At 48.4% G+C, this 67540-nt stretch overlaps 5 protein-coding genes across 10 annotated transcripts in view; 2 read left to right on the top strand and 3 right to left on the bottom strand.

Annotated features, from left to right (window-relative positions):
- Positions 1–1971: 1971 nt before the first annotated feature.
- On the bottom strand, positions 1972–9838 carry Rrp36 (ribosomal RNA processing 36). Of its 2 annotated transcripts, none has more exons than XM_008829104.3 (7): positions 9684–9838; positions 6354–6492; positions 6152–6218; positions 5967–6071; positions 3620–3694; positions 3400–3517; positions 1972–2472 (listed from the first exon to the last, which is right to left on the bottom strand). In XM_008829104.3, the coding sequence occupies exons 1-7, from the start codon at positions 9754–9756 to the stop codon at positions 2336–2338; spliced, it is 714 nt and encodes a 237-aa protein (XP_008827326.1). In that variant the 5' UTR covers positions 9757–9838; the 3' UTR covers positions 1972–2335. The 2 variants fall into 2 exon arrangements, with proteins under 2 accessions (XP_008827326.1, XP_029417484.1); XM_029561624.1 differs by having other exon boundaries at positions 9596–9788.
- Positions 9839–10701: 863 nt separating this feature from the next.
- Klhdc3 (kelch domain containing 3) lies at positions 10702–17795 on the bottom strand. 2 transcript variants are annotated; one of them, XM_008829101.2, is made up of 11 exons: positions 17609–17795; positions 15281–15493; positions 14932–15108; positions 14693–14808; positions 14296–14367; positions 13963–14176; positions 13183–13269; positions 12926–13034; positions 12728–12801; positions 12531–12609; positions 10702–11331 (listed from the first exon to the last, which is right to left on the bottom strand). In XM_008829101.2, exons 2-11 carry the CDS (start codon positions 15432–15434, stop codon positions 11265–11267), a joined length of 1149 nt encoding a protein of 382 aa, XP_008827323.1. In that variant the 5' UTR covers positions 15435–15493; positions 17609–17795; the 3' UTR covers positions 10702–11264. The 2 variants fall into 2 exon arrangements, with proteins under 2 accessions (XP_008827323.1, XP_008827325.1); XM_008829103.3 differs by lacking the exon at positions 17609–17795 and adding an exon at positions 17362–17480.
- Positions 17796–17875: 80 nt separating this feature from the next.
- On the top strand, positions 17876–19683 carry Mea1 (male-enhanced antigen 1). Of its 4 annotated transcripts, none has more exons than XM_008829107.2 (4): positions 17876–18050; positions 18516–18796; positions 18880–18982; positions 19291–19683. In XM_008829107.2, the coding sequence occupies exons 2-4, from the start codon at positions 18527–18529 to the stop codon at positions 19440–19442; spliced, it is 525 nt and encodes a 174-aa protein (XP_008827329.1). In that variant the 5' UTR covers positions 17876–18050; positions 18516–18526; the 3' UTR covers positions 19443–19683. The 4 variants fall into 4 exon arrangements, with proteins under 4 accessions (XP_008827329.1, XP_008827328.1, XP_008827330.2 ...); XM_008829106.2 differs by having other exon boundaries at positions 17876–18021; XM_008829108.3 differs by having other exon boundaries at positions 17892–18159; positions 19291–19676.
- On the bottom strand, positions 19571–44892 carry Ppp2r5d (protein phosphatase 2 regulatory subunit B'delta). Its single transcript, XM_008829105.3, has 16 exons — positions 44720–44892; positions 39730–39807; positions 25261–25453; positions 24832–25031; positions 24634–24744; positions 24413–24505; positions 23905–24035; positions 23726–23785; positions 23513–23621; positions 23256–23309; positions 22693–22863; positions 22472–22599; positions 21801–21902; positions 21122–21194; positions 20852–20968; positions 19571–20716 (listed from the first exon to the last, which is right to left on the bottom strand). Exons 1-16 carry the CDS (start codon positions 44744–44746, stop codon positions 20579–20581), a joined length of 1785 nt encoding a protein of 594 aa, XP_008827327.1. The 5' UTR covers positions 44747–44892; the 3' UTR covers positions 19571–20578.
- Positions 44893–51841: 6949 nt separating this feature from the next.
- Pex6 (peroxisomal biogenesis factor 6) overlaps positions 51842–67540 on the top strand; it is a 16434-nt gene continuing 735 nt past the window's right edge. The window contains exons 1-15 of the mRNA XM_008829111.3: positions 51842–52902; positions 54653–54816; positions 55267–55350; positions 63409–63511; positions 63591–63724; positions 64207–64318; positions 64659–64867; positions 65237–65432; positions 65593–65669; positions 65912–66044; positions 66128–66333; positions 66453–66514; positions 66734–66842; positions 67146–67262; positions 67407–67484. Coding sequence (XP_008827333.1) covers positions 52018–52902; positions 54653–54816; positions 55267–55350; positions 63409–63511; positions 63591–63724; positions 64207–64318; positions 64659–64867; positions 65237–65432; positions 65593–65669; positions 65912–66044; positions 66128–66333; positions 66453–66514; positions 66734–66842; positions 67146–67262; positions 67407–67484 — 2669 coding nt within the window. The 5' untranslated portion in view covers positions 51842–52017. The remainder of the gene's footprint in view (positions 52903–54652; positions 54817–55266; positions 55351–63408; positions 63512–63590; positions 63725–64206; positions 64319–64658; positions 64868–65236; positions 65433–65592; positions 65670–65911; positions 66045–66127; positions 66334–66452; positions 66515–66733; positions 66843–67145; positions 67263–67406; positions 67485–67540) is intronic.

The following is a 67540-nucleotide window of genomic DNA, read 5'->3' on the forward strand; positions in this document are numbered from 1 at the left end:
ACACTTTTGTTTGTACATAACTATACAAAAAAATGAAAGTCATGATTTTAAATGATTTTTGTTTAATTGCCAATATGTTTACTGGTACGTGTGCAGTGCCCACAATGACTAGAAGAAAGCAACAGTTGCCATGTAGGTGCTGGGAGTCAAACTCGGGTGAGCTTGCTAAGTACTCTCTCACTAAACTACTCTAGCCCCCAACACTTTTGTTTGTACATAACTATACAAAAAAATGAAAGTCATGATTTTAAATGATTTTTGTTTAATTGCCAATATGTTTACTGGTACGTGTGCAGTGCCCACAATGACTAGAAGAAAGCAACAGTTGCCATGTAGGTGCTGGGAGTCAAACTCGGGTCCTCAGGAAGAACAGCAAGTGCTCTTAACCCCTGAGCAGCCTCTCTAGCCCCCATTATGACATTTTCGTACATTGATATAAGTACTTAGGGTCATATGCATCACCTCTCCAGCAGTTCCTAAGGGAAGAACACCAGGGCTGGTGTAGAGTCCAGGGGCAGAACGCTTTCCTTGTATATAAGAACCCTTGGGTTACACACATGCACTGGCTTTGGTCCTGAAATCCCTCCATGTCCCTGACTTTATAGCTCCTGTGTTGCTGATTCTCCTAAGCACACAGCTCACATACCCTGACTCTAGCTTGGTTGATATGCCTGCATTCAGAACAGCTTTGACTCCATGGACAGTCCATGCTCCTTCCCAGCACCAGGACATGAGCTTCTCCCCCTTTATCATCCATTCCCAGAAGGCAGACAGGTAGTTTCACTAATGATAACTCAGGGGGCAGAAGTCTGTCACCCTGACCTCCTAGTGAGGCCACCCTCAACACTACAATTCCTTACATCCCTACAGCTGATCTGGGAGTTTGGCTTGTCAAGACTAGTCAAGTCCACACAAACCAAAAAACCAACCCAAATCCTCTGTTGGTTAGTTATCTTTAGCCTAAAAATATCAACTGAAGAAAATCTATTCTATGCCATAAAAGAGGAGTACACGTACACACTACTACATACTGATTCAATTTATACAAAATGTCCCAAGAAGGCTGGGCGTGACATCATATAATCCCACTAAAAAGCAAGCCACAGAGGCAAACAACCATGGAATGAAGACTTTTCTTGGGTACATACACTCAGAAGTTGACTAATATACACCTCCCACTTTCTATCACATCAACAGCCAAATGATTGTGGGACAGGTTCACCCTTTAGGCATCTTTTCTGGGCCCAAATTTAAGTACTCCATGATCTGAATTCCCACTCTACAAGACTTATACCTCATTTCTTGCTCTCATACATGACCAGCTACAGCACTTCTAGGTCTCCCATCCATCCAAACAAACACTGGAGGGACAGCTCAGCAATGAAGAACACTGGCTATTTTTGCAGAGGATCAAGGTTCTGTTCCCAGCACCTACATGATGGCTAACAACGCATGCGTAATTCCAATTCTAGGGGATCCAATGCCCTCTTCTGGCCTCCACAGGCATGGAACATACAAGGTGCACTTACATACATGCAGGCAAAACACTTGTACACATAAAATACATTCAAGATAAACAAAAACTTAAATACAAAACAAAACAAAACAAGTCCTAGGGACTGGAGAGATGGCTCATCAGTTAAGCTGCATACTCTTCTTGCAGAGGACCTGAGTTTGGTTGCCAACACCCATGTTGGGCAGCTCACAATTACCTGTAATTCCAGCTCCAAGGAATACAATGCACATACCCATGCACAGACACACACATATACTTTTTAAAAGTAATTTTTTTTTGTCTTTTGAGACAGGGTCTCCCTAGAGCCAGGGCTGTCCTGGAATGCATTTGTAGACCAGGCTAGCCTTGATCTCAGAGATGCACCTGCCTCTGCCTCCTGAATGCTGGGATTAAAGGTGTGTACCACCACATCCAGATTTAAAAATAAATCTTAAAGGGAAAAAAAAAACAAAACACCCCCAGAATTAAAAAAAAAAAAAAAAAAAAAGCAATAAAAAGATGAGTACCAAGAATACTGGTGAGCCCTGGAACCATGGACAGACTCCTCCAGGTCCCTTTTCTTCTGTCTCAAGGATGGAAGACACAAGGACATAAGAATCAGATCTGAGCAGAGGCAGTGACATGATGGAAGGCTGAGCTCAAATTCTTGTGCATTCCTAGGAAGAGTCCAAGAGCCCTCTAAGTTTCCCAAGACAACCTCGAGAAAGGGCAGCTGTGATTCTTGCCACTGAACGGAAAACCATCAGAACTGGCTGACCCCAAGCCTGCCCTGCAGATCCAGGCCTCCCTGGGACAGTGGCAGACAGAGACAGGTCCTCATTACTCTTTGCTCAAAGGGAGATGTCTCCTGTCCTTGCCAGCATTTCGTCGCCTCTTTCGACTCAAGAAACTATCCAGTTTCTTGCTGCGCTTCAGCTCCTTGAACTTCTCAGCCAGGGCCAACTGACGCTGCTCAGCTAGACAAGAGGAAAGGAAGCTGGTGAGCCAAAGATGAAGACTTTATTTCTCATTCCCACGTCAGTAACGCATTAGGCTGGAACATGTTTGGAGTTCCCTGGTGTGTGACAGGCAAGCCAACTGTGTTCTGTGTGCTGGTGCTGGGGACTGAACTCAGGCTTCAGGGATACTAGGCAAGAGCTCTACTACTGAGCTACAGCCCCAACCCAACAAGCCCGCTTCTATTTTTCCTTCAGTGCTAGATACTGAGTTCAGGGCTTTGCACGTGCTTGGCAAGTGTTCCACCACTGACTGTAACATGTTCCCAGCCTCAGATAACTTTTTCCTGTCACTCCAATCTTGCCCAACTGAACCAAGTGTGAGCTCCTTCTGTGTGCCTGGCTAGGCATATAAGAGAGAACAGGGAGAAGAGATAAAAATGGCAATCCCTGACTGTTTTTTTCAAGATAGCAACTCTAGTCCAGACCGGCCTCCAACTCTCTTTGAATCAGAGGCTGACCCTCAACTTTTTTTTTTTTTTGAGACAGGGTCTCCCTGTAGCCCCAGCTGGCCTGGATTCGCTATGGAGACCAGGCTGGCCTAGATCTCACAGAGACCTGCCTGCCTCTACCTCCCGAGTGGACCTTCAACTTCTGATCCTCTTACCTCCAACCCCAAATGCTGGCATTATAGGCATGTACCACCATGCCTACTCTATACAGGGCTGGTGTCAAACTCAGAGCTTCACCAACACAGCACTCTACCAACTGAGCTGCATCCCAGTCCCCTCAACATAATCTAAAACAGATTACAATAACACTTCCCTACACTTCTACATTTCTCCAAGTTAGCTCAGGATCTTAAAGGAGCTCATGGACTCCATTGCCACACCCTGCTACAAAGGCCTGCCTCTCTGACAGGCCTGCAAGACCTGGGCTCCCACTCACATTTCTTCAGGAAGTATGGCCGATGGCCCTCTTGGGCCAGAGCCCGCCGCTCCTGCTTCAAGGCTAGGCGCTGCTCCTGCTGCTGCTTTCGCTCCTGTTGTGCCATTTCTTGCTGTTCCTGAGCAAAGGTGAGATGGGGCGGGATGGGGGAATGGGAGGAAATATGAAGCACCTGCCTTCAACTGCCCTCACCACCCTCCTGTGACCATTACCCACTCACCATCCGCTGAAGCAGCTGTTGCAGCTTCTCATGTGCCTCCCCTGAGCGGTGCTTTTTCAACTGCTTCTTCACAAGCTCCATGGAAGAAAGGTGAATAGGATTGTTAACATGCACTAGATGCCACCGAGGTTGTGTGCCAGCACATACTGCCATGCTGAACTAGAGCCCCCGCCCTTATCCTTTTTTTAAAATTAAATTTTATTTTTACATTACATGTATGAATGTTTTGCTTGCATGAATGTAAGTGCACACATACACACAATGCCTGAGGAGGCCAGAAGAGGATGTTAGATCCCCTGCAACTGGAGTTAAAGGCAGTTGTTACCTGCCATGTGGGTGCTGGGAACTAAACTTGAGTCCTCTGCAAGAATGAGGCATCTCTCCAGCCCCATCCTTTTCTTCTTAAAAATTATTCATTTTTGTGTGAGTGTGTGTGCTTTTTTTTTTTTGCTGTGACAGTCTCACTGTGTAGTGCTGGTTAGCCTAGAGCTCACTATGTAGCCCAGGCTGGGCTCAAACTCAGAGATTCTCCTGCCTCTGCCTCTTGCGTACTAGAATACTAGGATTAAAGGCATGCACCACTATACTTAGTTCTCATGCCTAGCTTTTTATCTGGGTTCTGGGGATTTGAACTCAGGTCTTCATGCTTGTGCAGCAAGCACTCTTATGCACGGAGCCATTTCCTTAACCCTTACTATCCTTTTCATGATTAAAAGATTAAAGTAAGTTTTAAAAAAAAAGGGGGTGGGGCTAGAGAGATGGCTCAGTGGTTAAGAGCACTGACTGCTCTTGCAGGGGACCTGGGTTCAACTCCCAGCACCCACATGGTGGCTACAAACCATCCTTAACTCCAGTTCCAGGGGAATCCGAAGCCGCCTTCTGACCTCCGCGGCATTGCATGACATGGGTGCACTCACATACAAGCAGGCAATACACTCATATACATAAAATAAAAATAATAAATATTTTAAAAAAAAAAAACTAAAGTAGGGCAATAACTTGAGTAGAATCCCTGAGACCATAAGGTTGAAGGAGAGAACCAATACATGAAAGCTGTCCTCTAACTTCTATACACTTGGGGTGGCACATGCATACCCCCACACCTACACATCTACACACACACACACACCCGCCCCCCACACAGACTAAAAGAGTAAAAAAAAATTCAGAAGCAACACTATGTTAAGTGAAATCAGTCAGACACAGAAAGACATGATACTATGTCATATGTAGGAGCAGTAGTTTATCTCAAAGACATATAATATGGAAGAGTGAGTAACAGAGCCTGGGAAGGGCAGTGGGGAGGGCAGGGTGGGCAGAGAATAAATGGTGAACAGATGCAGAGGTACAGCTGCATAGGATGGATGACTTCTTTTTTAAAAATATTTTATCTTTTTTTTTGTTTTTTTTTAAATGTGTATGAGTGTATTGCCTGCATGCGAGTGCACCTGTGTCGTGCAATGCCGTGGAGGTCAGAAGAGGGCTTCGGATTCCCCTGGAACTGGAGTTAAGGATGGTTCGTAGCTACCATGTAGGTGCTGGGAATTGAATCCAGGTCCTCTCCAAGAGCAGTCAGTGCCCTTAACCGCTGAGCCATCTCTCCAGCCTCCATAGACAGATGACTTCTAAGGTTAGCTAGCACACTATGGTAACTATGGTTGAGGAGCAGTTAGATATATTTTTTGTTTGTTCCTTTTTTTGAAGGTGGGGGGATGAAATCTCACTGCCCAGGGTGGCCTCAAATTATCCACCCTCCTGCTTCACTTCCCAAGTAGCTGGAGTCATGTTAACAGGTAGAGAGGATTTTGACTATGTATGTTATAGGTGATAGACATGGCAATTACCTGGACCATTACATACTGAAATAATTTACTGAAATGCCACACTATGCAATAAATATTAGTAGTTACTATGTATTGATTTAGACATTAATTAAAAAAAAAAAAACAAAAAAAAACCAACTGGGGGCTAAAGTGATGGCCCAGCAGTTAAGAGCACTGGCTGCTCTTGTAGAGGACCTGGGTTCAATTACTAGCACCCACATGGTGGCCAACAATAATCCCTAAAGTCCAGTTCCAGGGGATCTAACACCCCTTCTGACCTTCCCAGCCACGTACGACACAGGTGCACCTACTATAAGCAATACACTCATGCACATAAAATAAACAGACAACTGAAGCAAAGGAAAAGTAGCTTGATGATCATGCAGCTACAAAGTTGATGAGCCAAATAACAGAGTAAGATCTGCCCACCAGTATGCTTCCCATTGCCCACCTTCTTACTGTCCCACATGTGCCCTGGTTTTCCACCCCCAAGGATCTGCAAACAGCAGTCTCTTGCTACATACCTCTTTCTCTTTGGCTCGAATATCATTCAAGAACTGATAAGTTTTGTCAAACACCTCAGGATTATATTCCCCTGACAGGTCATCAAAGCGGGGGTCCCGGGCCACCTTTGGAAAGAGTAGAAAGAATATAAGATGCACTGTTGAGTCTCCTTTCTTCAAGAAAGTGCTCCCTGCCTCTCCCTTACCTTTTTACTGATGGGAACAACCTGGCGTAAGAATGGTACTCGGACTTTGGCTGACATTTCCAGAGGCCTAAGGAGAAATGAAAGGTCCGGATAAGTGGACTCCAGTCTTGGTTGAAGACATTCCACTTGTCTCCCAAGAAAGCAGACACTTAGTCAAGGTCCTAGGTATCTTCCAACCCCCAGTGCAGGCCTTGCTCCCCACCTGTGCTTATCTGCAACACACACAGGTTGTCTAGAGCTTTGCCTCTTAATGCTGTTTCCAGTGACCAATTGTTTGTATGCCTTGGTTCCCACTTGGCTCTGCAATTCTAACAGCTCCTCAAATGACATGTCAGATGTGTCTGCAGAAGGAGGGAGGAGAGAAAGGTCAGGCAACTCAGTTCAGCACCTCCCACTGCGGAGAAGACCTCCTTGGGCCAAGGTGGTTCAACGTGGCCAAGCCTAACCACCTGCATTTGAGCACCAGAGCACACATGGTAGAAGAGAGCCAGCCCCCACAGGCTGCCCTCGGAGCATCCTCACCATGGTGGCACGTACACACGTGTACAAACACACATACAAAATAGAAAGGACCACGTCATTCCCAACATCCCCACCACATTAATCATTAGGACTAGTGCAAGGCAGCATAGGATATAATGGTACTATGCTAACACCTAACTTCCCAACTGTTTCAGTCACCTAGGATTTCATCTTTTTAAATTCATTATTTATCTATATTTTATGTACATTTTATGTGTATGATGAGTGGTGTTACGTCTGCATGTATGTAAGTGCACCCATAACGTGCAATGCCTGAAGAGGGCATTGGATTCCCTGGAACTTGAGTTTCAGACCATTGTTAGCTACCATGTAGGTGCTGAGAACCAAAAGAGGGTCCTCTAAAGAGCAGCCAGTGCTCTTTGGTCGGTGTCCCTATTCCCTATTGGCAATTTGGGCAACCCCTTCAGAGGATGGTGTGATAAGAACAGGAGGTAGGAACTGGCTAGGCAGTTAGGGTAAAAAGACCCCAAAGAAATGTAGCCAGTTTCTTGACTAAAAGTCAAAATGTCCCTGGGTCTGTTAGCAATATACTCTGTTCCAAAGGCCAAAAATGTGAAAGTCTTTGGGAGCTTGTATCTAATCCTTAAAAGATTTTAGGGTTACCTCTTCAGAGGGGGGAATGTTGGAAGGGAGGGACTGGGCAAGGTATTTGATCAAAACACCTTATATACATGTATGAAATTTTCAATAAAGTTTTTGTAAAAATTAAAAAAAAAAACAAAAAACAGCCAGTGCTCTTACCTGCTGAGTCATCTCTCTAGTCCAAGGATCTCATCTTTTTTTTTTTTTTAGAAAATATTTTATTTTTGTTTTATGTGCATGAATGTTTGCCTACATGTATTTAAGTGCACCCATGTTTATGCACTACCCATGGAGGTCAGAAGAGGGCATTGGATTCCCATGGAACTGGAGTTACAGAGAGTAGTTAGCCACTATATAGGTGCTGGGGATCAAACTTGGGTCCCCTGTAAAAACAGCCAGTGGTCTCAACCCCTGAGCCATCTCTTCAGCCCCAGGATCTCAGGTTCTTAAGAAAGGTGTATAGAGCTGGGAGTGGTGGCACATGCCTTTAATCCCAGCACCTGGGAGGCAGAGGCAGGTTGATCTCTTTGAGTTCAAGTCCAGCCTAGTCTACATAGTAAGTTCCAGGTCTTCTGGGGCTACAGGGAGACCCTGTCTCAAAAAGACAAAAAAAAAAAAAAAAAGTGTATAGAGTCAGGCCAATCAAGTCACAGGCCCCTTTCTTCACCCTCTTTTAGATACTTGACAGGTCTCTGTGCCCACCCTGATACCATGACCAAGGTCTTGGTTCCAGTGTTCAGCATTTCTCAAACTCAAGAGATCAGGTTGCGTCTGCCTCCAGAGTGCTACGATTAAAGGTGTGGCCCACCAAGCCCAGGCTTTTTTTTATTTTTCTTAAGCCATATGCTTATAATGCCCTCCTATAATGTCTCTTCAGCTCCTTCTCATTTGGCTTGTCCAGGTCAACTGGTCCCTTGACAGTCCCTACTTGGTACACTTCTCTCGAGGCCTATGTACTGCTGCCCCTTCACCTCCTTCCAGCTTTCACTTAAATGTCACCTTCCCAGTGAGGCCTTCTCCATCTTACTTAATATTTTATTTATTATTTTTATTTTATGTATATGAATATATTGCCTGCACCCATGTCGTATGATGCCCTCGGAGGTCAGAAGAGAGCATTGGACCTCCTGGAACTGGAGTTACAGATGGTTGTTAGTCACCATGTGGATCCTAGGAATTGAACCCAGGTCTTACAAGAGTAGTTGGTGCTCTTAACCACTGAGCCGTCTCTCTAGCCCCCTTCATCTGCAGCCTTTCCCTCTGCTCTCTCCATAGCCTTTATTACCCTTTTTGAAAAAAACTTTTTAAAGGTATAGTCCACATACCCGTAAAAATTACCCTTTCAAAGTATACTTTTAGTTTTATTGCCTTTTTTTTTTTTTTTTTTAAGCAGGGTCTCCCTGTAGCCCCAGCTGTCCTGGAACTTATTATGTAGACCAGGCTGGCCTTGAACTCACAGAGATCCACCTGCCTCTGCCTCCCCAGTGCTGGGATAAAAGGTGGGCACCACCGCGCCTGGCCAAAGCTACCTTTCTCTTAAAGTAGGTGGCAAGAGGATGAAGTGTTTGCCCTACTGTTTGATTATTCATCTCCAGCACCTGTAACTGCTTGCATACACCTTAATAAATGTTCTATTTATTGCATCCCCACTAAACCTTCTTGGACCTTCATTTTTTTTTTTTAATGTGTATACTCTTTTATAAAATATTATTTTTATGTGTATGCATGTATTGCCTGCATGTAGGTAAGTGCACCCATGTTGTGCAATGCCTGTGGAGGACAGAAAAGGCTGTCAGATCCCCTGGAACTGGGGTTACGGACAGTTGTTAGCTGCCATGTGGGTGCTGGGATTCGAACCTGGGTCTTCTGCAAGAATAACCAGCGTTCTTAACAGCTGAGACATCTCTCCAGACCCGGACCTTCATCTTACCTTTAACAAACTGCCCAGGCTAGGTGTTGGGGCTCAAGCCTGGACTGCCTAAAGACTGCCTCGAAAACAAAATAACAACAACAGCAAAAACCAAAGAAATTGGGGCTGGGGGGTATGACCCAGCGGTTAAGAGGACTGGCTGCTCTTGCAGAGGACCTGGGTTCAGTTCCCAGCATTCACATGGCGGCTAACAGCCTTCCACTACTCTAGTTCCAGGGGATCCGATGCCTTCTGACCTCCGCGGTCATTGCAGGACATGGGTGTACTTACTTACACGCAGGCAACACATCCATACACATAAAAGAAATCATTAAAACAAAAAAACAAAAAACAACTTCCCAGACAGTGCATCCCGGAAGCACTCCCTCTCCCTCCGCGGAGCTGCGCACCGGTCTCTTCCGCGACCTCCGAGGTTTTCAGGAATTGAGCCCGGCGGGCCAGGAGCCGCGACCCCCTCCACCTCGCCCGAGTCCTCACCCCTCGGCAGGTCGCCGGGCTCCATGGCTCCACCTGGACCACCCGGCGCAGCGCGCAGCACGGCTTTCGGCATCCGCACCGCAAGACCAGAGACCAGAGGATGTATCACTTCCTGCTCTCGGCTCCAGCCCCGCCCCTTCCGCCGTTTCCGAGGCCTGAGCGCAAATGCTGCCCAACTTGCTGGAAGTGTTCTATTTGGGGGGGGGGGGGTGATCTGCACTGCCCAAGGCCAGGATTGGTGGCACCGGCACCGGCTTTTTCTGAGTCAGGGTCTCCCTGTAGCCCAGGCTGGCCTGGAACTCAGCGATTTGGCTGTCTCTGCCTCCCGAGTGCTGGAGCCTCCAGAGCCAGATACACACCTGGAGCATTCGGGTTTTTTTTTTTTTTTTCTTTTTCTTTTTGAGACAGGGTCTCCTTGTAGCCCCAGCTGGCCTGGATTCGGTATGGAGACCAGGCTGGCCTTTCAAACTCACAGAGATCCATCTGCCTCTGCCTCCTGAGTGCTGGGGTTACCTGCGCCACCACGCCCTGCTTTTTTTTTTTTTTTTTGTCTTTGAAGCAGGGTCTCCCTGTAGTCCCAGCTGTCCTGGAACTCACTATGTAGACCAGGCTGGCCTTGAACTCACAGAGCTCCACCTGCCTCTGCCTCCCCAGTGCTGGGACTACAGGCATGCACTACCACGCCCAACCTTTATTGCCTTTTTAATGTAATAAAAATCCACCTTCCTGTGCCTCCCACGTGCTGGGACTACAGGCGTGTACCACCGCACCCGACTTTTTTGGTCTTTTTAAGATAGGGTCTCCCTATAGCCCCAGTTGGCCTGGAACTCGCTATGTAAACCAGACTGGTCCAAACTCAGAGAGATCCACCTGCCTCTGCCTCCCAAGTGCTGGGATCAAAGGCCTGTACCACCAGGCCTGGCCCCAGTATTAGCTTAATACTCTTGGCTGGAAGCCAGAACCCCAAGGGCAGGCATCCTCAGCACACAGCCCCACTGCCAACTCCACAAACACACAACAGGTTTCCAGGTTTTACTTTTTATAAAATCTGAACTGGCTGAGTTTCAGGGTACAGCAACAGCTCAAGGAAGAGTGAAACCATCTGCTGGTCCCTGCCTCCCCAGGATGGGGAGAGAAGGCTGTTTGAAGCCAACAGCAGTGTCTTCTCTCTGATCCCAGTGGGTGCTCAAGGCTCAAGCAGGGGAGGGGGTAGGCATGGGGAGAGGGAAGCTCCTGAGGCTCAGACACTGCCTGCATCTCCTTCTCCCCACTGCGTTCCTTTCCAGCAGAGCTTGGCAACCTGACTGGCTGGGGCCGAGCAGAGGCTCAGGAGCAGTCAGAGGAAGGTCGATGGGAACAGAGCACCAAGGGGAAGGGGCCCTCGGCCCAAGGGAGGAGGGACATGGCCCTCCCCCCCTGCAACTCCCCACTGAATTCACAGCACAGAAAACACCTCTAGTCGAACAACTCCACATGGAGGTATACTGAGTCCAGGGTCCAAAGGGGCAGGCAGGTGAGAGATGGACAGGGGCAGTGAAGATAAGAGCAGGCTCAGGAGGGGAGGTGGCAGAAAACTTCCTCCTATCCATGGGAGGAGACGATGGGGCGGCTGATATTGCTGTTGGTGGTCATGGCATTGAGCTCCCACCTGGAGGCCAACAATAGACAGAAAAGACAGAAGAGTAGTTGGCACCCCAGTCTCTTCACCCTCTTCCTTACAGCCTTTTTGGGTTGAACGAGACCCTACCCACCACCAAATCCAACACCACCCACTCTTCCCCCTCCAAGCTCATGTGGATATCCTGTTTATGTTTATGCATATATTCCTGAATCCAAACACTTGGATCATGTGTACCCATCTCAGTAAACACCCCAGCATACCTTCCTCTGCTTAGATCCAACAAGGTGGCCCTTCCACCTCAACCCCATCAGAACACCCATTCTTGCTGCCAATTCCTATTCTTTTAAGGTCCTGACTCAGGCCTTCTGTCCTCCCTGAGACCTGTCCCACCCACCCTAACACATTCAATTACTCTTTTTTCAACAATTCTTTCCTTCTACAAAGATTTACTAAGTACCACCTTATGCTAAGACTCTAAGCAATCTACTTGGTATTAGGTACTTGCACATGTGTCAATCCTGGGTCAGCCTTGGATTCATCAGTATAGCCTGTATGATCTGTGTCACCAAAAAGTGGACACACAGACCTTCAAGCAAGCAAGAGTTAAAATGAACTGGCTTGAGGAAAGGGAGCTGTCTCAGAATGACCAAGAAGCATAAAATGATACACAAAAGTAACCTCTGCTGCTTGACTTGAATTCAAGACTTGAATTCAAAGGCAATGTGCCAGGACCTCCCTCAACTCTAGAACTAAGATAGTCCACAGGCTCTTAAACTTGTCTTTACTCTGAGGTTAGTCCTGAAGTTTAATTACTCATTCTCAACATACTGACCAATACAAGGAAGTGATGCTTCTGGTTCAAATAATTCGGGGTTTTCTTCATACAATTTATCCCGTGGACAATTTTGTTAAATGGTAGCTGTGCTTTTACCTCCCCCTTCCATCATGGTCCGCACAAAAATTATACTTCAAGCAAGATAAAAATGGATGATTCTGCCAGGCGTGGTGGCACACACTTTTAATCCCAGCACTTGGGAGGCAGAGGCGGGCAGATCTCTGTAAATTTGAGGCCAGCCTGGTCTCCATAGCGAATCCAGGCCAGGTAGGGCTATAGGGGGACCCTGTCTCAAAAAAGACCAAAAAAGAGAAAAAAAAAAAAAAAGCTGATTCCTGTGCTCACCACTCATCCCCCCAATCAATCCTTCCTCTGCAACCAGCCTACTTACCTGATGTCATGGGGCAAACAGGACTGGTCCAAGTTATGCTGAATCACAGCCAGTTTGCATAGAGTCTTCAGACTCGGGCCTTTAAGAGAAGAGTTAGAGAAGGGAAGGTCAGAGGAGAGTAACAGTCCCAGTCCTGGTTAGCACCACCCAGAGACAGGGAGCCTGATAGCAGGAGCATTTCAGAAATAAGTACTTACTAAAGTCCAAAATGTGTAAGTCAGAATGATCTATGAGGTCAAACTCATCTCCCAGGCCTTCCTCAGGAGATGGGCTGTAGGGATCAAAAGACAGCAGTAGGGGGTAATACCACCCACACGACCCTTGCTCAGATACCCCCCACTCTTCTCTTAGTTACAAACTTAGGCCTTTTCTGCCTCCCCCTCCCTCCTCCTAACCTGGTACCCCCAAAGAGGACAATCTTGTCACCGACAATACAGCAACACTGGCGCCGGCGAGGACATGGCCCTTTCCCCTTTGGTTCAATCTTTTTCCAGGTAAAGGATGCTAAAGAGAAGTTTAGACAAGTTCAATGCCTACCTAACCTAGCCATCCTCACACACATCCCATCCCAGCCCCTCACCTACTCAGGATTATTATTCTCCTCCCAACTCCACTGCTTCTTTGTCCCTCCCCTAAACATAATGCTCTTTACCAGGGTTAAACTTCCAGAGGTCATGAAAGTGCCGGTTCAGCCTTGCGTTATAGCCACCAAAGATGTACAGCTCCCCATTGTAGCCAACTAGAAGGACAGAAGAATGTCAAGAATGGGGAGGACAGGACAGGGAACTCTACAGGAAAACAGACACTTGTTGATTCAGCCTTGCATTACAGTCACCAAAGATGTACAACTCAGGGGCTGGAGAGATAGCTCAGGAGTTAAGAGCACTGGATGCTTTTGCAGAAGACCTGGGCTCGATTCCTAGCACCCACATGGCAGCTAACAATGATCTATAACTGAAGTTCCAGGAGAATCCAAATGCCCTCTTTTGACCTCTGTGGGCATTGCACAACATGGATACACTTACATACATGCAGGGAACACACTCATACACATAAAATAAAGATAGTATTTTTTTTTTTTAAAAAGATGTACAACTCCCCAGGGTAGCCAACTGGAAGGACACATGGAGTATGAGTGTATGAGTGAGACAGAACAGGGAACCCCACAAGGAAATAATGGCACCTCGGGGCTGGAGAGATGGCCCAGCAGTTAAAGAGCACTGGTTGCTCGTAGAGGACCTGGGTTTGGTTCCCAGCACCCATATGGATCTAACAGTCACCTATAACTCCAGTTCCAAGGGATCCAATTCCTCTTCTGAACTCCACAAGCACAACACAGGTGCACTTACATATATACAGGCAATACACTCATACACATAAAATTAGTTAAAAAAAAAAAAAAAAAGAGAGAGAGAAAAAAATGAACATTCACAGGCAGAGTGGCTCCTGCGCCCCTCAGGCAGCACGGGAGTGGGTGGGCAATCAAGCCAGGCCTCAGTTCTGGTGTCAAAGACTCGAATGCGGTTGCAGTAAATCTCATTGTTGGAATGAAACGGCCCAAAGCGGTCAGCACGGCCTCCAAAGACATACATGCGATTGTCCAGTATCGTGGCTGAGTGGAAGTCCCTCCAGCGTGCAGGGTTGCCCTGGCCAGAAGCAGAGAGATGGGGGAGGGAGTCAGCATGGACTCGGGGAGGGGAAGCTCACTAAGTGTCCTAGGATTTCTTCAGTGAAAGGTGGGGATCTGGCAGAAGAAAGGGCAGACCTTAGTGCAAACAAGGGTCCATGTCATGCTGCTGGTATCCAGCTTGTGAATGTCGTTGGAAAAGCAGTCTGCCTGAGTAAGGAGAGAAAAGAAGAAAGGGAGGGGTTAATGGCTCTTCCTTGACTCTCTATTCTTCCCTTCAAAACAAACAAACTAGCCAGGCACAGAGGCAGGCGGATCTCTCTGAGTTCAAGGTCAGCCTGGTTGTCTACATAGTGAGTTCTAGGAGTTCTAGGCCAGCTGGAGCTACAGGGAGACCCTGTCCCAAAAAAAACCCCAAAAAACAAAAACAAACAGAAAACCTACAAATCAGCCAAAGCCTCCTGTTCCACCATGCTAAATCCTCCTTCCTTTTTCTCACTATTACACTCAAACTCTAGCTTCTTCCAATACTTACCAGCTGCTCGTAGCCCCCAAATATGTACATGATTTTGCCCAGGACACAAGCTGAATGGCCATCCCGGGCCCCAGGAACTGTTCCTGACACTCGGGGTGTAGACCACTTGTGAGTATCTAAAAGAAGAAAAAGAATGACCCAGGTCAACTGATGCACCCTCAACTCTAGCCTTCTCTAATTCCCAGCAACCCCAACCACAGCTTTCCCAGGCCCAAGACATCATTGAGACCCATACTCACTGACATCAAAGGCGTAGAGTACATTGCAGGCCCCTTCAGTGTCGTTGCGCCCACCCCAAAGGAAGACTGTGTCATCGATGAGGACGGTAGAGTGTCCATACCGCATGTAGGGTACAATAGGAGCCTGCCCACGGACCGTGGGCCTCACTGGGGGCAGCTTTGTCCAACGCAAGGACACTGTGGGCACAGCTCTGCTCAGCTCTGGGAAGCTCCCTCCAGGCTATCCACCTCTTCCCAAACCAGATCTCCACCCCCAATCCCCCTGGCCACAAAGACCACCACTGAACTTTATCAGGTGCCCACTCTCTCCCCTGATCTACTTCCAGGGAAGGTGCCAGCACTGGGTTACCTGCATTGAAAATGTGCACATCTATCTGCCGTAGTGTCTCATAGTCTTCACCAGAGCAGTAACCCCCGAAGGAGTATACTCGGTGTCCAACAGCCACAGCAGCATGGTTCACCCTGCGTGGCCCGCCCTCCAGATGTACTGTCCACCGTAACATCCCCTGGATCACAGGTTACAGGAACATGCCCCCCCGGCACGGCCTGCCGCCTCTGTTACCTGTACACAAATCAGGGCCACAGGTTCCTCAGGCAAGGCTTTTGCCCAGCTTACTGTGGCTACCCAGGACCAGTCCTTGCCTCTAAGTATCACCCTAATGGCCCTCCCACACCACTACCCCTCCACAGGGACACTAGTCACGGCTCAGGTGGCTGGCCCTGCCCCAGGGGAGCTGCAGAGGTCAAGGAGCTAGCCCTGGCTCTGTGTTCACCCACAGTGAAGGGTGGGGCCACCTCAACCTGCTTGCCAGCTCAGAATCTGGTGATCATGGTGCCCCCTACTCATGGAAGCTCCACCCTGTCCCTAGCTTGGAACAAGGCCAAGCCCCCTTCCCAGGCTGGGTGTGTTCTTGCTTCTTGCCCTGCTCTGCTTACAGCCACCTCTCTAAGGATCTCCCTCCAACTCTTTAAAGGTAGAGAGCTCAAAATACTCACAGCTATTAATAGCCCAGCCAGCTCCAGACAGTTCAATGAAAGCTGGCATGGGTGCTTTAAAGCAAAAAAGCTTTTAGGCTTTTAGAGTGGAACAGTGTCCCTACCTAGGATAGGCAACTCCATGTAATCATGGTTGATTAGCCCCTCACAGGGAGTTCTTGTCAAGCTGATCCGTTGTCCCTGGGGTCACCCAGGGCACCCACAGGCACAAGGAGTTCCTCTGACAGCTGTGCCTCATATGCTGCCAGGACTAGAAACTTAAGCCAGAAAGGTATGTGTGTACTGAGGGTTGGGGGTAGGGAAGAGGGCTCTTCTCCTCTGGTCACTTCCCCAACCCTGCTATTGTGTTAGAGAACAAGCTATTTCCAGCAGCTCTTGCCCTCTTTGAGTCTCCGGAGCAGGGATGGAGTGGGAGTGGGGGGGGGTTTCACTTGAGTAAGAGGAAGGGGAGCAAAAATGCCCTTGGGCAGAACAAGAGAAAGCCCCAAGCATGACAGGGTCGTGGTGTCTTAGAGACAGCCTGTCAGCTTAGTGACAACATGTACATTTGAGGGCTCTTTCAAACAAATCCTCTTGCCACTGGTAATGCCTTTGCCAGCGACAGACACCTGCTAGGTCTGGGCAGATCATCTGCTCCCCATTCAAAAAGTCTTTGCTGAGAGAAAAATAAGCAGAACCTCAAGGGAGAATAAAAATAAATAAATAAATAAATAAATATAAATAAATAAATAAATAAATAAAGAGAAGTCCCCCTTGCAGAGAGATTGGCTCGCCAGTCCTACCCACCCAGCCTCCCCCAACCCCATATTGTAGGCTTTAAATAGCCACCCCTGCCCAACCCAATATAGCAGCAGACATAAGCTACTGTCACTTCATTGTTCCAGCTCCCAGTTCAGAAGATCTCAGATTTGGGCTTGTGGAGAGAGGAGATCCGAGAGCTTTAAGCATGGGAGTTCTAGCTTCCCTCACCTCTACCCTCCCTTCAAAGTAGGTTCAGGCGGAATAAAAACTGCATACAGATGAGATAAGTAATTCTAGTCAAAGATAAAGAATCTCTTCTTCATAAGGGGAGCTCAAAGAAGCAGGGATGAACAGCATCTCTGCGGCTCCAACATCCTCCATCACTATGGCATTTTCAACCCTCCACTCCCTGATCTTGTAACTGTCACTGCATTTGCGGCCCTTCTCTTCTTCATCTCCCGGGAGCTTTGCAGTTTCCTCGTTGTTTCCTTCTCCCACCACTCCAAGATCCAAGGGAGAGCCCTCTCATTTTGCTACCTCCATGGCGGGAACAGGAAAAAAAAAAAAAAAAAGAAAAGAAAATGCTCTTGCTCCGTTTCAGCCACGGATCTGACTCGGAATCTGACTCCTGTTTCTTTCCCCACTCTCAGCCTCCCCTCCCCCACAATCCCAGCCACAGCCCCCTCTCCCTACCATTATGCTCAGAACGCAGTCTTCCAGTTTCTCCCAGCGCCTCCTCCAGCCACCAGGTCTCACCCACCCGACTCCAGACCCTTCTCTCTCAATCTTTCTCTGCCCATTAACACTCCTCTATCCCAGCATCCCCCTAGCTCCCTCCCCACCCCCACCTCATCACTCCCAGGCCCCTCCCCCACGAAGCCAGCAGCAGGCCTGGGAATCGCCAGCCTCCTTCCTCGTCCCTCAAAGCATCCCAGGCTACCTGCCAGGCCGGGCCGGGGTGGGGCCGCGGGTCCTCGCGCTGCCAGCAGCCTAGAACCCGTTGCGCGCCAACCGATTCCTCCGTCCCCAACGAGATAAACACTGCCAGGCTCCGTCCTTCCGGCGGGCAGAGGGACGCGCACGTGCAGTCGTAGTCCAGCGCCAGACGCCTTCTGGGACTTGTAGTCCACAATGTTTCCTCCGGGTGGTGAGCGTAGAGGAGTAGGCGGGCGCTGAGAGGCTTGTGCGCATCCGTGGGGGTTACCGGGTAATGTAGTTCTTTGTGGTCCGGGCACAGGATGGCGGAGGCGGGGCAAGAGGCGGACTCCTCGTCCTCGCTTGCGTCAGTGTTGAGCACGGGGCGGGGCTGGAGGCCTATGAGCTCTAGGGCGTCCTGCCCCGCCGGAAGTGAAGGTGCGGATCGGGCCGTGGGCTCTGAGAGGGTGAGGCGCGAGGAAACACCAACGCCAAGGATCAGTGGGGGCCGGTGGGGAACGCTGCAGCTGGGGTCATTGAGGGGCACCCCTGGGCCTGAAGGGCTTTTGCAAGGCGGTACCGAGGGTCCCCTGGGCGGAGGGGATGAGGGGCGGGGACGCAGGTCTGGCAGAGTCTCTTGGACGGCCAGTTCCCAAGTCTCCGAGGGGCGTGGCGAAGTGTCGGGGTTCAGGAAGGGGTGTCCTGTTGGACCTGCAGTTGGCCGTTATGGAGGAATGGGGAGAGTCAGGCTGGTGGGCTCGAACACCGAGTTAAGACGGCTAGGCACGAGAGTGGGGGGAGGGGAGAACGATGCAGAAGCCGTGAGAGAAGCTCGTGTGGCGGACGCGATAGGAGAGTGCAAGTGGCTGGCTAAAAGGATGAAAGTCGGCCTGCTTTCATCCAGAGCCTGTCCTGTGGTTCTGTTCTTGCAGCCCCTGCCCGGATGGCAGCAGTCGTTCTAGGGGGAGACACCATGGGTCCTGAGCGTATCTTCCCCAGTCAGACTGAGGACCTGGGGCCACATCAGGGTCCTACCGAAGGAACCGGGGATTGGAGCAGCGAAGAACCTGAGGAAGAGCAGGAAGAAACCGGAGCAGGCCCGGCAGGCTACTCCTATCAGCCCCTCAACCAAGATCCTGAACAAGAGGAGGTGGAACTGGCATCGGTGGGCGAGGGAGAGGACATAGTTGCAGACATCCAAGATCGAATCCAGGTACAGTGGAGGGAATCCTTCCCGCGGCGAAGCCGAACTTCCCAGAAGGCTGGACGGGAATTATCCTCTCTCTGGTTCTGCAGGCCCTGGGGCTTCATCTGCCAGACCCGCCACTGGAAAGTGAGGACGAAGATGAGGAGGGAGCTGCAGCGTTGAGCATCCACAGCTCTATTCCCATGGACCCAGGTAAAAAAAAAAAAAGATCATCCTTTCATTCTGGAGTAATTATGAAGGAAATGGACTGGCTTGAGCCACTAAGTTACAGAAGAACATAGAAGGGGGTGTGTTAACTAAGGTTTCAAAGCCTTCAAGTCGGGGTGAAATGCTGTTTGTCTAGACCTGGGACGAGCAAGACAGGGTTGGGTGTTAACAAAATGGATTTGGTGACCCCGTGAGTCAAAAGAGTTCTGGGTTGATTCAAGGGATGAAGGGATGGGGAGAGGAGCTGATCCCTTTGTCTTCAGCCCCTCACTGGCCTCTGGCTATGCTTTCAGAACACGTAGAGCTGGTCAAAAGGACCATGGCTGGAGTAAGCCTGCCTGCTCCAGGGGTTCCTGCCTGGGCTCGGGAGATATCGGATGCTCAATGGGAAGATGTGGTACAGAAAGCCCTCCAAGCCCGGCAGGCATCTCCTGCCTGGAAGTGACCACAGTGAGAGCTGCCTTATCTCCCCTACGTTCCAAGCCAGAAACAACACAGGACTGATCACACCTCTGGTTTTAACATCCATCTCCATCTTCCCATGTCCCTTTTCACATCAAGGTAAATCAGACCTCTCAGAGACCCACTTTATTCAGTTCTGTACATACGGGGACAGTGGCCCAAGCCCAACCCACCTTAGCATGTATCACTGTGGAGAATAAAGCACCCTATGTACACAGCCAAAAGCCGTGCTGCCTGTGCCCCTGGAACCTGGTCCAGCCTTCCCCAGCCCCTTGCTCCATGTGCCTAGAAGGTACAGGTAAGGGCCTGCCCAGATTCGGCACAAACAAGGAAATAAAATAGGTGTTGGGAGGAGCCATGCTTCGGGCATTGCTCCCTGCTTCCTTCTTTAAAGCTTTGGGAACCAACAGCACAAGAAAGCAGTCAGCCATAGGGTGGTCCCTTCCATGTTTGTAATCCCAGGGCTGCTGCTCACCAAAGAGGGGCACAGGGTGGGTAGTTCACTCTCCCTCCCTTGGTCCACTGGACCCTATACTCATCTAGTGTCCATAACATACTTTCCTCCTGTTGACCTGTGTTATCTTGGTCAGGCAAGGGGTGAAAGGAAATACACCCCCTTCCATCTGCATAATGCTGGGGCCTATTTGTGCTGCTGGGGGTTGGCTCCCCTCCAGCTCCTGACTCCAGGGGCCAAAGAGGGTTTGACATAACTTTGGTGAGAATCTCCTACTGCTCCCCTCTGTAGGACAGAGAGACACCTAAGAGTTCAGATGAAGACGAATGGGGAGAGGAGAGGAACAGACGGTTCCTGTGTGTGTATTTCTCAGAGCAACCTCAGATAGCTGTGGGACTAGGAGCAGGAGGAGGACAGGCATCCCCAGGTTGTCAAAGCACTGAGCACTCAGTGCTCAGCCTGTCTGTACTAGCCACAGGGAGGCATGAACTCAGTTTGGGGAGAAGGACCACACTGGGTGTCCCCCGCTTCCAGTGCCTGCATCCTCTAGAGTAGCCAGAGAGTTGCTGCCTTGTCCCAAGTCAGCCAGTAAAGGAGCAGAGGGTGAAGGGCCGGGCCACGTCCAGGGGCTGAGTGGGCTGTAGCCCTGTGGGAAGGTGAGGGGGTCAGAGAGCCTCCTGGCTGGCAGTTAGGAACTCTTCTGCCCGCTTGTGTGCCTCCAGTGCCTTGATGGTGTACACGTCCTGTGGCAGCTCTGACTTCCTCCGAAGCAGCACTTTCTCCTTCTTGATGTCCTTTAGCATCTGAGCGGATAAGGAGAAGGCGAGGAACAGTGACCAATTCTCAAGAAATTCTGTTTCCTTTTCTATTTGATTGTGCCGCTCTGGTCTCCTCCCTTCTGTCCCAAGCCTTGACCATTAGCCCTGATGTCCTCTCACCTGCACAGCCTCTGTCTCCACCGTCCTCTTCAGAAGCTGGATGTCCTCTGCTGTGGGGGTCTCTGTCTCCATAGAGTACACAGGGGGCAGTGGAGGAGGAGCTCGGAACATAGGGTACTGAAAGGGAAAGGGATGGACAATGGTGAGAACCACTTCAGGAGCCTGGGGGCCCATCTGCCTCATTCTTCCTCCAAAATCTCTCCCCAACTATAGATGGATCTCCGAGTTCAAAGCAGTGGCAAAAAAAAAAAAAAGCCTCAAAACCCTCACCTGGGGATTAAGCCTGGCCAGCTCCTCAATCTTCTGCCACATCTCTTCTCTTTCCTTCATTCGAAACCGGCCCCTGAGGGAGGGACAGTAGGACTGGGGTTGGGCTTGGGAGGGTAGTGAGCTGGAGGAAGATAAGTCTACCAAGGGACACTCACTTTTTTTGAGACAGGGTCTCCCTATAGCTCCAGCTGTCCTGAATTCACTATGTAGACCAAGCTGGCCTTGAACTCAGAGATCTGCCTGCCTCTGCCTCCGGAGTGCTGGGAGTAAAGGCGTGTGCCACCACACCCAGCAGGGACACTCTTATTTCAATTTTTTTTTTTTTTTTGTATTGAGACAGGGTCTCCCTGTAGCCCCAGCTGGCCTGGAACTCACAGAGATCTGCCTGCCTCTGTCTCCCAAATGCTGGGATTAAAGGCATGCGCCACCACGCCTGGCTTCAATTTTTTTTTTTTTTGATTTATTTTTACTTTATGTGTATGAATGCCTGCATGTATAGAAGTACATCTGTGTCATGTAATGCCCACAGAGGCCAGAAGAGGGCATCAGATTCCCTGGAACTGGAGTTACAGATAGTTGTTAGCCGCCAGTGGGTGCTGGGAACTGAACCCAGGTCCTCTGCAAGAGCAGCCAGTACTCTGAACCACTGAGCCACCTCTCCAGCTCCAGGAATACTCACTTCTGCTTCTCTGCCTTGTATTGTTGTGTACAGTCATCAAAGAGCTTCTGATTCATTTCCATGAACAGCTTGAGAGCGTTGTAGATCAGCCCGTGGATTGTCCTGCCACCCAGAGAAGGATGATGTACAGGAGGCCATTAGCATCAGGACCCCAACTTGCTTGTTTCTGGGTATCTCTGCTGAAGGCCTTCATGTTCGCTGCTACCCTTTCACAAACCTCTACACAGTATCAGCAAATAACTAGCCAAATCATGTGACTTGAGATTGGCATTTCATGGTCCCACATGTGTTAACCTACCCCTCCCCCCACGCTCGAGCTTCCCAGCGACATGAAGGACTATGCCTATACCACACTGAGCTTGCTTTCAGAAGAAAAGCCTTTTTAGAACTCAGTTTCCTCCAGCTTAACCTGTCTCTAAGGCTGTGGCATGACCCACAGAATGGCTGACGTGAAGGAGTGATGTGATGCAGGCTGCTGCTCTGCTGTTTGGTACTGCAAAGATAGCTCATGGCATCTTCTCTCTAGGGAGTCCCTCAAGTCCTATTTATTAATACACAATGGGCTCCAACTATCATTGCTGAGTGACCTGGTGAGATCCCTGGCTCAAGTTCTTTCCCCCTTAAAGGTTCCAAAACCAGAGTCTCCCAGCAGCCGGTCCCCAGTGCCCTACTTGTTCCAGTGGCTTTTGGAGTTCCTGTAGAGTGCAGGAAACATGATGGGGAGGACTCGGGCAGCATTGTCACTGATCAGGCTCATGATATACTCGTTGTTCCAGTAATAGAGGGCACGCTCTGCCACCTGGTGAGGAAAGGTGGAATTCAATGTGGGCATTCTGCCTCACTCAAGACCTGCTCCCCAAACCCAGACTGGGATATACTGACTGGGTCTTACTTGGAAATGGGGGCTGGAGACACACTTGGCAAGCTGGCGGAAGAGTGGTTCCATCACTTTGCTGAACTCCGAGGGTTCAATGACATCCAGAATCTCCTCTAGCTCATTCAGGAACATTACCTCCTTGGGGCTGTGGGTCTTGGGCCAAAACTTGAGAAGTCCCACAATCACCTGTGAAGGGGACATAAGGCTAAAATTCTGGTTCTCTGGGAAGCCTGTCGCCCTCTCCCTCCCAACTCCTACCCTAGCACTGTTTGGGTGCCCTCAGCTAACTACTCGTGTTTCTGTTTCCTGGGTACATAGGTCTTATTTCCCATGAGAGAAAAAACCACATCACTTGTCAGGCCTTGGGCCTTCTAAGCACCCATTGATAGCACTGTTCAGCAGGCATAGGCTTGGGTTGGGGGTGCTGCTCAATAACAAAGCCCTTGCCTGGGATGTACAAGGCCCTAGGTCTGATGGCCAGTACCAGAAAATAACAGAAACAAAAATGACAGTTAAAGATTGGAAGGCAATGCTGATGACAATAAGAGGTGGACCCTGGAGCCCAGAAGGGGAGTTACCGGCTCAGTCAGACTGCTCTCCTTCTCCAGGAACTGTACCACACAGTATGCCAACTGCAAAAGGTTGAGGTAGAAAGTGAGATGCAGGTCCCAGAAGGTCTCAAAGGTCAGTGACAGAAACAAGATCCCAGAACAGAAGGGGTGATATAGAGGATTTATCCGCCCCACTCTGCCATCCCAACCCAAGTAGAAATACCTTGCCGTACCCCTTGTCCCTGACATTCAGGTTGGGGATCATTAGGAGAAAGGCAGCTTACCTGAGGATGGTACACACTCAGGGACTTGACCTTGTGAAGGGGAAGCAGGACACGGATAAGAAACATCTTGTGCTCTTCCTTAAGGGGCAGGGCAAAACCATTGATGATGCTAGAAATTAAGGAAAGTTTTTAGGACCAAAAGCCAAGATCCAAGCTTAGTGTACCAATCCTCCAACCTTCTGCAGGTATCTCTGCCCCTACCCGACCTCTCACCTGCCCAGGATTTCCAGGAGCTCAGCGATCCCATTGTGGTGTTCTGTCTCATAAATGAACCTAAGGAAAGAAGGCTCTCGACACCACCCCTCCAGCATTTGGCAGTCTCTTGCTTCCCTTCTCCTGTCCCACCTCAGCAGGGGCATACTATGCTCCCAGGCCTGTGCTCATTGCCTCACCTGTAGAAGATGTGGTTGATCTGCCTACGAATATAAGCCCGGAGCCCCAGAAACTTGCCATAGATGCGATGCAAAATGGTCTTGAGAAAATCCCGCTCTCGAGGGTCCTCACTGTCAAACAGGTCCAGAAGCTGGGAGGAAGGGTAGGAAAGACAAAGAATGAGGCAGCCCCTAGAGAAGACAGGCTGGGGTCATTGGTCCTAGGCAGGGGAAGCCCCAAGGCTCTCTGGGGAGTAAGGGTAGGTCTCTGAAAAGCAGAGTGATTTTTATTATACTGCTTTGTCCAAAGTGGTATCTGAGTATGCATGTTCGTACCCAGTGAGTTGGGAGAGGTACTTCGTTGGAAATTCCTTAGACTTGAGTTTTTTTTACCCCCATATTCATGAGAGCCCTGTATCAGACACAGCTGAAATCCCTGTGTATTCAAAATAAGGGGAAAAAGTAGGCAGGACACAGGTGAGGGGTGTGTGCGGCTAGTTTGTGGGAAGGATAGAAACCTCAGACTCACAGCAAGTACAAACTTCTGGTCGATATACTTCTTAGCTATGTTTGGCTGGAAATCTGGAGACTCCAAGAAACGTAAGAAAAACTCATACACGAGCTGTGGAGGAAAAGGAACATCCATCCCTGAGGTATGTATGCCCCAAGGCCTGGAAGATGCCCTTCTGCTACAGGCCTGAATTCTCTGCTTCCTACAGCCAGGGCCATCCTGCCCCCTTGCCCTGGTACCTGGAGATGTGGCCAGGCAGCTTCCAAGGTAGGCTCATCTTCCTCAGGGTCAAACTCTGCTCCTGTGGGATTCGATGAGGGTGGCAACGTCCGGAAGAGATTCACTGAAAACTGAGGGGTGGGCCCAGCTTAGAGCACTGTCCCAGCTTCACCAGGGGGCCCCCGTCCCTGCCCCTTCTGTCCTTTCCCTGTGCCCACCATGGTGACAGCTTCAGGGTAGATGGCCTCAGTGACAACATCACGGCTATGGGTGATGTACTCCACCATCTCGTTGAGTCCTGCTCGCTTCACCTCTTTGAATTTGAGGTCACTGAGTGGGTCCGACACAAAGTCAAATAGGACGCAGCACTGGCGTAGCTTCTGGATAAACAGCTCCTCCCGCTCCTGGGTTGGTGAATCTGTGGGGGTCTCAGCAGTCAGGGGTCCTCCCCCATCCTGCATGCCATATCCTATTTGCCCTTGCAGGGTTTTCCTTCCTTACCCTGCTACCATCCTGCTCACTAACTCCTCTGTCACAGTGAACACCCCCTCACATTCCCTAGAACTTCCTTCTCCCCAACATACCCCCAACCCAATGCCCACTGCTCCAAGCCCAGTACATTATCATTCCCCCAGCCATCTGAGTACCTTTCAAGGCAGGAAGCTTTTGTAGCTCCCGGTTCTTGCTGAGGTTGAAGCGGGAGGAGCTCTGCCTTCGCTCCTTCTTGACAATCTGGGGCCCACCTGAGTACTTGATTTTGCTGAGCTGTGTGGGAGGTGGTGTGCTGTTGCTGGGACGCTTGTTGGATGATGGTAGTTGAGACTGAGGCTGGGGTTGGGCCTGGACAAATAAGTAATTTGTTGAAGCCAGCTGCCCAAGAGATGCCCTCCACCCTGGCCTTGACCATCTGCCATTCCCAGTCTGTTCATGCTTATATATATAGGTGGACAGCTGTCCTTGCCCAGGAAGAGGTAGGCCACAAGAGGTAACTGTGGCTGCAGCCCTAGAATGCAATGGCCATAAAGTCCTATCTTCCAAAGTAGTACCCACTACTTGTGTATCAACAACCTTCAAAATGTTCATTCTAGTTCATGAACAGGCAAAACTAACTGGATTGATGATGACAGAAATCAAAAAAGTGATTGTCAGGGCTGAAGATCTAGCTTAGTGGTAGAGCACTTGTCTAGCATGTGCAAGGCTGAATTCAATCCTTGGTATTCAGTACACTTCCCCTCCCAAAAAACAAAATATGGTTATCTTTCCAGGCCTAGGTGCAAGAGTTGACAGAAGAAACATGAGGGCGGGGCATGGTAGCACATGCCTTTAATCCCAGGAGGCAGAGGCAGGTAGATCTCTCTGAAATCAATGCCAGCCTGGTCTACATAGTGAGTTCCAGGCCAGCTGGGACTGCAGGGAGACTTTGTTTCAAAAAGACCAGAGGGGGGAAAGAGAGAGAGAGAGAGAGAGAGAGAGAGAGAGAGAGAGAGACCTTCTGAGGAATGGAAACATCTACTGGTGAGGAAATCTGGGAGAAGTACAGTGTGCAGCATGCAGGCATAACCTAACAACTCACTGAGTACACACAGGATTACTGACTATGTGAAACCCTTCGATTAGCAGATAAGATAAAAGGAGCTGGAGAGATGGCTCAGTGGTGAGGAAAACTTGCTGCTCTTGCAAAGGACCCGGGTTTGTTCTCAGCACCCACACTGGGCAGATCACAACTATCTGTAACTCCAATTGCAGGGGATCTGACAGACTCTTCAGGCTTCCACTGAATCTGGGAGAAGTACAGTGTGCAGCATGCAGGCATAACCTAACAACTCACTGAGTACACACAGGATTACTGACTATGTGAAACCCTTCGATTAGCAGATAAGATAAAAGGAGCTGGAGAGATGGCTCAGTGGTGAGGAAAACTTGCTGCTCTTGCAAAGGACCCGGGTTTGTTCTCAGCACCCACACTGGGCAGATCACAACTATCTGTAACTCCAATTGCAGGGGATCTGACAGACTCTTCAGGCTTCCACTGGCACCAGGCATGCACAGAATGCACATATTTACATGTGGGCAAAACAGTCATACATAACAGTAAGAATAAATCTTTTAAAAAAGTAAAGAAAAATTCATTCTTAAACTGGCGTGGTGGTGCACACCTTTAGTCCCAGCACTCCAGAGGCAGAGGCAGGCAGACCTTTGCGAATTCAAGGCCAGCCTGGTCTACACAGTGAGTTCCAGGCCAGCTGGGGCTACAGGGAGACCCTGTCTCAAAAAAAGACAAAAAAAAAAAAGAAAAAGAAAAAAAAGAAAAATTCATTCTTAGCAGTTTACCAAATTTAAATTTAGGAACTAGGGAGATGGCTCAGCAGTTAAGAGAATTGTCTGCTCTTGCACAGGACCTGGGTTCAATTCCTAGCACCCATATGGCAGCTAACAACTGTCTGAACTCCAGTTCCAAGGGATCCAATGCCTTCTTCTGGCCTCTGTGAGCATTGCACAACAAAGGTGCACTTACATACATGCAGGCATAAAATAAATAATTTTGGGGGGGGGTCTTTTTGAGACATGGTCTCCCTGTAGCCCCAGCTATCCTGGAATTCACTATGTAGACCAGGCTGGCCTTGAACTCACAGAGATCCACCTGCCTCTGCCTCCCGAGTGCTTGCGCTGGGACTAAAGGCATGCACCACCACACTGGCTAGTAAAATAAATAATTTTTAAAGGGGGCGGGGAGCAACTGGAGAGCTGGTTTGGCAGTTAAGAGTGATTGCTGTTCTTCCAGAGAACCCAAATTTGGTTCCTAGTTACCATATCAGATGGTTCACAACTGCCTAGAATTCAGGATATCCAATGCCCTCTTCTGACCTCTGTACACAGCCCTACATATGGCACATACACACATAGATACACATAAATAAAATGATAAAAAAAATCAAATTAGAAGAAAAAAAAGGCTCTGGGCTGAGGTATTACTGTCGAAGAATGTATGTTTATTGTATACAAGATCCTAGGTTTGGGACAGGATATGGCTCAATGGTTAAGGACACTGGGACACTGGCTGCTCTTGCAGAGGACCTAGGTTTGGTTCCCAGCACCCATGTGGTAGCTAACAACCATTCATAACTCCAGTTCCAGGGGCTCTGTCACCCTCTTCTGACTTCCATGAGCACTGCACAACACGATACACTTCTATATATGCAGACAAAACACTCATACATATAAAATGAAAATAATAAATTTTTTTTAAAAAAAGTGTCACAAGCCAGGCATGGCGGTGCACACCTGTAGTCCCAGCACTTGGGAGGCAGAGGCAGGCGGATCTCTGTGAGTTCAAGGCCAGCCTGGTCTACATAGTGAGTTCCAGGACAGCTGCGGCTACAGGGAGACCCTGCTTCAAAAAGACAAAAAAAAAAAAAGTGTCACAAGATCCCAGGTTTAATCCCCAGCACCAAAAAGACAAATAAAAATTCTAAAACTTTGAGCCAGTTGTGGTGGCACACACCTTTAATCCCAGCATTCAAGAGGCTGAGGCAGACAGATTTCTGTGAGATGGAAGCCAGCCTGGTCTATATAGCAAGTTCCAGGCCAGCAGGGGTTACAGGAAGACTCTGTCTTCCTGTAAAAAAATAAAGACCAAAAAAATTGTTTTTAATTTTGTATGCAAATACCTCCCTTATAATGAAAAATAAATAAATGGAGCATTATGAAATTAAGATTATGTTTAAGCAAACTATATACTAATCAAACATGTTTTAGCTATGTGAAAACATTTACATAGTCACAATAATTTCTCCCAAATTGATGTTTTCAAAGAGGAACTGTCTACACAGAGGTATAAGAATGCTAATTTTTCACAATAAAAAGTCAACAGATAATATAAAAATTAGAAAATTTTAAGTTGGGTGTGGTGGCACATGCCTTTAATCCCAGCACTCCAAGGCAGAAGCAAGAGGATCTCTGCGTTCCAGGCCAGGTAGTGAGACCATGTCACAAGGGGGAGGGCAGGAATGCACACCTGTTAATTCCAGAATTTAAGAAGTAAAAACAGAAGAATCAACAGTTCCAGGTCAGCCTGGACTGCATAGCAAGATTCTCTCAAAAAAAAAGAAAGAAAGAAAAACACTAAACTGAGCAAGTGTGTGCATAGCACACCATAATCCAGCTATTCAGGAGCCTGAGTGAGGAGGAAGCCAGGCTGAGCAGCAAGGTGAGACCCTGGCTCAGAGTTAAAAAGGGCTAAGTACACAGTTCAGTGGGTAACTATCTGCCTAGCCTCAGTACAGCAAAAATAAATAAGTAAATAAAAAATAAGGGTTGGAGAGATGGCTCAGTGCTTAAGAGCACCGGCTATTCTTGCAGAGGACCCAGGTTCAATTCCCAGCACCCACATGGCAGCTAACAACTGCCTGTAACCCATTTCCAAGGGATCGGACACCCTCTTCTGATCTCTGCAAGTATTGCACAAGATGAGTGCATTTACATACATGCAGACAAAACACTCATACACATAAAATTTAAAAAAAAATCTGTGGAACTTGCAACCTATCTGGAGAAGAAAGGATGAAAAACAGATTCTGGCTTGAGTAGGCCTGTGGGTCCAGCATGGCTAATTACTACCTTGGACATCTAACTCTATCCCGACTAGATAACTGGTTTGATTGGAGGATATCTGATTAGGGGAACACAATGAAGGGGGACAGGAGAAGGTAGCATACACCTCCCACTGTGACCAGCAATGAGCCAGTGTGATTTTAGATGCCCTGGACTCTGAGGTCTCCTTTCTACATATGGGAGACAAGTCACACTTTGGGGACAGCTGGGAGAAAGAAGGTTGGTGTACATGTGGAACCGCCCCTGCCTCAGGCCTCCCACTTGAGCCTTTGGAACAACCAAACCCTTATCTGTGGAGCTTAATGCTCAGAACACACTAACATTAAGCCTGTTGCTTCATACCTGTCACCCCAGCAGGGAGGCTGAGGTAGGAGAATGGCTTGAGTTCCAGGCTGGGCTATAGAGTGACACCCTGTCTCAAAAAAAGATAAAAAGCTGGGAATGGTAGCACATGTCTTTACTCCCAGTGACTGAGAGGGAGAGGCAGGCAGTTTTCTATGAGTTCCAGGCTAGCCTGGTCTATATAGTGAGTTCCAGGCCAGCCACAGCTACATAGTAAGACCCTGTCTTAAACAAACAAACAAACAAACAAACAAACAAACACACACGCAGGCCAAGCTGTCTAGATTCAGCTCACAGCTCTGAAACTTATTAGCTGAGTCATGTAGCTTCTCTGTGCCTCAGTTTCCTCATCTGTAAAATGAGGACAACAATATAGCATTTTATAGGGCTAGAATAAGAATTGAAAGAAGGGGCTGGAGAGATGGCTCAGTGGTTAAGAACACTTGCTATTCTTCCAGAGGACCTGGGTTCGATTCCCAGAACCCACATGGAAGCTAATAACTGTCCGTAACTCCAGTTCCAGGGGATCTAATACTCTCTTCTGGCCTCTGCAGACAAGTGTATGACCCAGGTGCACTTACATACATGCATACACTCATACACATCAAAAATAAAAATATTTTTGGGGCTGGAGAGATGGCTCAGCAGTTAAGAACACTGGTTGTTCTTGCAGAAGACCTGGGTTTGAATCCCAGCACCCACACAGCAGCTAACAGCTGTCTGTAACTCCAGTTCCAGGGGATCTGGTGGCCTCTTCTGTCTTCATGGGCATTGCATGACACGGGTGCACTTACCTATATGCAGGCAATATACTCATACACATAGAATAGAAATAATAAATAAAATATTTTTTAAAACTTAAAAAAAAAAAAAAGATTTGAAATGGCCGGACATGGTTGCACACGCCTTTAATCCCAGCACTTGGAGGCAGAGGCAGGCGGCTCTCTGTGAGTTCAAGGCCAGCCTGGTCTACATAGTGAGTTCCAGGCCAGCTGGGGCTACAGGGAGACCCTGTGTTAAAAAGATCCCCCCCACTCCCCCCCCCAAAAGAATTGAAACAAGGGGCTGGAGAAATGGCTCAGTGGTAAGAGCACTGGCTGCTCTTGCACAGGACTTCAATTTTCTCTGTTAACAAGGAAGGAACTTAACTAGATCAATAATTTCCCAACCACTCTCCAAGAAAGGTTTCAAGAGAACACAGGGTTGAATGTCTTTTTTAAAAAAAGTCCAAAAGAGCCATGTGTGGTGGGGCACGCCTGTAGTCCCAGCACTTGGGAGGCAGAGGCAGGCGGATCTCTGAGTTCAAGGCCTGCCTGATCTACATAGTGAATTCCAGGCCAGCTGGGGCTACAGAGAGACCCTGTCTCAAAAAGACCAAAAAAAAAGTCCCAAAAGCCAGTCAGCAGGTCGATGCGTAGTGTTGGATGTCAACCTTGGGTGCTGGGTCTTGCCTTCCATCTTGTTTGAGGAAGGTCTCTTGTTGCTCACTGTTGCATGTGTCAGGCAAACTGGCCTGTGAGCTTCCAGGAATTCTGTTTCCACCACCCATTTTGCTAAGGACCACTGTATTACAGATGCCTGCTACCTCATTTGTCTTACATGGTTCTGAGAATCGAACTCTGGTCCTCATGCTTTTGCAGCAAGCTCTTATCTACTGAGCCATCTCCCCAGCCCCCAACTCCAGTTTTTTTTTTTGTTTTTGTTTTTGTTTTTTGTCTTTTTGAGACAGGGTCTCTCTGTAGCCCCAGCTGTCCTGGAACTCACTATGTAGACCAGGCTGGCCTTGAACTCACAGAGATCCGCCTGCCTCTGCCTCCCGAGTGCTGGGATTAAAGGTGTGCACCACCACGCCCGGCTCCAACTCCAGTTTTATAAAGACCATTGGCTCCCAGGCCCCAGGCCCCAGACATAGAAAACATCTGAGAGACAGCTAGCCTAGCCATTGGCCCTGATTGCCAAGCTGAATGAGGCATGCCCTTTCTGTTTACCCCTCACTAGGAAGCATGCTTGTCAAAATGTAAATATGGGGATCTCTCAGCCACTCACACTCAAGCATTTCTTCTAAATGCTCCAGCCTCTGATGTCTCCTCCACTGACCTGAGGTGGGATGGGAGACATGGGAGTCCCTGGAGACCTGCAGCCATCACAACAGGAGTAGCTGACCAAAGGGAACCCAGACAATCTGCCTTCCACTCCCTACTTTGTCCTGTGCAGGCCCTCTGAGACTACAGAGGCCTCATGTACCTTCATCTCCAAACTCAGAACAGGATCTACACTCCCCAAGAAGCCTTCCTATATCCAGGCCTCCTGCCTCTACTTCCCAAGTGTGTGTGCCATCAAATGGGTGTATGTGGTACTGGGCCTAGAACCCAAAGCCTTCATGCATGCTAGGCAAGCACTCTACAAACTGAGATACATTCCCAGCCCCCACTATAAGATGTATATGACAGAAAGATAAAATGTAAAGTTAACAGAAAAGAAGTTGGGCATGGTGGCACATGCCTCTAATCCCAGCTACACAAAAGACTATGGCAGAAGATCATGAGTTTGAGGCAAGCCTGGGCTACAGAGATCTCATGTCAGAATTAATCAGTTAGAGAAAGGCACAGATTGAGCCAAGCATAGTGGTTCACACCCATAACTCTAACACTTAGGAGGCAAAAGCAAACAGAATACTGCAGGTGTGAGGCTAACCTGGTCTACATAAATGAGTTCTAAGCCAGTCAGAGGTACAGAGCAAGACCCTGTCTCAAAACAAACAACAATCTGCCCCCCGACCCCCCCCACAAAAAAAAACAAGGGCTAGGAAGATGGCTCAGTAGGTAAATGTGCTTGCCACCAAGCTTGATGACCCAAGTTTGATCCCTGGGCCCAAATGGTAGAAGGAGAAAACTGACTTTCACAAGTTGTCCTCTGACTTCCCTGAGCATGCACACAATAAATGTAATTTGAAAACCCACAAGGGGCTAAAGAGATGGCTCAATGGTTAAGAGCACTGGCTGCTCTCCCAAAGGACCTGGGTTCAGTTTTCAACATCCACATGGCATCTCACACCATCTGTAACTTCAGTTCCAGGGGATCCCATGCCCTCCTGTGGCCTCCATAAGAATACGTGCACACAATGCATTTGTCATACATGCAAGCAAACACACATATACATAAAATCTTTAAAGCTATTTAAAACTACACACACACACACACACACACACACAGAGCAAGCATGGTGGTACATGCTTTTAATCCTATTAATCCCAGCACTCAGGAGGCAAAGGCAGGTGGATCTCTGTGAGATCAAGGCCAGCCTGGTCTACATAGACAGTTCCAGGCCAGCTGGGGCTACAGGGAGACCCTATCTCAAAAAAATCAGAATAAATAGATAAATACCCACAATTAACCAGGTATGGTGGTGCATGCCTTTAGTCCCAGTACTTGGAGGGAGAGGCAGATGGATCTCTGTGAAAACATGCCTAACCTGGTCTACATAGCTAGTTCTGGGCCAGTAAGGGCTACAGGGAAACCCTGTCTCAAAAACCAAACAAACGCACTTGGAAGGCAGAGGCAGGCAGATCTCTGTGAGTTCAAGGCCAGCCGGGTCTACATAGTGAGTTCCAGGACAGCTGGGGCTACAGGGAGACCCTGTCCAAAGACGACCAAAAAAAAACCAACCAAACAAAAACACACAGATTACATGCTGTATCTTTTGCATCATGAATGAATTAGTCTAATAAATGTAGATCATTTTAGTTGAAAACCCTAAAAATCACAGAGGCATCCTCTCCCACTGTGAGATGCAGAGCTCTATCCAGCCAAGTTTAGTTCTCTCCATCCTTCCTTTAGTCACTGAACATTGTGCTAAGCATTAAAGACAAGGTGACTAGGACATGGCCCTAGCCTTCAAACAGCTCACAGACCAATGGGCGGGATAGCCACAAAAGCAGCAGCTAATGGTACAAGGGAAATACAAGAACAGAGAGCCATAAAGGCCATGGAACACAGCGGGGTGGGCTACAAACTGCCTGGAACAATTAGGGAAGATGTCCCTGAAGGGGTGGATGACTTTTTTCTTTCTTTTTATTTTTTTGGATACAGAATCTCATGTAGCTCAAAAGCTGGCCTTGAATTTGCTATGTCACAAAGACCTTGAATTTCTGATCTTTCTGCCTCCACTTTTTCTTTTAAAGATTTTTTAAAAAGATTTATTGCCAGGTGTGGTAGTGCACGCCTTTAATCCCAGGAACTCAGGAGGCAGAGGCAGGCGGATCTCTATGAGTTCAAGGCCAGCCTGGTCTACATAGTGAGTTCCAGGACAGCTGGGGCTACAGGGAGACCCTGTCTCAAAAAGACAAAAAAAAGTTTTTTATTTATTATTTTTATTTTATGTGTAGGTGGGTTTTGCCTGGCTTATAAATTTTTTTTTTTTTTGGTCTTTTTTTTGAGACAGGGTCTCCTTGTAGCCCCAGCTGTCCTGGAACTCGCTATGTAGACCAAGTTGGCCTTGAACTCACAGAGATCCACCTGCCTCTGCCTCCCAAGTACTTGGGACTACAGGCGTGTGCCGCCGTGCCCAGCAAAATACATCTTTTAAAGATGTATTATTTTACTAATTTTACATGCATGGGTGAGTACCTGCATATATCCATGTGCACCATGTGTACACCTCGTGTCAGATCCCCTAGAATTGGAGTTACAGGTGGTTGGGAGCCACCTGATGTGGGTGCTGGGAACTGAACCAGGGTCCTTTGGGAGAGTAGTAAGTGCTCTTAACCATTGAGCCATCTCTCCAGCCCTTATTTTTTTAATTTTGTATGTGCATGTGCATGTGTGTGTGTATGGTCAGTGGGCATGAGTGCACATGCTTGTAGAAGCCAGAAGGATGTTGTATCCCCTGGAGCTGGAATAACAGGCAGTTGTGAGCTGCAGGTGCTAGAATCCAAACTTAGGTCCCCTGCAAGAGCAGCAAGGGCTTTCAACTGCTGAGCCATCTCTCTAGTTCCTCAAATTCATTTTTTTTAATTTTTAATTTTTATATTTTTATGTGTATGTGTGTATTGCCTGCATGTAGGTAAGTGCACCCGTGTCCTGCAATGCCCGAGGAGACAGAAGAGGCTGTCAGATCCCCTGGAACTGGAGTTACGGACAGGTGTTAGCTGCCATGTGGGTGCTGGGATTCGAACCCGGGTCTTCTGTAAGAACATTCAGTGTTCTTAACTGCTGAGCCATCTCTCCAACCCCCTCAAATTCATTTTTAAGTAGAGAAATTGGCTAGAGGTTCAGCTAAGTGGTAGAACATGTACTTTCTTGAGTAAGGCCCTGGGTTCAAACCCCAGACCAGAAAGAAAAAACGGAGAGGACTGATAAAAGCAAAAACGGTTTCGGGACAGCTGCTGTGGCCTCAGGGAATGAAGTGGGGGACTAAATCATGTCTTCATCCCTCCATCTCTGCATCTAGAACTCAGTACAATGCAACAGATTGAAAAGCCAAGGCACTGAATTTTTTTCTCCAAAGACAGACCAGTGAAGACCCTTCATAACAGAGACAAGACACAAGAGTAAGTCTCTCTGACCTCCCAAAACATCCTAGGACCCTCTTCTAGAAGCTCAGAGGGAGTATATAATTTCGTTTAGCCTAGAAGATCATTGGCTTCAGAGCCACAGACCTGGTTTGAGTCACAGCTCTGCCATTTGCTCACTGAATAAATGCTGTTCAGTATTTCTAAGGCTCCAGCTCATCTGTAAAATGGGGATGGTAACAATGAAAAGCTCTTAGGGGAATGGCAGTCAAATGAGTCAATGCATATGCAAATTACTTAGGTAGTTCTAGTATATAGTATGCTGGGTTAAACAGTTCCCCCTCCAAATTCATGTCTACCCAGAATCTTTGAATATGACCTTATTTGGAAACAGGGTCTTTGCAGAAATATAAAATTAGGTGAACATGAGGTTATACTGGATTGGATAGGGTGTCCCTAATGACTGGTGTCCTTATAAGAGGGAAATTTGGGCTAGGTGTGGTGGCACACACCTTTAGTCCCAGCACTCAGGAGGCAGAGGCAGGCAAATCTCCATGAGTTCAAGGCCAACCTGGTCTACATAGAGAGTTCCAGCTGGGGCTACTGAGAGATCCTGTCTCAAAAAGACAAAAAAAAAAAAAAAAAAAAAAGGGGGGGGGGGGGGGGGGGGGGGGGGGGGGTGGTGGTGTGTGTGTGTGTGTGTGTGTGTGTGTAATTTGGATACAGAGACAGAGACAACAGGAGAATGTGAGGGCGAAGGAAGGTCCTGAAGTAATGCACCAAGCCAAGGACTGTTGACAGGAGAGAGACACGGAACTAACATTTTCCTAGACCCTCGGGACAGAACTGGGGGGATGGCTCGAAGAGTAAAGTGCTTACTAACTAAGCATGAGGACCAGAGTTTGGATCCCCTGAACCCTCATCAAGGTCTGGTGGGTAGAGTGGCCCGCCTGTAATCCCAGTGAGCATGAAGCAGAGACAGAATCCCTGGAGCAAGTTGGCTACCCAGACTGATCAAAACAGTGCACTCAGTTCAGGGAGAGACTCTGCCTCAGCAGATCCAGTGGACAGCGATTGAGGAAGATATCAAAAAGATGGAGAACAACGGAGGAGGATAGGCAACATCAACCTTGGGCCTCTGCATGCATGCACATGCTTATGTGCCCACACATATGTGAATACATACACACACATGCATACCACACACCTGAAAAAATTAAAATTAAAATTTTTAATCTGTTTTCATTCTTTTGATTTATTTTTATTTTATGTGTACAGGTTATTTTGCCTGCATGTATGTTGCCTGCATGTATGTACATGCACCATGTGCATGCAATGCCAACAGAGACTAGAAAAGGGCATCAGATTCCTCTGGAACTGGAGCTACAGATAGTTGTTAGCCACCATGTGGGTGCTGGGAATAGAACCCAGCAGCCAGTGCCCTTAACTGCTAAGCCATCTCTCCAGTCCCCAGAATTTTTGAATTTAAATAAAAGGGGCCTGCAAGATGGCTCACTGAGTAAAGGTACTTGCCACAAAGCCTGATGACCCTGTGTTCCCAGTCTCTGGGTGCTCCATGGTGGAAGGAGAACCAACTCCCACAAGTTGTCCTCTGACCTCCATATGTGCATCTTGGCACACATGCACATAAATACATAAACACACATAATAAGTAAATGTAATAATTTAATTTTTAAAATTTTAAATAAAAGAACCTCAGGCCATGCCCTTTGTGACACCCTGACTTCAGATATCTGGCCTCCATAACTGTAGGAGAATTTCTGCTGTTTCAGAGCCCCTAGTTTGTGGTAATTTGTTTTGGCTGCCCTAGGAAATGAATACAAAATAATTGCTCAGTAATAATTGCTGCTATAATTATTAGATCAATTGAAAAGACTCTGGTAAACACCTGACACATTGAATTTAGCCAAAGAAGCTCAAAATTCTACACTAGAAAAAGGGAAGGAACGGCTAGGACAAATTGGTTCACTCATACAGTCACTAATACATTCACATGTGGGGTGCCTCCACTGGGCCTGGCCATTCACTGGCAATTGAGAGCTTCCTGCAGCTCCCACACTGATAATGAGTTCACAAGGAATTATTTAATTTGTGTTAGTACAACCAAGGGACTAGGTGACAATACAGGAGCTCATGTTCTGGGAGGGAAAGTAGGTGGTCAAAGGCCCTAAGACTACTCCTTCACAACTTGGCCCCCAACTTTCTCAACATCTCTCTGCCAGTCATGCGTGAGTGCCTTTCTGGAAAATCATGGAGTAAAATTCCTGCCGCTGTCTTACATAGATAAGCCCTGGGCAGCTTTTCACAAAGCAGAACCCAGGTGAACCTAACACCCTCCCTTTCCAGAGGGATTTAAAGAAGGCCTGTGCCCTGGGGAGACCTGTCCTAAAGACGCTGGAGAAATCACAGCAGCTGGTCTTATTCAGCATACTTCAAGCCTTCATTTTCCCATTTATGAAATGAGATGATTGTCTGGTCCTAAGCTCTCATTCGAAGCTGGTTGGTTGGTTAGTTCACTGATTCACTCACACACTCACAAGGACTTACTTAACTTCAGGTGTTCAAGGGACTAGGTGACGATAGAGCAACTCACAGGGGCCCTGACCACATTCTCGGAATGAAAGCAGGTGGTCAAGGCTGCTCTGAGAATTGACAGCCAGGTGCCTAACAACTAGAGGACAGGGGTTAGGCAAAAGTTGGGAAGAGCCCAGTAAGAATTCCTTCAAATTCTAGCTCTACGTCTTGCTATTTTAATTAAGTCACTAGCTCTCAACTATCTTCCCAGTGGGTCCCATCAACATCATCATTCCTGAAAGGGACACTGAGCACAGAGGGTATGTTCTCAGAAACATTTACTATGACCTCAGTGAGTACACAGGAGCGAGAAGAAGCAACACTGAACACCACCTGCTTTGCTCTTCAGTTCACCCCACAGGAGATGCAGATGGGGACTAATGGTTACAGTGCACAGTGATAAGGGCCATTCTAGAGCCATGCACAGATTCCAGTATAAGTGCAGAGGTAGGAGTATTCTTCTGTGAGGACTTTAACTCCCAGGTCTGCGTAGTGGGCAGAAAACCCCCCACAAAATACAAGCTTATGTCTTCTGATTACATTTGCAAGGCCTAAAAGAATGGTCATCAATGTAAAATGCAATTGGATCTCTTTAAAGTGACAGGGACAAACAGGCTGGAAAATCTAAATCCATAGTTAACTTCAAACACTTGTTAATCAATCTCCTTTCTGAAAAAAGTCACAAGACCAGCCTATAACTCAGACCTCTGTTTCCAGAACAGTTTACAACAGGAAGGAGGAAGCAGAGGAAGGGTCTGTCAGTGGCCCCAACACAGTATGGCTACTCGCTCTATACAACCAGAGGATGGCCCACCAACCAGAGCATCTGAACCCACCCAAGAAGTTCATGGGCATCCCTGAACCTCCTTCAGTCCCTCTGCCCTCTGGTTCTCTTGTTTGCCCATTTATTGCTTTATAGCCCTGGATTGCTAAGCTGTGCTGACCTCTGCTCACCACTATCCTTTGGTCACGCTGAGACCAAGAGCAGTGGGCCCAGCCCTGTCCAAATCAGGGACAGCCACTCCCAAGCTCCTGCCCCACCCAGATCCATATGGAAGTCACACATCATCCTATGAAACACTTGTGGACTTTTCCTCTTTTCACCAGGACCCCAAACCTCCAGGTCTTTTATTTCTTTCTTTTTTGAGACAGGGTTTTGCAATGTAACCCAAGCTGGCCTCAAACTCATGATCCTCACTCAGCCTTCCAAATGGCGAGTTCACAGGCACGTACCACCATGCCCCCACACCTTTCAGTTGGTTTTGTTTGTTTGTCTTTTGTTTGAGACAGGGTCTCCCTATAGCCCCAGCTGTCCTGGAACTCACTATGTAGACCAGGCTGGCTTTGAACTCACAGAGACCCGCCTGCCCCTGCCTCCCGAGTGCTGGGATTAAAGGCATGCGCCACCACGCCACCATGCCCAGCCGTTTTGTTTGTTTTTTAATTTTATGTGTATGAGTGTATTGCCTGCATGTGTGCAAGTGTACTCATGAAATGCAATGCCCAAGGAGGTCAGAAGAGGACATTGGATCCCCTGGAACTGGAGTTAAAGATATTTGTTAGTTGTCATGTGGGTGCTGGGAGTCAAACCCAGGTCCTCTGCAAGAGCAGCCGTTGCTCTTAACTGCTGAGCCAACTCTCCAGCCCCCACACCTTTCAGTTTTTTAACCCAAAGAATAAGACAGTCTGTGTGTGTGTGTGTGTGTGTGTGTGTGTGCTAGAAATTGAACCCAAGGCCTCTAGCACACTAAGGACTCTACCACTGACCCATACCCTTAGTCACTGAAAAAGGAATTCTCAATGCTCAAAGACGACAGACAGAAAAAAAACTTCCATAGGAACCTGAGGAGTTTGAAAACGCTTATGTGGTCTACACTAGCTAAAAGGAAATTCTGCCTGATGGTGATCTAGGTTAGATGTCTAGGTTCCTTCTAGGCTGGGGAAGCCTCCTTCCCTCTGCCTGGGTAACTGTGCCTCTGGGTCCCCTCACCCGACTGGGCATCATGGAGCTGGAACTGGCACCTATACCACAACCAGGGCTGTGTCGACATGTGTTACCTCCTCGGTGTTCTCGCCGCCACCATCTTTGCTTGAGCTGCTGGGCTTGGCTGTGCCTTTGGCAAGCTTGGGGGGCTCCTGCTCGGAAAAGACAGAGTTAGTGTTAGTAGAGGCCAAAAGAAGGGAGAAGCCTTGTCAGAAACTCTTAAGTCTTTTTTGGGGAAACGACAACCAGGAATGAAACCCAGGGCCTTGCCCATGGTAGGCAAGCACTCTACCACTTTGACCCCCTCTTAGATCTTTGTTTTAGGGGCTGGAGAGATGATGGCCCAACGGTTAAGGACACTGGCTGCTCTTCCAAGTTCAGTTCCCAGCACTCACATGACAGCTGACAGTCGGAAAAGGGCTTCAGTTCCAGGAGATCTGATGCGCCCTTCTGGCTCCCATGGGTATTGTATACACATGGTACAGTTACATACATTCAGGCAAAACACTCATACACACAAAATAAAGATAAATATTTTAGGTCTTTGTTCTAACTATTCACTGTCCAACTGAATCTATGAATCAATCAGAACTACATATGCCAACCCTGGGACCCATGAGGAGATTCATCCCCTTCAAGGAGTCTAGAATCTGGGTAGGAAGTTGTCCCTAACATAATAACTAAGCATGATCACATTCTTTCATTTGTCTCCTCATCAAGCTGGCACACAGGCTAGGCTTAGAAAGCCCTCAGTCAGGTAAGTCTTCAGATGGGGGGTTAAGGAAAAGCTTCAGGGTACAGGCTGATGAGCCTCGCTTCTGGCCAGCCTCGCTTCTGGCTGCCTTGGTCACAGGGGTTCGAAGCATCCATGTTAAGAGTGGTAGAAGTCACCTCTCTCCCTGCAGGGCCATCCAGAGAGACCAACGGGCATTTTTTTAGATGTCAAAAGAAGCGCTAGACAAGAGAGCATGATTGGCATTTCATCAGGATCGTAACATACAGAAGTATCCCACCCAAAATGTCAAGAGTGCCTCAGACAGCAAGGGCCAGGTCAGAGATGGCGGAGAAGCCCCAAATGCTCACAAAGCTTGAGCACCAATCTGAAGTTTCCCTTGGGAACCTGGCAACTGGCTCAGAGCCCTAGCCTGTCCAGCATCTCTTCCTATGCTCTGGGCCAAAAAAGAAAAAGCAACCACAAAGGAACAGGATGGGGAAAACGGGAAAAAGACTTGGAGATGTAGCACTGACTGCAAGTTCAACACAAATCATCCAAGTGCTGGAGCGTGCCAGTGCAGGTCACGTGACCTTCCACCCAGTTAAGAGACCTGCGTGGAGTGCTTGGCACTGACAGGCCCAGCTTGGAGGGTCTGGTTCAGTCATGAGCAGCCTCTGAGAAGGGCGATGAGAAATCCTCCTTCCTCACAGGAGGAAATGCAACCGTGCTGGCAGTGTATTCAAAAGCTAGGCCTAGGCGCAACAGCTGCAGGAACTGGGGTCGTTAACATAGAAGGGAAGAGTTCTGGAAGGTGGGGGAGCAAGATGGATCTTAACCAGCAAAGGAAAAACTCGCATGTGGACTAAAGATACGGCTTGTCCTTATGGACCCAGAAGCCCAAGAGAAATGGGCTGGAATTGAAAGAGGACAGACACAGGCCCCAAACAAGGATGAATTTTCTCACAGTACAGTTTCATAGACACTGGCTGCCTAGTGAAGCTGAAAGCTCCCAGTTGGGCGCATTCAAGCAGAGGCTGGATGGCCTGCCATGTTGCAAAAGGATTCAGGCCCTACTTGAGAGCTGGACTGGAGGATCTTGGAAATCATTTCCAGCTCCAAGAGTCTGCAATTCAACAGCAGCCAAGCCCCTTCAGGGAGAAGTGTTAAATCAAGTGATTTTGACTATGGGGGCAAAAGGATTTCAGGGAGAAGAGAGCTCTGTGTGGGCTGGAATGGGGGAAGGCTTCTTGGGAGTGGAGAGAAAGCCATTCCTGGGTATGAAGCAGCTTGACGCTGACACTGAAGGGGAAGGGGTTCCTTCTTTAGGCCAAGCACTTTCCCACTGCCTACTGCACAGGCTGGCCACACTGACTCCTGTGAGTGGCTCATAGCAAGCAGTAGAGAAAAAACAAGGATGAGAGGATGCAGGCCAAGGTGACTGACAGCACAAACAGACACGGGCCCCTCCAACAAAGCTGACCCATCTTCATACAGCTTCATACAGGTCTGATCTCTCTACTTGATCATAAGCCGCCTATTCTTTTTGTACCCTCCACCCACCTTATGGCACTCAGCAGGACGCCTGAGACATCTCTCACAGGGAATGTGCCTGAGAGACTCAGCTGCCTTGGTGTGTGGGTGTGAGTGGGTGTGGGGGAACGGGGCCCACCAGTCTTGCTCCTTGCTTCTGCAGAACAGGTGAAGCACATACTGGCCTGGCCCAGCTGTCGAGTGATGCATGACACTGAGGTTTGGAGCCAGCACTGTGTTTTGAGCTCAGCTTTTACTAAGCTATGTGAGAGTGAGCAAGTTAACTGGCCTTTCTGAGCCTCATTTTCCTCATCCATTAAGCAAAAATAATCCTAGTACCCACTTTCTTTAGCCCAGTGTCTAGCACATGAAAATCTATTATTATGAATAAGGAAGTGGGAGGGAGCAGGGTACCTCAGGCAGGAAGATAAAAGATGTGAGGCTTATTTCAGAATAGAAGAGGGTTGCAAAGCTTCCCAAAGATTGACACAGCACCTATTCGAATAAGCACCTATTGTGTGCAAGGGAGATGCTGAACCAAAACACAGCTTAGTTATTACCTCAAGGAGAAAGACAAGACTTGCAAGACTAGTTTATAATTCATTCCCACTCAAGGCTGAGCGTGAAAAGTCTCTAAGTAACCTAGCAAGAATTCTGCAAACCCAGGGGAGGAGAGAGAGTTCAGGTCTGCCTAGGGGCTCAGGAAAGGCTTCAGGGAGGAAAGAGTGAAGGATGGAAAGGACTGGGACCAGCAGAGAAGCAAGAGAAAGGGAACAGGTGATGGATGAACCCAATGGGGTCCCATCTCTGTGCCTCCATCCTGGCACACCTCAGTCACATTGTCTCTCCCCCTCAAAACTTGCCAACCATTGAAGGAGGCCAGGCCAAATGCAGCCAAAAATCAAATGTAGGTTAAAAATCTCTTAATGGACTCCATGCCTGCCTCTATGCACCGCAATCCTTCCAAAGCCCTTTCTCAGCCAAATCCTACGACACATGGTCCTAGGAAGTCTAAGACTATTTCCTCCAATTCTCAATCATGCAGAAGGCAAAGGCTTTCTGCTGATGGGACAGGATCTGGTCCATCACTCTAAAAACCACAGGTGTGTGTGGGGGGTGTCTTATTGCTTCCCCTGAATTCCACACTCCTCCGCTCACAGTGTAACTATTTTGTGTGTGCGGTGTCTACAACTGAAATGTCTAAACCACACTAGTATGTCCACTCCCCAAGGACTTGGGTGGGACACATAACCCTTCCCAGCTACCACCCTCAAAAAGTTCAGTGCCTAGGGCACCATCACCAGCCCTGTGCTTCAAATCTGAGACTCTTAGAAGTTCAGTGATAATCCATAATCAGAGCTGCCTGGCAGATATGCAACAGCCCCAGGATAAAGAGTTTGATAAGGTCAGGGATGCCAGCCCAGCAAATTCAGCCAATCAGAGGGAAAATCAAAGCAATACACCTCTGGGGTCTTCAGGAGGGTGGGCCATGATACCAAGCCAGAGCCAGCCCCAGGAGAAGAAAAGCTGGGGGAGGCTGGAACTGGTATCCTAGCATCCTCCGTGTAAGTCTGTACCTCAAAGGAACCACACCTCTGAGTCAGACCTCAGCAACGGCAAGAAACAAAGGGTAGAAAAAGGCAGGGATGAGGAACAGGTGAGGGCCGTATGGAGACAGGAGGCAAGAGAGGGCAACAGCAGGAAATGGCCTGTGAGGCTGGGAGCACAGCTCAGTGGTAGAGCACATGCCTAGCATGTGCAAAGTCCTGGGTTTGATCTCCAGCACTGCAAATAATAAACAGTCTGTGTAAAGACATCATAACAAAGAGATGGCTGGCCTGCAGGATAGAAAGAAGACTAAATGGGACAGGGCAGATTCCTGCTTTGAGGATAACGTGCCCAGGAAAGGGAGAAATCTAGCGCTGGTGCGAAAAAGGAAAAATGCAAGGGTTATCCTAAGGAATAAGGAGAGGAGCCTGGTTAAGACTAGAAAACGTGTCTGTTCTAGGATGAACAAGAAAGCCAGCTGATGTCACTTAGGTGGGCACTGGCACAGAAGAGACCTCCAAATCAGGAGATCTGATCATTGCAGTTGGGCCTCCAGCAGGATGTGTGACCTTGGACAAGTCCCTTCCTATGTCAGGGCCCCGGGTCTCCCCATCTGTACCACTAGGGACTACAATGCATGTGCTCAAGAGCCGCCTTCCAGCATTGACGTTCTGGGGTTCCATCAACAGAAGGAAGGGCTCAGTCCTGGCTTACAAGTTTGTGTAGAAAGGAAGAACTAAAGGGAAGGGCCTAGGCCAGATTTGGGTGGAGGAGAGAGAAAGCAGCTCTGTTCTAGGTCAGGGGGCTTGGTGTGGAGAAAGAAAGGGGCTGGAGGAACTGTAGAGAGGCCGTCCTTAGGCTGCTGAGGGAAGGGACTGCACAGGGCGAGGGGTGGGGGTGAGGCTCTGGAGGGAGGTGCAGTCTTGGAAGAGGGCTGTCCCAAACCGGTGGAGGCGGGGGGATCAGAGGCAGAGGGAGGCGGGGAGAAAAAAAGGCAGGGGAGTGACCAGGGAGTGGGGCAGATCTGGACCGGGCCCGGGTGGGTAGGAGTAAGCGACCGGGGGTAGGGGTGGGGGGCCGGCCCGGGGCAGGGCACCGATGGGGAGCAGTCCCTACGGCAGCACAGGCTGGGGGGTGCTGCCTACCGCGAGGGTCCTGCGGGGAGCCGGACCCGAGGGTCAGTCTGGGGCTGTCCCGGGCCTGCTGCGGGCCCCTCCCAGAGCTCGGCGCAGGCCCCGCGGCGGAGGCGCGCGGGGAAAGGCCACGCTCACCTTCTCCTTCTTCAGTTTATAGGGCATCTCGGCCGGTCCACACCCGGCCCGGCTCCTGCGGCCCCGCTCGGCTCCGGCTCTGCTCGGCCGCACTCGGCCCGCTCGGCGTCTCTCCGCCACCGCCTGCGCGCAGCGCCCGGGTCGAGCGGTGGCTGCGCCTCCAATTGGCCCCAAGTCTTACAAACCTGCCTGACAACCAGGCGCCGCCCTCTCCGATTGGCCATTGGAGCCAAGCTGCTTCCTTTTTTTCTCATTGGAAAGAAAGAGTACAAACCGCCAGGGTTTGGCTCCCAGAATTGGCTGGAGGGGAAGGTCCCGCCCTACAGTGGGTCGGGCTTGGCGCAGGAGGCGGGGACAAGGGAAACCCGAGCTGGGCTACCAAGTACTGCACTCCAGCGTCTGCTGTACGTCGTCCTCCGCTATTCTTTGCAGCCTTACCTCCCAAAGTGCCTCTCAAACTACCTCCCCGCGCAACCCATTCTGCTACCCGGCCTGGTCCAAACTGGAGCAAAGAAGCTCTAAAACAAAAGGGCACCTCTCTTCACCGGAGTTAAGTAGCTCACATTGCAAGCGTAAAATTGTTGGAGAAAAAGCTCCCAAGTGCCCTCCCAGGTCATTCACCAAGATTGTCCTAGATCTCAGTTGCAGAGGAGCAAAAAGGAAACCTAACCAGCGGTGGAATGAGGATCCCTGGTTTGCAGCAGCTTCAAGAAGTGGGTCCCAGGGCTGCTGGGACTGAGAAACCAGCTAAGTTTGAGCAGTAGAGAATGGAGACGAAAAGCAACTCATGGCTGAGTGTCCCGGAAACCCTAACCCTTGCCTGCCACCGCACCCAAACCAGTGTTCCCAATGGATAAGACTCGTTCTTGCCCTCAGGGAGTTCCCACTCCATGAAGTTTACAAACTTGTATAAGCAAATGATTAAAATACACGGTAATAAATTACACAAACCTTGAAGTGGCATGGAGGAATAAACTTTAAAGGTTACCTCAGTAGCTGATAGACTACATTAAGAAATTGGAGGAGGGGGCTGGAGAGAGGGCTCAGTGGTTAAGAGCACTGGCTGCTCTTGCAGAAGACTTGGGTTTGGTTCCCAGCACTGACATGGCAGCTAATAACCTTCAGTAACTCCAGTTCCCTGGGACTTGACTCCCTCTTCTGGCCTAGGTTGGCATTGCATGCATGTGGTGCATTTGTAGACAGGCAAAACACTAATACATATTAATTAACTAATTAATTAATTAGTTAATCAATTAATTAATTAATTTGGAGGGGGCTGGAGAGATGGCTCAATGGTTAAGAACACTGGTTATTCCTGCAGAAGACCCGGGTTCGAATCCCAGCAACCACATGGTAGCTAACAACTGTCCGTAACTCCAGTCCCAGGGGATCCGACAACCTCTTCTGACCTCCGCAGGCATTGCACAACTTGGATGCACTTACCTACATACAGGCAATACACGCATATACATAAAATAAAAATAATAAAATTTAAAAAATAAATAAGTAAATTTGAAGAAAAAAAATTGGAGGTCCATCAAGAATAAGACTGCCGCTGGGCGTGCAGGTGCACAAACGGGTGCACATGTGGGTAAACACCTTTAATCTCAGCACTCAGGAAACAGAGGCAGACAGATCTCTATAAATTCGAGGCTTGTCTGGTCTACATAAGAAGTTCCAGGTTGTCTGGTTTACATAAGATGTTCCAGGTCAACTGGGGCTACATAATGAGACACTGTTTCAAAAGAATAAAAAATAAAAAAATAAGCCTTCAGAAGCTGGGTGTGGTAGTTTAACCCTATAATCCCAGCACTTGATAGATACTCCAGGAGTTCCAGGCCAGCCTTGGCTACATAGCCAGTTCAAATCAAGCCTGGGCTACAAAAAGGCCCTGTCTCAAAAAAAAAAAAAAAATTAAAAGTAAGCCTATGGGATTGGAGAGATGCCTCAGTGGTTAGGAGAACTGGCTGCCCTTACAGAGGACAAAACAGGAACCAAAACAGGTTCCCAGCATCCACATGGTGGCCAAAAACTGTGACTCCAGTTCGGATGCCCTCTTCTGGTCTCTGTGGGCACTGAACACTCAGGTGCATTTCCATACATGCAGGCAAAACACTCATACACATACAATTTAAAAATAAATAAATAAATAAATATTTAAAATAATCCTGTGGTAGCTGTAGGTGACCTTGGGTTCCTCCAACATACATACATACATACATACATACATACGTACGTAAGCAAGCCAGTGATCCTTACCCAAAGAGACAATGTTTAAGAAGATGGGATCAAGAACTGTGTACACAGGGCTGGAGAGACAGCTAAGCAATTAAGAGCTTTGCTCTTCTGACCGATCTTAGTTTGATTCCCAGCACCCACATGGCAGTTAACAACCGTCCTTAACTCCAGTTTCACTGACCTCTATGAGCATTGCACTCACAGGTGCACTTGCATACGTGCAGGTAAAACACTCATACACATAAAAATAAATAAATAAATTTGTAAAAAGAAATACATACAACCAGCAGGATTTGATGATTTGTTGGATTGTGAGAGACAGATAGGGGAAAAGAGGAGTTGAGAATAACTTTCAAAAATGATAAAAGATGGAGGAAACTGGGACCATAATGGTAAAGGAAGTTAGAGAATTGGCCAGAGGTAGATTGAGTAAGATAAAAAATGAATAGCAATACTTTGGTTTTGCAGTTAGGAGGTTCCTCGTGATCTATGCCAGGGAAGTTCCAGGGGAGTACAAGTTTACAGTGGGTTGAAGAATGAGCAAGAGGTAGGGAAGTGAAGGTAGCAAATGGAGGATCCTAACTATCATCCAGAGAAAGGATTTAGCTTTATGATTAATGAAAGAGTTGAAGGCAACATACAGTAGACTTCATATCAATCATTACTTGCAGGAAAAAAGCCTAGGAGCAAAAGGTGTTTATTCGTGGACAGACATTGTGTCTGTATAAATGTAATCCAGGGAGGGCAACACATATTTTTGCCCATCCTCAAGGGCATGGTAGCCCTGAGGATTGGGGCTTGCCTGCAACTGTGTAAGGCAGGAATATCCTTTCTAAACCTACCCCACCTACTAAGTCATTGACTCAGCTGGGAGGCAGGGGACAGGGCCACATATACTAAGATTGGCAAATGGGAATTTTCATCTCTGTGAATCCAGATTCTCTTACCTTATTTGGTGTTGTTGTTACTTCAGGGTCTTTATATGTAGCCCAGGCTGGCCAAGAACACAAGATCCTCTTGCCTCACCCTCCAGAGTGCTGGGATTACAGATGTGTACCACCATGCCTAGCCCTAGTACCTTCTTACATGTACTTTGAAAATATGGGAATAGGGGGCTGGAGAGATGGCTCAGTGGTTAAGAGCACTTACTGCTCTTCCAGAGGACTTGAGTTCAGTTCCCAGCATCCACATGGTGGCTCACAACCATCTGTAACTCCATTTCTAGGGGATGCGATGCCCTCTTCTGGCCCAAGCAGGCACCGGTATGCATGTACTACGAATATATATATATATATATATTCATACACATAAAATAAAAAGAAATAAATCATATAATTATTAATTAAATAAATAAAATTAAATAAATCTTATCTTAGGAGGCTGGAAGGATGGCTCAGATCTTAAGAGCACCGGCTACTCTTGCAGAGGATCCAGATTCAGTTCCCAGCACCCACATGTTGACTAAAAACCATCCATAATTCCAGTTCCAGGGGATCTGATGCCCTCTTCTGACTGTCATAGGCTTGGCATGACACTGGTGCACTTACATGCAAGCAATACACTCATATACATAAAATAAAATAAAAATAATAAAGCTGGGCTTGGTGGCACACGCCTTTAATCCCAGCACTCGGGAGGCAGAGGCAGACAGATCTCTGTGAGTTTGAGGTCAGCCAGGACTACATAGCAAGCTCCAGGCCAGCTGGGGCTACAGGGAGACCCTGTTTCAAAAAGACAAAAAAAAATTTTTTTTTAAAGAAAACGTAGGAATAGGAGCTGGCACTGCAGCTCAGTGATAGAGTGCTTGCCTAGCATGTGTGAGGCCCTAGGTTCAATTTCCATCCAGTACATATGTGTCTATGTATGTATGAAAGCATTAATTAAGCTAGGCATAAGAGTGTATGCCTATAATTCCAGAGCTCAGGAGCTCAGCAGTTAAGAGCACTGGCTGCTCTTGCAGAGGACCCAGGTTTGATTCCCAGAATCCACATGGCGGCTAACAACCACCTGTAACTCCAGATCCAGGGGATTCAATGTCCTCTTCTGACTCTGCCGGCATTGCATGACACAGGTGCACTTACACACATACAGGCAATACAATCATACACATAAAATAAAAATAAATAAAATATTTTTTTAAATCAAGAGAGGCTTGGGGCTGGAGAAATGGCTCAGCGGTTAAGAGCACTGGCTGTTCTTGCATGAAGACCTGGGTTCAAATCCCAGCACTCACATGGCAGCTAACAACTGTCCATAACTCCAGTTCCAGGGGATCCAACAGCCTCTTCTGTCCTCCGAGGGTACTGCACCACACAGGTGCACTTACATACATGTAGGCAATATACACATACACATAAAATAAAAATAAATATTTCTTTAAAAAAATCGAGAGGCCCAGCTTAGTGGCCCACATTTTTAATCCCAGCACTCAGGAGAGAGAGACAGGCAGATCTCTGTGAGTTCAAGGCCAGCCTACATAGTGAGTTCCAGGCCATACAGGGAGCCCTTATCTCAAAAAGACCAAAAAATAAATAAATAAAGGAAAAATATCTGGCCTTCATAATGTTTACACATGTGCATTAGTGAGTGCCTGGACACACGTTCACACATGCAAACACATGCACACACACACACACACAATGAGAATGGACTATTTAATGGGTTTTAAAAATTATTTTATTTTATGTATATGAGTGTATTGCCTGCATGTATGTAAATGCACCCATGTCATGCAATGCCTAAGGAGTTCAGAAGAGGGAGTCTGGTCCCCTGGAACTGGAGTTATGGACAGTTAGCCACCATGTGGGTGCTGGGATTGGAATCTGGGTCCTCTGCAAGAGCAATCAGTGCTCTTGACCACTGAACCATCTCTCCAGTCCTAGTTTTGTTGTTTTGAAATAGCTTCTCATGTATCCCAGGCTCATCTCATCTCAAATTCCCTATGTAACCATTGTCTCCCCCTCCCAAGTGCTAAGATGACAGATGTATACCTAGTTTATGAAGTGCTGGTGATCAAACTTCATGCATGCCAGGCAACTACTCTACCAATTGAGTTATATCTCTAGCCCAGTTTCAGGTTTATGACATAAGAAACTATAATCAGAAATTTAAATATTTTCTTGTCTCTCAGGAATAGAAATAGCCTATAACATTTCATCCTAATATTTAAGCTTGAGATATTTGACTTTCAGGAATGTATACTATACAAAACAGAAGACTGCTGGGCATGGTGGCACATGCCTTTAATCCCAGCATTTGTGAGGCAGAGGCAGGTGGATCTCTGTGAGTTGGAGGCCAGCCTGGTCTCCATGGGGAGTTCCAGGCCAACTGGGGCTACAGGAAGACCCCTGTCTCAAAAAGACCAAACAAACAAACAAAAACAAAACAATACAGAAGGCTATCTCAAGGTGCTCAGCTGTAAAGGAGAATAGTGGTAAGGATCTGTAAGATAATGCCAGATCCAGAAAGAGATTTCTGCTATCTCATACATTGATGAGATATAAATGAAGATACAGTAAATGTTATTCATTGGAAATGTGCAATGGAGCAGTGACAACAAAAACGGAATCTAGTAAGAGCACAGGCTCTTGGCAGTTTCCATCACAGAACCCTCCAACCTTTTCCTTCTGCCTGTTCTGCGGCCAGCCTTCCTCTAGGGTAGAGAAGGGAGCAGCTGGGTTTGAGAAAAGAAGTAAGCTGCTCAGTCTTGAAGGTTGATGGGACAAGGACAGGACCAAAAGCTCTGGAACCTGGGTTTCTGTTGGGTGCATTGGAATGGGTGTGGCAGCACCTACCTTTCCGAGGCTACATGAGTCATATGCAGTAATTCAGTCAGTAGCCACTACAGATCCATACATATGTCTGGGACAGTTTTATAATCCTACCACTCCCTCTTCCAACCTCTCTGTGCAGAGCATGGTGGTGTACACCTTTAACTGAAGCACTTTGGAGGCAGAGTCAGGTGGATCTCTGTGAGGTTGAGGCGCACTTGTTCTATATGACAAGTTCCAGGCTAGCTGGGGTTACAGGGAGACCCTGCCTCAAAAAACAAGAACAAAGGGCTGGAGAGATGGTCTAGTGGTTAAGGGCACTGGCTGCTCCTGAAGAGGTTTATTACTAGCAGCCACATACAAACAACTGTCAGTAACTCCAGTTACAAGGGCTCTGACGCCTCTTCTGGCCTCCTAGGTATTGCATACCTGTAGTACACTTGCATTTATGCAGGCACACAAAATAAAAATTTTTTTTGGTTCTTTTGAGACAGGGTCTCCCTGTAGCCCCAGCTGGCTTTGAACTCATAAAGATTGGCCTGCCTCTGCCTCCCGAGTGCTGGGATTAAAGGTGTGCCCCACCATGCCCGGCTTAATAAAAATAAAATTTAAACTTATTTATTCTTATTTTATGTGTATGAATGTTTTGCCTGCATGTACGTAAGTGCACCCCGTGTCGTACAATGCCTACAGAGGTCAGAAGAAGGCGTCGGATCCTCTGGAACAGGAGTTACAGATGGTTATTAGACGCCAAATAGGTGCTGGAAATCGAACCCAGGTCCTCTGGGAGAGCAGACAGTGCTCTTAACTGCTGAGCCACTTCTCCAGCCCCAACAATAAATTTTAAAAAATTAAAAACAAAACAATAAAAACAAAACTCGACATTCACCCGACAAGCTTTAATACCTACTGCTGAGCAGGACAAAAGATTTCCCAAGTAAAGTGAACTACTTCCTAAAAATTCTCCCTATCAGTTCTGGTCACAGTAACCACTCTTGATCAGTCATAAATTATTAAAAGCGTGTGACCCGGCATGATAACGAAGGAGATGTTACTTTCCCTACCTAAAAGCAAAGATAAATCCTAGCATACACGCAGGTCCAAACGGCGCATGCGTAGGCTGCGCATCCTCCCTGGGGTCTGACCAGCCAGGGCGCAGCGCTTCCTCTCCCAGACTAGCTCCGGAATCCGACGCGCCACCCACGCCCCTGACAGAAGCGGAAGGGCAGCTCTTCCGGGTTCGCTGATTCCGGAAGCTGCCGCTCTTCGCTTTCCGGCACCTTAGTCACCATGGCGCTGGCGGTCCTGCGGGTCTTGGAGCCATTCCCCACCGAGATACCCCCGCTGGCGGTGCTGCTGCCGCCCGGGGGCCCGTGGCCCGCAGCGGGGCTGGGCCTGGTGCTGGCGCTGCGGCCTGCGAGCGAGAGCCCGGCGGGGCCGGCGTTGCTGGTGGCGGCCGTGGAAGGGCCGGATGTTAGCAGCGAGGAGCGCGGCCCAGGGCCTCCGCCGCTGCTGGTGAGCCGCGTGCTGCTGCGGCTGCTGGCTCTGGGCTCCGGGGCGCGCGTGCGCGCGCGACCCGTGCGGAGGCCTCCGGCGCTGGGCTGGGCGCTGCTCGGCACCGCTCCGGTACCCGGGCTGGGCCCACGAGTCGGGCCGCTGCTGGTGCGGCGCGGAGAGACCCTGTCAGTGCCCGGCCCGCGCGTGCTGGAGACGCGGCCAGCGTTGCAAGGGCTGCTGGGCCCGGGGACTCGGCTGGCTGTCACTGAGCTCCGCGGGCGGCCCAGACTGTGTCCCGAGAGTGGGGACAGCAGCCGGCCCCCGCCCCCGCCTTTGGTGTCCTCCTTCGCCATCCACCACCGGGTCCGGCGACTCCAGGGAGTTATGGGAGGGGCTGGAGAGGATACACTGGGGGTGAGCCGGAGCTGTCTCCGTGGTCTCGGCCTTTTCCAGGGGGAATGGGTATGGGTGGCCCGGGCCGGAGAGGTACCAAACACCTCCCAGCCGCACTTGGCCAAGGTACAGGTCCTAGAACCTCGCTGGGACCTGCCCGAGAGACTGGGACCCAGCTCTGGGCAGCTGGGAGAACCCCTCGCTGATGGACTGGCGCTCGTGTCTGCCACTCTGGCTTTTAATCTCGGCTGTGACCCCCTGGAAGTGGGAGAGCTCAGAATTCAGGTCAGGAATGCTTTCTTTTCCTTCTACCTTATTTCCCTCTCTTACCTGTCTTGACTGGATTGGAAGGCTGGAGCTGTAGAATTTCGGTCCCCTGCGCCTTACAATCCAGGACTTTGCACTGAATGTCCCTTACTTAGCCTTATTTACCCATTCGCTATTATCAAAATAGGATAAGTCTCCTTAGTGTAGTGGTACATGGGTGATTTCCTGTATTTAGGGGAAAGGTGAGGTTCACAAAATATCAGATGTCTATTTATCTAATCTAGTCGGACACTGGATTGCTACATACATTGTGCTGGGTACTGTGGAGAATGGTGTCTTAGAGCTTTTTTTAATGCTTAACCCTTGACTTCCTTTTCTAGCTTCATCTGATAAAATTCTACTGTCCCTTACGTGCTTCCAAACCCCCCTAGAGCTGACTCCTTCTTCATAACCTTACTACCACAAGTTTAACTTTCTTCCTAACCTTTTGTATCTGTTTATCACATTCTTTATGATTATATAATATGCCCAGTCCTCAACTATATATTGTAAATTCCCTGAAGGAAAAGTCTCTTTATTCTCTTTGATGTCTGGTGTTTAATATCTTATTAAATACATTCAAGAGAAATTTTTGAAGTTTTTCATTTCTGCCTTTTAAAAATATAGTTGTACTTGGGACAATCACAGTCTAGTGTTTAGGCCTCTAGATGTATGGATTAGGTTGATGCTACTTGTAAGAAGGCCAGTAGCCACTTTAAATTAATAAACTAGCTAAAGCAAACCGAAAAAAAAAAAAACAAAAAAAAAAACAGTTCTTCAGTGGCTTTCACCACAGATCAATGCCAAATGATATACATAGATGCAGAACACGTTATCATTGTAGAAAGTGCTGTTGGGTGAGTGACCAGTTAATACTTTGAGATGGGGCTGGGGTGTGGCTCATGGTAGAGCTCTTGCCTAGCACCTGAGAGGCCCTATAGCCCATCGCTAGCACCAAAACCAAACCAACAACAAAGATGTCAGGAAGTATCTGTATGGATGACAGTGACTGGGGGCTTCCTCCTGATTGAAGAAAAATCTGCAGACATACTCAGTGGAACCTGTTCCTTTCAGCTTTGCTAGGATAATGTCCCAAGCTGGGTGTGGTAGCCCCTGCTTGGAATCTCCCAATTTGGGAGGCTGAGGCAGGAGGCTCATTAGTTCAAGGCCTACCTGAGCTACATACAGCATGAGACACAACAAAGTCATGTCCTTTTCCCACACCAGAATTCAGTGTCCTCACTAAAGATCACATTATGTCAGTTCCAGTGGCCGCCTGGTGTCAAAGGGCTGTGAGAGCAGGCACAGCAATGTACACCTGAAGTCCTAGTTCCTGGGAGGTAGAGGCAGGAGGATTAAGATTGAAAGCAGTCTTGACAACATAACAAGTACAAGTACAGTAATCCAAAAGCAAACAAAAAAAAACACAAAAACTTGGAATACATTGCGTTGCAGTGGCTTTGGGCTAAGTTGAAGGTATCACAGGAAAGCACAAAAAGGTGGTCTTTATAGAGAGCTTTTTGGAGCCAGAATAAGACATGCATGACTTTTGCACATTAGAAAGAGAACATTTGGTTTTCTGAGGATACTAAGAGGTATGCAGTTAGCTACCCCAGGTGTCTAAAGCCTTGTTATGGGAAAGATACAGGACAGGTGTTGATACTGGCTGCTAAGAGAGCAAAACCTGACTCCTTGGAGGTTCTAAGGTGGTTGATTGTTTCTCTAACAGAGGTATTTGGAAGGCTCCGGCACCCCTGAAGACAGACGAAGCTGTTCATTGCTGCCTGGGCCTCCATTTGCCAGAGAGTTACACATCAAGATTGTGTCCTCTCCTCACTACAGCACTAGTGGAAACTATGACCATGTTCTTTACCAGCACTTTCAGACACCCAGGTTAGCAGCCTGTACCCTTCAGGGAAAAAAACACCTCACCCTTATCTCTCACCTCCCATCCCATGGCTTAGATCCAGATGCCCCAGGCAGGGCCTCTGAATAAATGAACCTGTATTTTAAGCAGTGAAGCCAGGAGCCTTGGAATGTCAGGCAGAGGAGAGAAAATAAATCTCAACTGTGAGGTGAATTTGAACATTCCAAGTAAAAAGGACTGTTTGGTCAAAAGGACTCCAAAAGAGCCGGGGGTCCTCTTCTGATCCCTTTTCTCAGCTTTCCACCATTTCTCCAGCTCAGTCCACATCTTCCTTTTTCCCTAGAAAATGGTTTGGAAATCTCTGGGTGTGCAGTAGATCCCTAAGTCTCCACAGTGTGGGTAGGCATGGGAGATGTGTCAAGCACACACTCGTGACTCCCACGAGTGAGCTGACTGAGGTCACTGATGTGTTGCAGGGTGGTCCAGGAAGGGGATGTTCTGTGTGTGCCAACGGCTGGGCAAGTTGAGATCCTGGAAGGAAGCCCGGAGAAAATGCCCAGGTACGCAGCTGCCTCCTTGCCTATGGCCAGAATTCATAGTTCTCCCCTAAGTTGTGGCCCAGTGTATATAATAGTTTTGTGCCAAAGAATATTTTGTTGGCTATATACATTTTCCTGGTTCCCAAATGAACATGTCCAAAGGCAGGTTAAGAATCACTGACTAGGGCTGAGGTATAGGTACTGGTAAAGCAGTTCCCTAGCATTTGAGGAACTCTGGGTTCAATTTCTAGCATGCATCTCACACATACACATACACACACAGGAACAAACCAGCTAAAGACAGACACTGTGGGTCTGGAGATATGGCTCAGCTGTTAAGAGCACTTACTGCTCTTGCAGAGGATCCGGGTTAGATTCCCAACACCCACATGGCCGCTTCAAACCACCCTTAACTCCAGTTCCAGGGGACTCTGAAGTCCCCTTCTGACCTCCATGGCATTGCACAACACAGGTCCACTCACATACATGCAGGCAATACACTCATACACATAAAATAAAAATAATAAATGAAATATATATTGAAAAAAAAGTGTTTAATAGAGCTGGAGATGCACCCCATAGAGCACTTGTCTACCTTGATTGGAGGCCCTGGGTTTGATCTGCATGTCACCCAGGCTGGCTTCAAACTCCAGATACCCCTGCCTCAGACTCCCAAGTATTGGGATTGTAAGTGTGTGCCACCACAACAGACAGGATTCCTTCCTTTACATTCCTTTTTTTTTTTCGTCTTTCTGAGACAGGGTCTCCCTGTAGCCCCAGCTGTCCTGGAACTCACTATGTAGACCAGGCTGGCCTTGAACTCACAGAGATCCACCTGCCTCTGCCTCCCGAGTGCTAGTACTAAAGGCGTGTGCCACCACGCCTGGTCCTAACCTCTGGTGTCTGACTGGGACTCAGCCAAGCTGCCCATAAAGTAATACTACACAGGCATGCTGGGTGTGGCAGCACATGCCTTTAATCCCGGAACTTGGGAGGCAGAGGCAGGCAAATCTCTGTGAGTTTGAGGCCAGCCTGGTCTACATAGTGAGTTCCAGGCCAACTGGGGCGACCCTGTCTCAAAACAAACAAAAACCAAAAAACAAAACAGAAAACAGTTCACAGGCTTGATTTCTGCTCTGATGGAATGTGTGCATGCTGCTTCCTGAAAATGGAAGCGCGGGGATTGCTCCTGAGAGAGGGGTCTACCCTCAAGAGAGTAAAAACATCACTAAGCCAAGAGCCTGAGACAAGGGGTCCAGCATTTCTGTCTCTCCCTTTGCCCCCATTAGGTCTAACGTCTGAGATCCTGGGTAAAATGAGGGAACGAATTAAGAGGGAGGGAAGGGTGGTGGAGTCATGCTTAAGCATGCGCAAGGTCCTTGCTTCAGTCCCCAGCATCAAAAAATTATAGATGAAAGGTTGGACATTTGTTGCATACCTTTAATCCTGGCAGAGGACTTTGAGGCCAGCTTGGTCTAGGTCAGCCAGGGCTACTTGGCTACATAGTGAGGCCAATCTGAGAGAGGGAGGGGAGAGAGAGAGAGAGCGCATGCTGGCATGGTGGTATACACCTGTAATTCCAGCATTTGGAAGGTGGAGGCAGGAGGATCATGAGTTCAAGGCCAGCCCAGACTACATGAAAGAAAAAAAAATTGAGACTACTTTGTCTTCTGTGAAGGGAAGAAAATGTATACCCAAGTGCTGTGTGACACTACTCCTGGGGAGACATGAACAAATGTCTGCTCACCCCAGATAAGGAGCCAGTGACAGACTGACTGGTCAGGATACCACCCAAATCCAACTTGGTAAACCACTGAATTTTATTGGCTCTATAGGAGCAGAAATGACAGAAAGTGCACCCTAGCATGGATGGCAGCCCACGACAGCTGAAGATCTGGAGCACACTGCACAACCTGCAGGCAGCTCCACAGGTTGGAGAGTGTCTGTTTCAGCACTCTGTGCTGCTCTGCTGGTCCAAAGTCCCTCAGCAGTCCTTACTGCTTATATACCCATGGGGGACAAAAGAAGCCTAGTGACCTGGGTGTGGTGGCGCATACCTTTAGTCCCAGTGCTCAGGAGGCAGAGGCAGGTGGATCTCAAGATCACCCTGGTCTACATAGTTCCAGGACAGCTGGGGCTACACACAGACCCTGTCTCAAAAAGACCAAAAAAAAAAAAAAAGAAAAAAAAAAAAACTAGTGAATCTGGTCAGCTTCAAGGACTTCTTGAAGCCTTTGAGTTATTTCCTGCATTTAATCAACTACCTTTATGTTGGAGGAAATTGCTGCACAACACTCAGGCAGTCCCTCTGTCTTTTCTGGACTGGATTCCTTTGTCTTTTTTTTTTTTTTTCACAGAGAGAGAGAGGGAGAGAGAGAGAGAGAGAGAGAGAATGAGAATGTGGGTGAGCATGTATGGAGGTCAGAGCATAACTTGAGGGAAACAGTTCTCTCCTACCAGGTTGGTTCAAGGGATCAAACTTAGGTGGTGGCAAGTGCCTTTACCTGCTGAGTGAGTCATCTTGCCCCTCCTGTCTCTGACTTACTAAGGCTTATTAAGGGAAAAGTGAGAACTCATGAGAATGGGAGGGGCTTTAAAAAGGGAATACCTTCCTGTAGTATTAGCGAACACAGCTCATAGATGTACTAGCCCAACTCAGTGTTGGCAGCAGCATCTGCAGTCTCTGCCCTAGCCTATGTCCTGTGTCAAGAGAGAGGTGCCCTGTTGAGAATGCCCAGTCCATCTTGAGCTATATCCTCAACCACTGACTGAATTTCCTATAGGAAAACTACAGCCCACCCACACTTTATATGTTTTTTAAAAATGTTTTATTAGCTGGGTGTGGTGGCATACACCTTTAATCCCAGGCAGGTGGATCTCTGTGAGTTCAAGGCTAGCCTGGTCTACATAGTGAGTTCCAGGACAGCTGGGACTACAGGGAGACCCTGTCTCAAAAAGACCAAAAAAAATTGATTAAATAAAATATTATTTTTATTTTATATGTATGCGTGTATTGCCTGCATGTAGGTAAGTGCAGCCGTGTCATGCAATGCCCAAGGAGGACAGAAGAGGCTGTCGGATCCCCTGGAACTGGAGTTACAGACAGTTGTTAGCTGCCATGTGGGTGCTGGGATTCAAACCCAGGTCTTCTGCAAGAACAGCCAGTGTTCTTAACCGCTGAGCTGTCTCTCCAGCCCCCACACTTTATATGTTTAAAGGAAACAGGCAGCAGGGCATCCTGAGGCAGACCCAAACTTGCTCTGTCCCAACCCTCTAGGAACCTGCCTGCCTCCTAGGTGCTGAGCACAGTTCTTCACCCTGAGCAGATCCCAAGGACAGAGATAAATATATTAGGCTACACTGGGCTTGCTAAAGGAAGCCGAGAGAGCACCTTGTACTCCCTGCCATTGATGGAATTTTTTTAGCCTCCCCTCTGCTCTACTTCTTCAAACCAGTCTTTATGGGAGCCAGCTCCTCTGCCATCCATCTGGCTTTCTGGAACACAGCCCAGTGTTCCTCAGCAATGCCCTGCTAGGTCCAGAGCTGTGGCCCTTCGGCTCCCTGAAATAGTCCACGCACCCTCCACAGAAGAAGGTGGTCTCTTCCTAACTCTCCACAGTGCCATCCTTCATTACCTTCCTGTGCAGCGCCTCCAGGGTGCACTGATTCAAGATGCTTGGCTTGATTGAGGAACTAGGTTGTAGACCCAATATCACTGTTTAAATAGTTGCGGTAAGATTGTTTTCTGGGCCACAGTATGGCTCAGTCATTGAGATTTTACCTAGCATGCAGGTTTAATCCCTAACACACTTTTCCCTATGTTCTAGTTTTTAGTCACAATCACTGCCAACCATAACACTTGGAAGAATTTTATTTATTTAATGTGTGTGTGCTGTGCGTGGGTGTCTGCCTGCTTGTGTGTGTGTCCATATGTGTGTATAGGTACACATGTATGTGTATGTATGTACATGGGTGTTGTGGTCCAAGGTTGACATTAGGTGTCTTCTTATTTTGGTGGTGGGGTTGAGACAGGGTCTCCCTATAGCTGGTCTGGAGCTATTTATGTAGACCAGGTTGGCCTTGACTCACAGAGCTCTCTGCCTCTATTGCCTGTGTACCTAGATGAAAGGCATGTGCCACAACACCTGGTCCTATTTTTATGTGTATGAATGTCTTGCTTTTCATGTATGTAAGTACCCCCCCATATCATGCAGTGCCTGCAGGGATCAGAAGAGGGTGACAGATCCTTGAAGCTGGAACTACAGATGGTTGTAAGCTGCCATGTTGGTGCTGGGAACTGAAACTGGGGTCCTCTGCAAGAAAAGCCAGTGTGCTTAACCACTGAACCGTCTCTCCAGGCCTCATGTGTTCTCAGTCACTCTCCATCTTATCTGTTGAGGCAGGGCTTCCTGACCCTGGAGCTCCCTGTTTAAGGCTACTCTGGCTAGCCACCTTGCTCCAGGGATTCCCTGTCTTTGCTTCCTGAGCATTAGATAGATGACAGACAGATAGATAGATAGATAGATAGATAGATAGATAGATAGATAGATAGATAGATAGATAGATAGGTAGATAGATGATAGACAGATAGATAGATGATAGATGATAGATTAGATGATAGATAGATTTGATAGATTAGATGATAGATGATAGATAGATGATAGATAGATTAGATGATAGATTTGATAGATTAGATAGATGATAGATTGATAGATTAGACAGATGATAGATGATAGATTAGATAGATGATAGATAGAAGATAGATAGATGATAGATAGATAGATAGATAGATAGATGATAGATAAATGATAGATAGATGATAGATAGATGATAGACAGATGGATAGATAGATGATAGATTAGATGATAGATTTGATAGATTAGATAGATGATAGATAGACAGACAGACAGACAGATAGATAGATAGATAGATGATAGATGATAGATTAGATGATAGATTTGATAGATAGATGATAGATAGATGATTGATAGATTAGATAGATGATAGATATAGATAGATAGATAGATAGATAGATAGATAGATGATAGATATAGATAGATAGATAGATGATAGATAAATGATAGATGATAGATAAATGATAGATAGATAGATGATAGATTGATCTGACCCTGGGATTGTAGATGGGCCCCTGTGCCCATCCAGCTTTTATGTGGGTTTTGAGTGTCTGAACTCCAGTCCTTATGCTTGTGTGGCAAGCACCTTACTTACCAGCTGAGCCATCTCCCCAGCCACACAAGAATTTCACACCATAAACCTGCCTCTACTTTGAGGCTCTCCCATTTGTTCTTTCTGCCAGAGGGAGCAGCTTGGCAACTGTGTGACAGTGTGGGTAAAGGAGTTTGCATGTACCCTGATAGGTCTTAGATTGCTCAGGGTATATAGTCTGCTTTGTTGCTGACTCATTGCTGAGAATTAAAAGGGGGAATAGTTCATCACGTCTCTCTCTGGGAAATGGTTACCTACTGCTGTCTGGTCCTGTCTCTGTCCCAGTTAGTTGGCTGAATAACCCTAACTCGCTGTGAAACCAACCAGTGACCAGTCAGCACTGGTTTGCCTCCTAATTGCTGGGGAGACTTTGGAAAACTACAGATGCCTAACTTATACCCTAGACCCTCTGGACCAGAATCAGGATGAACTAGGGCCTGAGTCAGATCCCCTGGAACTGAAAATGCTCTTTTCCCCTCAAAGACAAAGAAATACTAATTTTTTTTTTTTGTCTTTTTTGAGACAGGGTCTCCCTGTAGCCCCAGCTGCCCTGGAACTCACTATGTAGACCAGGCCGGCCTTGAACTCACAGAGATCTGCCTGCCTCTGCCTCCCGAGTGCTGGGATTAAAGGCGTGCACCACCACGCCCGGCAGAAATATTAACTTTAAAAAAAAAAACAACAAAAACATTTATTGGGGCTGTAGAGCTGTAGAGAGGGCTCAGAGATTAAGAGCACTGACAGCTCAGAGGACCCAGGTTCAATTCCCAGCACCCTCATGGCAGCTAACAATGGTGTGTAACTCCAGCTCCAGGGGATCTGATGCCTTCTTCTGACCTTCCTCTGACATTGCACAACATGGGTGCACCCACATGCATGCAGACAATATACTCATACACATAAAAATAATACAGTATTAAAAATAGCATTTATTTATGATTGATTTATTGGATGTGTGCTCACGCACATGGAAGTCAGAGGACAACTTGCAGGAGTTGGTTCTTCTTTCACCTTATGGGTTCCAAGGTCAAACTTCAGGTAATCAGGCTTGGTGGCAAGCGCCATTACCTGCTAAGCCATCTCACTGGCCCCCAATGTTAATTTTTAAAATTGAGATATAACTCACAAAATAAGATCCATGTGAGTATATGATTCTGAGGATGGAACTTTGAGCCTCACTCATGCCAAGCAGTGTATTTACTGCAAAGCTATACCCCTAGACTTGTATGTTTTTTGTTGTTTTTATTTTTTTTGAACATTATTTTTTTTTTATTTTATGTGTATGATTGTTATGCCTGCATGTATATAAGTGCATCTGTGTCATGCAATGCCTGTAGAGGACAGAAGAGGGCGTCGAATCCCCTGGAATTGGAGTTACAGATGGTTATTAGCCTCCGTGTGTGCTGGGATTTGAACTAAAGTCTTCGGCAAGAACAGTCAGCACTCTTAACTGCTAAGCCATCTCTCCAACCTGTTTTTGTTCTTTGGGACAGGGTCCCCCTGTAGCCTCAGCTGACTTGGAACTCACTGTATAGACCAGGCTGGTCTTGATCTCATAGATCTGCCTGCTTCTGCCTCCCAGGTGCTGGAATTCGGGTGTGCTACCACACCTGGCCCTCATACGCTTCTGAAGTTCACAATTCAGCTGGCTCTGGCATGCACTTGTCATTCCACCTTCTTGGAAGACAGAGACATCAGGATTACTTGAATATAACTTTTATTTCAAAACAAAAGAGAACAAATGTACAAGTCTACAGGTTTTTTTGTATTTACAAGATCATGCAAACATCTCTAATTCCCCTGTCCAAGATCCTGACAGTCACTAATCTGCTGAGCGGACTCAGAATACATTAAAAATGTTTGTTTTTAAAGCTTCACATAAAATTCTATAATAGAGAATCATTAATCTCACTTTGTTGCATAGCTGGTCTCAATCTTATGACCCTCCTGCCTCAGCCTCCATAGTGCTGGAATTAGTTATTAGATGTTATTATTTTTTGGTCTTTTTGAGAAAGGGTCCTCCTGTAATCCCCAAATGGACTGGAACTCACTATGTAGACCAGGCTGGCCTTGAACTCACAGAGATCAGCCTGCCTCTGCCTCCCAAGTCATGGGATTAAAGGCATGGGCCACCACAGGTGGCTTTAGACATCATTAAGGAATCTAACTGCAGTTAGGTTTTGTTGGATTATTGAATAATAAAGAAGAGATACTTCCATTTGAGGTCTGGGACTCTGATGGGAATGTATAGGAGAAACTTCTGAAGCTAGTAGAAATGGTCACATGTCACCTTGCTTAGAGACAGTGGCTTGTCATTGGAGCACTGGGCTAGGCCATGTGCCTGGAGAAACACCCTCCCAAGGCTATCCGATGCTAGTCATAGGGCAGACACTGCCTTCAAAATGTGTATGGTCCAGCTGGGGAGATGAGAAAGACTATGTGGTGTCCTTTCCTCCACCTTTATATCCCTTGGCATGTCTCGGGATGCTCATTTGTGCCATACTTAACTTTGTGCTTTACGAGAAAGACTCCTGTTCTTTTTTAAATATTTTATTATTTTTATTATTTTATGTGTATGAGTGTATTGCCTGCATGTATGTGAGTGCACCTGTGCTGTGCAATGCCACAATGCCACAGAGGTCAGAAGAGAGCTTTGGATTCTCCTGGAACTGGAGTTAAGGACGGTTCATAGCCACCATGTGGGTGCTGGGAATTGAACCCGGGTCCTCTGTAAGAGCAGTCAGTGCTGCTCTTAACCGCTGAGCCATCTCTTTAGCCCCGAGAAAGCTCCTGTTCTTGAAGACAGCAGACATGGGCTTTTGATCTTGGGTCCATTGGCCCTCTTTCCTGCAGGTGGCGGGAGATATTTTTTAAAGTGAAGAAAACCGTTGGGGAAGCCCCAGACAGGCCAGCCAGGGCCTACCTGGCTGACACCACCCATACCTCCTTATACATGGTAAGGTCTAGGGTAGGAAGAAACCTGGTGAAGGGGCCAGAAACACGTTAGAGCCTTAAGCTTCTTCCTACCTTGATAGGTGGGTTCTATCCTGAGTGCCATTCCAATGCTGCCATCTGGACGGTCCACTCCCTGGAACAGCTTGTCTCCTCCGGGCCTGGAGTCTGTGGTGACTGAGCTCTGTGCTGTCCTGAAGCCTCGCCTGCAGCCTGGGTGAGTGAGGCCACAGCCACAAGGTGTTAAGAGGAGCACAGTTGGTCTAGGCCACTGGCCAGCACCTTTCTGTAAGCAGACTCCCAGACAGCTAACTCTTGAGACTAGTTCTGCTTGGGGAGCCCAAGGATCTGGGATTTCAGGAGTAAACTACCATGAGCCATCCTGAAGCACACAGCTCTCCACTCTAGTAGCCCAAGTGTAAATTCAGACCCCTCCCTAGTGCCTACTGGGCTGGTTGGTACCAGACCTACCAACTAGGCTGAAGGCACAGCTGACCAAGGGGATGGTCTGCAGCTGCTGAATATTCCAAGTGGCCTCTGCCCTAGCACTATCAATGGTGTGAGAGACAAGGCCTCAGTGTGGAGACAGCCTGCGTGGGGATAGGGGTGGGGTATTTGAGGAGAAATAGGATGCTTTTGAGGTCCAAGGGTACTCTTAAGGACAGAAAGTAGGGAACAGTATCTGTTCTGTAATTGCAGAGGAGCCCTGCTGACAGGAACAAGCTGTGTGCTTCTCCGGGGTCCCCCAGGCAGTGGGAAGACCACAGCAGTCACTGCTGCCTGTAGTCGCCTGGGGCTCCATTTGCTGAAGGTGAGGGCCTTGGGAGAGAACCCCAACACTTTTCTGCAGCCCAGATTCTGCCTTTCCTCCTCTTCCTCTCCTCTCCATCTTCTGCCCTAACACCTCAGCCCAGTGACCCAGAACATACAGCCCCATGATGCTTAGCTACTGAGTGGCCCTTTCGAGAAGCAGACAGTTTTGAAGCATAGTCCAGGAAGTGGGTAGGGTGAGGGAGAGGTAAGATGGCCAGTGCACCTTCCCTGCTATACTGATCTTCAGAGAAAAGATGGCCCATGTCGTCTGACTCCTCCCACCTCCTTGCCCTGGTCATGCCTCCCCCTGCTTGAGATCCATCAGATCTCCTCTCCAGGTCCCCTGTTCCAGCCTGTGTGCAGACAGTAGTGGGGCCATAGAGACAAAGCTGCAGGCTACCTTCTCCCGGGCTCGCCGCTGCCGGCCTGCAGTCCTGTTACTGACAGCTGTGGACCTTCTGGGCTGGGTCCGTGATGGACTGGGTGAGGATGCCCGTGTAGTGGCCACACTGCATCACCTCCTCCTTGATGAGGACTCCCTCAGCAGGTATTTATAGAACAGGGCCCTGCCCTCCAGACTCTCTTCAGCCTTTCATTCCTCTTCTTCACACCCTACTGGTTTCTCAGAGATCACATCTGCCTGTCATTTGATGGTGCTGGGCTGGTCAGTCTCCAGAGGGAGAAGAATGTAGTCTAGTATTTTGGGGGGAACTAGGTTGAAGCCAGCCTCTGTCCTCAGTGAGTTCCCTGTGTGAAGCACAGGTCCCCCCTCATGGTATTATCATACACCATCTAGGAACTGTGTGGCATTCATCTCCCTATCCTATCCCAGCATCCACCCCCAGCCCTTCTGTGTAGCAGCTTCAGGAACTGACAGCCATATTCTAACACTCAATGCCCACTTCCCTGTCTGCAGCTGCCCTCCCCTGATGGTTGTGGCCACCACAAGCCGGGTCCAGGACCTGCCTACCGATGTGCAGACAGCATTTCCTCATGAACTGGAGGTGCCAGTGCTGTCAGAGGGCCAGCGGCTCAGTGTTCTGCAGGCCCTTACTGCCCACCTTCCCCTGGGCCAGGAGGTGAACCTGCTACAGCTGGCACGACGCTGTGCGGTGAGCATCAATGCAAGTCCCATGCCTCCCTGGGAGACCACAGGGCCTTTGTCATACCTGGGACTTTGATCCTGCCGCCCATCAAGGCCTCTTTGCCAGGTGGTGTCCAGACCCCACTGCCTGCTGGGCCCTGCTCATTGTCCTTTTGTGCGATTCCTAGGGCTTTGTGGTAGGGGACCTCTATGCCCTTCTGACCCACACCAGCCGGGCAGCCTGCACCAGGATCAAAAACTCAGGGTAAGGGGAACTGGGAACAGGGCAAACAGTGGCTGGTGAGGCAGAGAGAAGGGAACAGAGCTCTAGGAGAGAAGATTCTCTCACCCTCGCTCTGTGTGGGGTGGGGGTGGAGGTTGGACAGAGACACACTATAGCCTAGACACACTATAGTCCTAGAACTCTTAGCAATCCTGCCTCCACCTCCTAGGAGCTGGAAGTTCAGGAGTAAACTACCATGCCTGGCCCCACATTTCTCTTTGTAGCTTGGCAGGTGGCTTGAGCGAGGAGGATGAGGGGGAGCTGTGTGCTGCTGGCTTTCCCCTACTGGCTGAGGACTTCGGGCATGCACTAGATCAACTGCAGTCAGCTCACTCCCAGGCCATGGGCGCACCCAGGGTGGGATTCCAGGTCCTTGGAGGTGGGGCAAGGGCTCTTCTCCAGTCTCCTTCCTAACTACCACTCTGCGTCTTATCTCCTAGATCCCTTCAGTGTCTTGGCATGATGTAGGTGGGCTGCAGGAGGTGAAGAAGGCAATTCTGGAGACCATCCAGCTCCCTCTGGAGCATCCTGAACTGCTGAGTCTGGGCCTGAGACGCTCAGGCCTTCTGCTCCACGGGCCCCCAGGCACTGGCAAGACTCTCCTAGCCAAGGCAGTAGCCACTGAGTGCAGCCTTACCTTCCTCAGGTGGGAAGGGTCTAGAAGGAAAGGTGGGCGGGGCTGCAGCCGGCTCCTGGGTAGAAGGGGCTGCCTGAGAAAACTTTGCACACATCTGATGGGTCTCACTCTCTCATCCTCTTACTCAGTGTGAAGGGGCCAGAGCTCATCAACATGTATGTGGGTCAAAGTGAGGAGAATGTTCGGGAAGGTAAGTGAGCAAGGAGAGGCAGGGCTTCAGGGCATCCCCAACCCCAGTGGTCCTTGTGTCACCCTCTTCCCTCAGCTGCCACTCAAGGTCATTCTTAGCCATCCTTCCCACAAACAAGCCCAGCTAGGCTGAGTGCCTGGGCTGAACTCTCCCAGGCCCTCCTCTCTCCCCGACTTCAGCCCCCTGACGCCCCTCTCCTGTGAGCCTCTCTCTCTTCAGTGTTTGGTAGGGCCAGGGCCGCTGCTCCATGCATCATCTTCTTTGATGAACTAGATTCCTTGGCTCCAAGCCGGGGGCGAAGTGGAGATTCTGGAGGCGTGATGGACAGGTGAGGGGTCTGAATAGGAACAGTCTGGGGTCCCAGGTGGGAGGGATTCGAGACTAATCATACCAGTCTTCAGACGAGAGCTCCCAAGATAGAAGTTCCTACTTTTTGGTTCTGAGGTCGTAGAATGGAAGCTAAAAGGGAGTTGGGTGTGGAACTTGGAGAGGAGAGACTGTGTGGAGGGGGACATAGGGCAGAGTTGAGCAGGGCACCTTGCTGAATCAGCCTTTGACTTTTGACGAGAGGCACTGGCAGAGTCCGAGGGCACAACCAGGGACTCTCTGGCCTCTGTTCCTGCCCCTGCAGAGTGGTGTCTCAGCTCCTGGCTGAGCTGGATGGGCTTCACAGCACTCAGGATGTATTTGTGATTGGAGCCACCAACAGACCAGATCTCCTGGATCCTGCCCTTCTGCGGCCTGGCAGGTGGGCACCCTGGACCTCTTGTGTCCACCAGGCCCTGTGGATGGCTGCTGGCCTCCCCTGTGGGCTTGCCTCTCGACTGTTTTTACCTCCTTTACCTCTCATGGCTGGGATCCCTGACACTTTTGCCTGCCTGTCTCCCTAAAGATTCGACAAGCTGGTGTTTGTGGGGGCAAGCGAGGACCGGGCCTCCCAGCTTCGTGTTCTAAGTGCCATCACACGCAAGTATGCCCTGTCAAAGGAAGCCACCCAAAGGGGCTTGGGCCTCGGGATGCCTAGGG

The sequence above is a fragment of the Nannospalax galili genome, unplaced genomic scaffold (genome assembly GCF_000622305.1).
Source record: "Nannospalax galili isolate Female #2095 unplaced genomic scaffold, S.galili_v1.0 scaffold653, whole genome shotgun sequence".
NCBI lineage: Eukaryota > Metazoa > Chordata > Mammalia > Rodentia > Spalacidae > Nannospalax > Nannospalax galili.

What these genes read in the sequence shown, in the direction of transcription:
- Rrp36 (XM_008829104.3), bottom strand. Translation starts at nt 9,756, where the DNA reads ATGCCGAAAGCCGTGCTGCGCGCTGCGCCGGGTGGTCCAGGTGGAGCC. An exon ending in TTCGAGCCAAAGAGAAAGAG is followed by an intron (nt 3,695 to 5,966) that starts GTATGTAGCAAG and finishes TCTTCCATGGAG; the next exon opens with CTTGTGAAGAAGCAGTTGAA. An exon ending in GCCATACTTCCTGAAGAAAT is followed by an intron (nt 2,473 to 3,399) that starts GTGAGTGGGAGC and finishes CCTCTTGTCTAG; the next exon opens with CTGAGCAGCGTCAGTTGGCC.
- Klhdc3 (XM_008829101.2), bottom strand. Translation starts at nt 15,434, where the DNA reads ATGTTACGGTGGACAGTACATCTGGAGGGCGGGCCACGCAGGGTGAAC. An exon ending in ACTCTACGCCTTTGATGTCA is followed by an intron (nt 14,809 to 14,931) that starts GTGAGTATGGGT and finishes TTCTTCTTTTAG; the next exon opens with ATACTCACAAGTGGTCTACA. An exon ending in CCTCTGGAAGTTTAACCCTG is followed by an intron (nt 13,035 to 13,182) that starts GTAAAGAGCATT and finishes ACTTCTCTTTAG; the next exon opens with CATCCTTTACCTGGAAAAAG.
- Mea1 (XM_008829108.3), top strand. Translation starts at nt 17,907, where the DNA reads ATGGCGGAGGCGGGGCAAGAGGCGGACTCCTCGTCCTCGCTTGCGTCA. An exon ending in TGAAGGGCTTTTGCAAGGCG is followed by an intron (nt 18,160 to 18,515) that starts GTACCGAGGGTC and finishes CTGTTCTTGCAG; the next exon opens with CCCCTGCCCGGATGGCAGCA. An exon ending in CTCTATTCCCATGGACCCAG is followed by an intron (nt 18,983 to 19,290) that starts GTAAAAAAAAAA and finishes CTATGCTTTCAG; the next exon opens with AACACGTAGAGCTGGTCAAA.
- Ppp2r5d (XM_008829105.3), bottom strand. Translation starts at nt 44,746, where the DNA reads ATGCCCTATAAACTGAAGAAGGAGAAG. An exon ending in ACCAGAAGTTTGTACTTGCT is followed by an intron (nt 24,036 to 24,412) that starts GTGAGTCTGAGG and finishes CCTTCCTCCCAG; the next exon opens with CTTCTGGACCTGTTTGACAG. An exon ending in TCCAAAAGCCACTGGAACAA is followed by an intron (nt 21,903 to 22,471) that starts GTAGGGCACTGG and finishes TCTGGGTGGCAG; the next exon opens with GACAATCCACGGGCTGATCT.